General features: G+C 47.9%; 1 protein-coding gene across 1 annotated transcript; it reads left to right on the plus strand.

The window, feature by feature from the left end:
* Positions 1 to 34,981: 34,981 nt before the first annotated feature.
* On the plus strand, positions 34,982 to 59,487 carry TFRC (transferrin receptor). The gene is made up of 19 exons (XM_063306251.1): positions 34,982 to 35,008; positions 40,147 to 40,214; positions 43,239 to 43,449; positions 45,119 to 45,335; positions 45,467 to 45,607; positions 46,669 to 46,762; positions 47,112 to 47,234; positions 48,429 to 48,527; positions 49,046 to 49,185; positions 50,041 to 50,204; positions 51,043 to 51,162; positions 51,255 to 51,340; positions 51,463 to 51,526; positions 52,669 to 52,736; positions 53,497 to 53,543; positions 54,396 to 54,477; positions 55,868 to 56,110; positions 56,568 to 56,708; positions 58,528 to 59,487. Exons 2-19 carry the CDS (start codon positions 40,182 to 40,184, stop codon positions 58,768 to 58,770), a joined length of 2,316 nt encoding a protein of 771 aa, XP_063162321.1. The 5' UTR covers positions 34,982 to 35,008; positions 40,147 to 40,181; the 3' UTR covers positions 58,771 to 59,487.
* The last annotated feature ends 11,690 nt before the right edge of the window (positions 59,488 to 71,177 follow it).

Consider the following 71,177-nt stretch of genomic DNA (forward strand, 5'->3'; position numbering starts at 1 on the left):
AAGTCGAGGACTACCCATAGTTCTGAGTCGGCACTGTGAGACTGGAGCACTCTGCATGATTCTGGGCACCACATTTGCAAGAGGACATTGAAAAATCAGAACAGGTTCAGAGGAGGGTGACAGAGATGATCCAAGAACTTGAGGATGAGCTGAAGGAATATGGGATGTTCAGCCGGGAGCGTAGACACACTGTCAGTGTTCACGCACTTTAAGGGAAGCTATGGGAAAAATGGTCATGAGCTACTTTCCATAACACAAAGAAACTGGGACCAGAAACAATGGGTCTAATTTGCAGCTACCCAGGTGTCGTTTAAATCTGAGTTAAAACTTCCTGAAAGATTGGTCCAACAGTGGAGCAATCCGCCATCCCTGGAGGTTTTTCAGACCTGGACCATCACCTCTCATGGATGATTTAATTGGTTTCCTTGCACTCTGTATAGAGTCAGAGGTGTCCGCAGAGTATGGTCAAAAAGTCAAGATGGCAGCCACAATGATGCAATTGAAACCCCGCCCACATGTACAGAAAAGAAACAGGTGAAGTTTTGATCACCATCTTGATTTTTTTTTTAACCATACCCCACAGACACCCCTGGTTAGACTAGGTCAGTGTTTCTCAACCTTAGCAACTTTAAGATATGTGGACTTCAACTCCCAGAATTCCCCAGCCAGCTATGCTGGATGGGGAATTCTGGGAGTTGGAGTCCACATATCTTAAAGTCAGATTTGGGATGGGAGGCACCAGGAAAGAAGGGAGAACTCTGGAGGAGCAGTTAGCAGAGATCCATGGCACATGAAAAAAAAACTGCATCCAAGCTGGTTTCTCTGGAGGGCAGAGGCTCCCTGGATCAGGACCTGAGGTCTCCGTAAACCCAACAGGAGGTCTCTCCCAACCCCAGTCAGGGCTTATTTAGGGAAAATGTGCTCGGAAAAGCATTTTTTCTACATGTCTCCCATATGGATTTAACAACCTGGCTTCCTCTGCATATGTTGGGATCCCAATACCCAGAAGTCCTGGGGCTCAGCCATAAAGACTGGGGGATTCTGGGAAATACAGTCCAAGCCCATTCAGATGGGGGCAGGTTGGGAAAGGCAGCTCTAAATGAAGAAGCCTTGCCCCCAGAGTGGTAACCAATACACAATTTACTCTCTCTGATTCCGAACAGCAGTTTGCTCAGCACACGAGCCAGGTTCACACCAGATACTTCACCAGTTCAAAATTAAGATGCGTTCATTCAGTATCTTAAGCTTGGTTAGTGTAAATCTTGGTTAGCTGGGCGTGTTTTTTGTGGCTTAGCATGTTTTACAAACCCAACCAAATCATGTTAATTCAGTAACCAGCTAAAGCATGTTGTACGAATGCAGCTGGAGAATCACAGAGCTGGGAAGGATCCCAAAACATCATCCCACTCCACTCCTCAAATCCACCATAAAAATAATAATTATATATTCTCTTCTTCAGTTTCCGGTTATTACGGCTGCTTGATCTGGGTAAGAAAGGGAAATGGAAAGAAATGCCCTTTAATTTTGCAAAGCCTACAAATTGCAGTTAGTGGCAGCAACAGGAGATGCAGGAATAAATCAGTACAGCTGATAAGAACGCAGGAAACAGCAGATCTGTTAGCGCTGTTCTGCTTTGAAAAACCAGAACTGTATTTCTCCAATGTTGAAAGCCCAACATGCCCATCGGGTGGTAGGATGGACCCTATGAATGGGTCCATCCTTCTGGTGGACACTGGTTAACTCTAGTAACAAGGAAGTGATTTGGTGGCTGGGCTGTTTTGCTGTCAATCTTATTAGCCCAGATCAATGGTAGGTAGGTTTAGGACTGGTTACCAAATCAACTGAACGTCTGGGTTCCCGCAATACACTGACCCATGAACTAACTAAATATCCCAGGTTCGCACATGCTAAGCCCCCAAAAGCTAACCAAGGTTAGCACCCACCTAGCTGAGAAGACTGTATGAAAGAATCTGCTAAGTCTTCCTCATTCTTGTTAAGCATATTGGAAGAACACAACCAGTGGAAATTCTTTCAGAATACAGTAACTATGCAAAGGGTTAAGAAAGTTTAAAATCTGCAGTGTTGATACAGGTTCATCTGGAGTTATTACAGAAATTCCCCTTTTATCAGAATACCCAAGGCAAGAACAAGCAATGTATTTCCATTTGAGGTTTCGCAAGAACTGAAAAAGAAATAATGAGTAACGGTTCTTTTTTCATTTCGTATCTGATTGTACCTATCAAGTTATCAAGATTGTTCAGTATGACGTCCTTGTGACATTTGAGTGGAAGTCAAGCAAAATTTGCCATGCTGAATTTTAACTAAGGTTATCCTGGATGCAAAAACAGGGATCATTATTCATTTCATCTGGCAGGATGGTGAGGTTCTGCTTTCTCTGGATTTTTTTCTGTGAACCACGAAATGTCACTTATTTTTGTGTCCCGCTTAATTGTTCGGCTACTGTAGTTCTCAGAGCAGGCTACATATGAGAGAGAGGCAGCACTGCAAACTGCTGTATAGGATAAGCAGTAGCAAAAGTTATCAATATTACACAATGAAACTACTAATGAACAGGTCGCATCGCCACAACACGCTTAAACTGGGTGCTGAATTAATCCATTTTCCGAGTCTGCACGAAACGTCCAACCACATACTTACCACACAGGCCACATTCACTCCGTATGATTTAACCACAAGAGACTTCACCAATACAATTTAAACAGGGGGTGCATGGGTGTCTACAAGGAGAGGGTCAAAAGAGTCAAGATGGCAGCCACCACTGTGTGATCAACATTCCTATGGAATTTGCAACTGGAGAATTGAATAGGCTGTAGGATGCAGTTTATCAGGTTACTGAATTAACTATTCGATCCAATAACAAGCACGCCCAACTCCTCAGTGACTCCAGGCAGCTTCCAATGAAAAGAAAACCGCAAAGATAAAAAAAGAGCAGCACAGCTCACTTTATTGAAATGGAAATGGAAACTATACCTAACTGGCTGGGTTCATCCCATATGCTAACCTGTAAACCACACACAAAAAAAGTTTATTCATTCAGTCGCTTCCGACTCTTCGTGGCTTCATGGACCAGCCCACGCCAGAGCTTCCTGTCGGTCGTCAACACCCCCAGCTCCCCCAGGGACGAGTCCGTCACCTCTAGAATGTCATCCATCCACCTTGCCCTTGGTCGGCCCCTCTTCCTTTTGCCCTCCACTCTCCCCAGCATCAGCATCTTCTCCAGGGTGTCCTGTCTTCTCATTATGTGGCCAAAGTATTTCAGTTTGGCCTTTAATATCATTCCCTCAAGTGAGCAGTCTGGCTTTATTTCCTGGAGGATGGACTGGTTTGATCTTCTTGCAGTCCAAGGCACTCTCAGAATTTTCCTCCAACACCACAGTTCAAAAGCATCGATCTTCCTTCGCTCAGCCTTCCTTATGGTCCAGCTCTCGCAACCATATGTTACTACGGGGAACACCATTGCTTTACCTATGCGGACCTTGGTTGTCAGTGTGATGTCTCTGCTCTTAACTATTTTATCGAGATTTGTCATTGCTCTTCTTCCAAGGATTAAGCGTCTTCTGATTTCCTGACTGCAGTCAGCATCTGCAGTAATCTTCGCACCTAGAAATACAAAGTCTTTCACTGCTTCTACATTTTCTCCCTCTATTTGCCAGTTATCAATCAGGCTGGTTGCCATAATCTTGGTTTTTTTGAGGTTTAGCTGCAAGCCAGCTTTTGCACTTTCTTCTTTCACCTTCATCATAAGGCTCCTCAGTTCTTCGCTTTCAGCCATCAAAGTGGTATCATCTGCATATCTGAGATTGTTAATGTTTCTTCCAGCGATTTTAACTCCAGCCTTGGATTCCTCAAGCCCAGCTTGTTGCATGATGTGTTCTGCGTACAAGTTGAATAGGTAGGGTGAGAGTATACAGCCCTGCCGTACTCCTTTCCCAATCTTAAACCAGTCCGTTGTTCCGTGGTCTGTTCTTACTGTTGCTACTTGGTCGTTATACAGATTCTTCAGGAGGCAGACAAGATGACTTGGTATCCCCATATCGCTAAGGACTTGCCACAATTTGTGATGGTCCACACAGTCAAAGGCTTTAGAAGAGTCAATAAAACAGAAATAGATGTTTTTCTGAAACTCCCTGGCTTTTTCCATTATCCAGTGGATATTGGCAATTTGGTCCCTAGTTCCTCTGCCTTTTCTAAACCCAGCTTGTACATCTGGCAATTCTCGCTCCATGAACTGCTGAAGTCTACCTTGCAGGATCTTGAGCATTACCTTACTGAATTCATCATCTGACTCAGGTAGAGTCTCCATCTTTATTTTGTCAATAAAGTCCCGTAATGCCTCAAGCTCCTTCTGAGTCATTGGATAAATTTTTGGCTTGGGCAATTGAGCGTTGGGAACCAACTCTATTGCACAGTCAGTTTTCCGATGGGGGGGTAGCTGATCTGCTTCCATTTCCCCAAAGACATCTGCAAAGTCTTGGTATCGATCGGGCAAGCCTTCTAAATTTGCCAAACTAGGGCACGGCGTGGCAATTGCAGCCCTTCCAACCCCCGCACGTGAAGCTCTCTCCACAGTAGGGGCTTGGTAAAACCCATCCTTAAAAGTTAGAGTTCCCAATTTATATGTGGGCTTCGATAGGTCAACCAGGGGATCCCCAGAATTACCAAGGGGTTGCCAACAGGTGCCACTACAAATTTTAAAGTCTCACGGTGGCTGCCCATTTGCATTGCGACAGTTCCAGTGAAATGGGTTGCCGCCGCCGCCCCCCCCCCCCCGCTGTTGAACCATCCAACTGTGTGAAGATCAAAGGCTGCTGGAGGGGGAAGCTAGGCAGGTCCAGAGCAGCAACCAGATCAGGGTGAATTAGACACCTGGAACACCCAGAGTCAACTAAAGCCCAGACCTCTGTAGTCTTTGTGCGGGAGCCCAATTTCACTTTTACTGCTAAAGTGGGACAGTCAGCACTCACCGTAGCATCCTCGCGCCCATCCTCCCCCACCTGCCCGCAGGCGCTCTTCATGGCAGGTGGCTGGCATTTCCTGCCGGCTCCTTAGAGTCATCTTCAGCCTCTCCCGGGAAGTAGAATACTTCCTCAGCGTCGGCTGCCCCCTTGGCTGCTGTCATCCACCGTGAGGGGGGGGGGTGCGATTTGGCCGGCAGTTTGCCCGCTCGATCTCCAGCCTTGGCTTTTGGGCAATCAGCTGCTCGATGCCCTTCCTTTCCGCATCGGAGACACTGACCCCTCGCATAGCGCCAATCTCTCTCCTCTTCCCAGGCTCTATAGCCTGGCCGGGCAGCAGTTGTGGCACTTCGGGGTCCCCTCATGGTGGCTGGTGGTTTTTCAGGTCATCTGGTTTGCATGAAGGTATGCTGGGCATGCTCAGCCTTGCCGGCCAGACAGATCCATTCGTACAATGACTCTGGGTCATCCCTACACAACGCCCATCGTAGGACGTCCCAGTTAAGTCCCTCTTTAAACCGTTCTATTAAGGTTGACTCAGACCAGTCGGGGATTTTCCCAGCTAAAGCTTTAAACTGGGCTTGAGGAATCCAAGGCTGGGGTTAAAATCGCTGGAAGAAACATTAACAATCTCAGATATGCAGATGATACCACTCTGATGGCTGAAAGCGAAGAGGAACTGAGGAGCCTTATGATGAAGGTGAAAGAAGAAAGTGCAAAAGCTGGCTTGCAGCTAAACCTCAAAAAAACCAAGATTATGGCAACCAGCTTGATTGATAACTGGCAAATAGAGGGAGAAAATGTAGAAGCAGTGAAAGACTTTGTATTCCTAGGTGCAAAGATTACTGCAGATGCTGACTGCAGTCAGGAAATCAGAAGACGCTTAATCCTTGGGAGAAGAGCAATGACCAATCTCGATAAAATAGTTAAGAGCAGAGACATCAACCTGACAACAAAGGCCCGCATAGTTAAAGCAATGGTGTTCCCCGTAGTAACATATGGCTGCGAGAGCTGGACCGTAAGGAAGGCTGAGCGAAGGAAGATCGATGCTTTTGAACTGTGGTGTTGGAGGAAAATCCTGAGAGTGCCTTGGACTGCAAGAAGATCAAACCAGTCCATCCTCCAGGAAATAAAGCCAGACTGCTCACTTGAGGGAATGATATTAAAGGCAAAACTGAAATACTTTGGCCACATAATGAGAAGACAGGACACCCTGGAGAAGATGCTGATGCTGGGGAGAGTGGAGGGCAAAAGGAAGAGGGGCCGACCAAGGGCAAGATGGACGGATGACATTCTGGAGGTGACGGACTCGTCCCTGGGGGAGCTGGGGGTGTTGACGACCGACAGGAAGCTCTGGCGTGGGCTGGTCCGTGAAGCCACGAAGAGTCGGAAGCGACTGAACGAATAAACTTTTTGTGTGTGTGGTTTACAGGTTAGCATATGGGATGAACCCAGCCAGTTAGGTATAGTTTCCATTTCCATTTCAATAAAGTGAGCTGTGCTGCTCTTTTTTTATCTTTGCGGTTTTCTTTTCATTGGAAGCTGCCTGGAGTCACTGAGGAGTTGGGCGTGCTTGTTACTGGATCGAATAGTTAATTCAGTAACCTGATAAACTGCATCCTACAGCCTATTCAATTCTCCAGTTGCAAATTCCATAGGAATGTTGATCACACAGTGGTGGCTGCCATCTTGACTCTTTTGACCCTCTCCTTGTAGACACCCATGCACCCCCCGTTTAAATTGTATTGGTGAAGTCTCTTGTGGTTAAATCATACGGAGTGAATGTGGCCTGTGTGGTAAGTATGTGGTTGGACGTTTCGTGCAGACTCGGAAAATGGATTAATTCAGTACCCAGTTTAAGCGTGTTGTGGCGATGCGACCTGTTCATTAGTAGTTTCATTGTGTAATATTGATAACTTTTGCTACTGCTTATCCCATACAGCAGTTTGCAGTGCTGCCTCTCTCTCATATGTAGCCTGCTCTGAGAACTACAGTAGCCGAACAATTAAGCGGGACACAAAAATAAGTGACATTTCGTGGTTCACAGAAAAAAATCCAGAGAAAGCAGAACCTCACCATCCTGCCAGATGAAATGAATAATGATCCCTGTTTTTGCATCCAGGATAACCTTACTTAAAATTCAGCATGGCAAATTTTGCTTGACTTCCACTCAAATGTCACAAGGACGTCATACTGAACAATCTTGATAACTTGATAGGTACAATCAGATACGAAATGAAAAAAGAACCGTTACTCGTTATTTCTTTTTCAGTTCTTGCGAAACCTCAAATGGAAATACATTGCTTGTTCTTGCCTTGGGTATTCTGATAAAAGGGGAATTTCTGTAATAACTCCAGATGAACCTGTATCAACACTGCAGATTTTAAACTTTCTTAACCCTTTGCATAGTTACTGTATTCTGAAAGAATTTCCACTGGTTGTGTTCTTCCAATATGCTTAACAAGAATGAGGAAGACTTAGCAGATTCTTTCATACAACCAGCACAACCGGCTGCTGGACCTCACAAGGATTTCCCAGCAAGAAAAAGCTGCATTAACACCAAACTGCTACGCCATACGATTAAAATTTAAAAACCTGGTGTATTTTTTCTCCACCTGAGCAGATTGACCAGGATGGGCTCACCTTCTCCGAGAGGACGCTCTACCTGGGCCAGGATGACGAAAGCGAAAAGGTAAGAAGAAAACGCAGGTTTTCTGGAATGCAATGCCCACCCCAATACCTCTTCTGGGAGGAGGTGGTCTTGCAGATAAGTCGCTCTTAAGATTTGTGGGGAGGGCAATGCCAAGCGACCCTTGCACAGCTGGGCTTCCTTTAGAAGCAGCAGTCAGCGACGTCCATTTCCCACAATGCCTGGGAGCGGCACTATGTTCGGTGCTCCGATGCCTTGTGGGGAATTTAGAGGTTTTACAGGAAGCTCTGGCGTGGGCTGGTCCATGAAGTCACGAAGAGTCGGAAGCGACTAAACAAATAAACAACAACAAAGTTACTGAGGTTGAGAAATACTGGGCTAGGTTCACACAGCACAGGAAGCCAGAAGGGTAACTTACAACTTAATGTGAAATATGAACCCAGCTGTTGTAACTTACTTAATAAACCCTGGTTTACCAAATGATGGCTTGCCACAGTTGTTATTAATATTATTATTATTTAGAATTCTATGGATGCCAAACTGGAAAGACTCAAAGCAGTTCACATAAAAACTCAGTAAGATCAAGCAGTCGGATGTAATATGATTTGTTTGTGGTATTCATGTATTCTGTGAAGCACTAATTGTGGTTTGTAAAAAGCAGTTTGTACCTGACATGTGGACCTAGCCAATCATGGTTTATTTTGCCATGCAAACTATGGCTTGGCTCAGGCAAGGTTAGCCCAATAAAGACCTAGCAGATACATTCACACAACATGCTAAGCCTGCTTAATATTAACCTTGTTTTGCTAGTCTTTTGTAGCTTGGCATACAGGGATCCCATTTAGGGAACTTAGAGTTTGATGCCTTGTGCAAATCAAGCAAATGAGTCCATTCAATAAGCAGGTCAAGGGTGTTGTGTGAATGCAACCATTGCATGTCGGGGGGGCAGTATTTTGGTTTTGTAACCTAAACTGTGGCCCCTGAAGAAGGATGAGGGCCCTGAACGTTCACCAGGGGCCACCAGGGGATGGATTAAAATGGGTCAATTTGGTAACTAGGTTCTGTGTGGTGTGAATCGCAGGACATGGGGGACAAGCAATGCAGCCTGTGCTAACTGAAAACATGGGCCCCCACAGTCGCTGAGCGGGAGGCCAAGGCTCCCTCCTCCCCACGTTTCCAGGCAGCCGTGGCCAGCCAGCGTGCAGGACCCAGATTACAAAGGGCAGGATTGCCAGCGCTGGCCAGCCCTGATAGAGCACGCCTCTCAGCAAGCCCGTTTTCTCTTCCTCTTGTGCAAGCTTCCCTGTGCTGCCTTGGCGGTCGCCGGCTGGGAGGGTGTGAACGCTGCTGCAGGCTTTGCAAACCGGAGATAAGCCGGCCTCTCCTCCTCTGCCTTCCCAGCCTCCGAGGACAGCCCTCCACGGAGTGCTTTTGCCCAGCCTTTGGGAAGACCCCCCAACCAGATGTGCTTCCAAGCCCACCTTCAGCCGGGAATTCCTAACGGCGTCCCTGGCTCACCTGCCTGGCCAACACGGGGGGAGGGGGGGAAGGAATCCGGAGAGCTGCAAATATCCAACTGCTGTTGGAGGGCACCACATGGGAAAGGCTCTTGGGGGGCTTAATTGGACCTAGGTTGCTCTGCTGGCCTAAACGAACAGGCAGTCTTCTCCTTCCCCAGAGCCCACCAAAGGAGAGGGTTCGCACTTCCCTTCCTCCTGTCCTGCCTTTTCCTACGGAAGAACAGGCCTGTTCGTGCCATTGGCACCAGCACGAAAGAACTGCATCTGCCAGCCTTACGAGGTAGTCCAGACAGGAAGCACACCCAGATGGACAACTGTGATTCTACCTTATTGTGAGGTGACATTAGCAGAATCCTGCAAGTCTCAGAGTACCTCTCTCCCCCTTCGCCTTTACAGCCCAGGAAACGAGGGAGGGTCCCTTCTGAGACGTTTGCCTCACCCCATTCCTGCTGCGGGCTCAGCTGCCTCTTATCCATTCCCTTGCCTGCGGCTCTTCCCCGTCTCCCAAGGTCCTTCCCACAGACCATGACATCACCATCAGCTTCCAGTTCAAACGGAAACATGCCAGACACTGGTCCACCTGGGACATCCTCCAGACGCCTGGACATCAAATTCCCACTATTGTCCAGACACACTTGGTCCATACAGCTTGTAGCCATGCAGATGATTCTTGCCGAGGTGTCTGCAGGGTTTGGTCAAAAAAGTCAAGACGGTGGCTGCAACAGTGCTAGTGAAGCTTCACCTGGTATTCATTCATTCATTCATTCATTCATTCATTCATTCAGTTTCTAGGGCCACCCATCTCAAGTTCACAACTCAGGGTGGCTAACCCTATTTAAAAACAAGATAAAAACCACATTACAAAATTAAGACATGGTTGTGCCACCCTTGCTTGGGATGGGAGGGGGGATAGCCATTCACGGGGATGGTTGGCACTGTGATGTTGGCACTTATACCAAGGATAAGATCTTATTCACCATCTTGAATTTTATATTTTATATTTTGTATTTTTATATTTGTATTTGTATTTATATTGTATTTGTATTTATATGGATTTATATTTATATTTATATTGCAGTGTCTTTAGCCATTTGTCATTTTTATTGTCTGTAAGCTGCCCAGAGTCATCGTATGCGAGATGGGCAGTAGACAAATATGACTGACTGACTGACTGACTGACTGACTGACTGACTGACTGACTGACTGACTGACAAATGAATGAATGAATGAATGAATGAATGAATGAATGAATGAATGAATGAACATACAGAGCAGCTGAGGGGGAAAACCAACCAACCACAATTACTGCAACACAGCCAAGATACGGGTTCTGCCACATTACATCTGAGATGCCTCTGGATGAAATGTAGGTTTAAAGCTGTGCATTTGCTGACATCACACCTGCGTTCACGTGGTACACTTAAAGTGATAGGCTTACCCATATACTGAATTCACATAACGCCCAAAACCAGAAGCTAAATGAGCTATGTTCACATAGGCTTAGCCTAGTTACTAAATTAACCCTTTTTTCCCAGTTCGCATAATGCACAGAACCATAGGTTAATCACACAGCCCATGGGCTTGCCCAGAAGCTTAAGCCATAAAAACTAAACCATGGTTACCTGTAAACACACTTATGAACACATGTAGACATGGTTAAGGGTGCTGTACGAACTCGTGCTTAGTTTGACCGGTACCTTGGCCTGTTCCTGATCGTGTCTAGCAGATATTTTTAATGGATTCTCCCTCGACCACTTTCATCAATGCAAGCATTTTTGGGGTGCGCTGGCCTGACTTGTGAGAAGTGTCTATGGAGAGCATGTGAAGAAGCCATGCGTACATGCCCCTGTTGTACCCGAAGTCCAGACTGAGTGCGAGCCGGTGTTTCCCAACTGTAGCAACTTCTAGAAGCGTGGGCCTCAACTCCCAGAATTCTCAACAATGGCCACACTGGCCGGGGACTTCTGGGACGCCAAACGCCTGGAGGATGTCCAGGCTGACAATGTGGGATTGATTTGCATTGTTTTTCCTTAAAAGGTGCTTGCTGCAAACCCTCACATAAGAAGAAACTGCATGAGACATGCATACAATAAAGCCTTGGAATGATTTCCTTGTTTGTGGCTCACAATTCGTGGTGAGTAAAGCGTGTTCGGTGCTTAACCAGGTTACCGAAAGACCGGGGAGCTGCCTTTGGACAACATGTACAGCTTGGCTGAATCACCCTTCTGTTCTGTACTTGTGGCTTAGCAATATGCATGAACCCACCTCCTTGGCACCTGGTGATCTGGGCATCGTGCAAACTCAGAAAACAAGCATATTCAGCACTAGGAGATGTGCAAAGGTTGCATGGGGGTGGGTCTCTTCAATAAGCCATGATTGCGATTCCCCAAGTGTTGACTGAGGTGTTGCATAGAAACCTGAGAAGCAGAAAAGCATTAGAAGAGTAGGGACATCTCCAAAGTGCAGGAAAAGCGTTGGCCTAAATCACTGTTTCCTAACCTTGCCAATTTTAAGATGTGTGGACTTCAGCGCCCAGAATTCCCTAGCCAGCACACTGGCTAGGGAATTCTGGGCGCTGAAGTCTACACTTATTGGCTGGGGAATTCTGGGAATTGAGGTCCACACATGCTGGCTGAGGGATTCTGGGAACTGAGGTCCACACATCTTAAAGTTGCCAAGGTTGGGAAACCCTGCCCTCAACTGAGATAGCTGGTTTGGTGCATTATGGAGCTAACTTATCAGTGGAGAAGCAGAGGCTGGGAAGGGCAACTTATCCACGCGCCCCTGCTGAAAACTAACCCCTGGCGTTTGGGAGGTTCTGGCTGGCAAGATAAAGGACTGGCATCCCCAGCAGCTGCCATTCTTGGTTTCATCTCCAAATGCCTTTCTTTTCTTTCCATGCTAATCCCAGTAGAATTAAACCAATAAACTCGGCTTGTGGGGGGTATTGGGGAAACGAAAATTTCTGATCAAGGAGAGAATGGCTCATCCTCCTTCAAAGGAGCGACTGAGGCTCCCTGAAGCCATTCTGGAGCTTTCCCCATTGTCTCCAGCCCTCCCCTGCCCCCCAAGTGTAATCTCAAAGCAGGGGAAGGGGCTGATGCCAAGGAGGAAGCCCTCCACTTTGCTAAGCGGGGCAGAGACAGGAAAGCAGCTGGCCAGGCACAGGGGAAAAGGGTGGGGGGAGAATGCCAGGGTTGGAAAACACAGGACGTGCCACCCAGGTGGAGAAACCACAGCCTGAAATTGCAATTTGCGTGGGACCACATGCCTGGCACACAGCCTGCATGAACCGGCCCGGTCTTTGTGCAGGTGGGGAGGAAGGCAGAACAGAAAGGGCCGGGATTCAGCATTCGGGTCCGTGATCTGTTGAACATGGTTTGTTGAGTGGTCTACAACAGCCTGGATTCACAGAACGAAAGAGTAAAGGTAAAGGGTCCTTCTAGCTGTCCTTGACTGCTGGTGACCTCGTAGGGAGCACCTGGTGGTTTTCTTGGCAGGAAAATGGAAGGGGTTTCCCATTAGCTTCTTCCAAGGTGTTTTCCTGACTTCCCAGTCTAGCCAATCGGCCTACGGTTTCCTGGTGGCCTCCCAGCCAAGGACTAACCATGTCTGTCTCTGCTTAAAGGTTAAATCTGTTTTTGAGTCCAATCGGAGATTTCCTGGACATCTCCATGTAGCTTTTTTCTTGGCAAGAATAGGAAGGAGCCTTTTACTGGCATTTTCCAAGATGTTTTTCAACTTCACAATGTAATATAGAGCACTGGGCTCACCTGGTGGTCTCCCATCCAGGTGTCAACCAGGTCCAAACCTGCTTAACTTCTTAAGATCAGCTAACTGCTTCCACCTATGCAGAAGCTCCATCAATTTCCCAGCTAGCATGTAGCCCAACACATTTGAAAGGAGAAGGTAAGGCTAGAGCAGTGTTTCTCAACCTTGGCAACTTTAAGATGTGTGGACTTCAACTCCCAGAATTCCCCAGCCAGCATGGGGAATTCTGGGAGTTGAAGTTCACACATCTTAAAGTGGCCAAGATTGAGAAACACTGGCCTAGAGGGGCCAAAAAGGTGCAAAAGCCCTGCCAGCAATGAAGCAGCAGCGGTGTGAATGCAATCCACAATGCATGCGCACTTATATATAAAGGAAAGCTGCCATGTTCTACTTCTTGGAAAAAAACAGAATGTGCAATGCAAGGGGGTGGGGGAAATTATTTGTTTATTTGTTGCCTTTATATCCCCACCACAATCGGATAACTCTCTTGTACAATATGAGGATAATATTAAAATATCTGCAGCGCAGTTCAAAATCACGGTTCGGTCCCTAAATCAGAAACCCACGGGCCTAACAAAAAATAAGACCAATGCAATTAAATACATAAGCATGAATACAAGTGACAGCACTGTAGTAACATCACTTCTGAAATGGCTCAGCTTTTAACATACTGTATTCCCAAAAGCTCTCAAAAAGGGGACAGAGGGTCTCCCCGATACTGTTCCAAAACGGTGGCGCCACCCTGAAAAGACTTACTGCCGGAAAATGGAAACAAAGAGCACTTTAGTTCCATAGTTATGGAATAATACGGCCAAAGTGCAAAGTTGTAGGATGCAAAAGAAGGAAGTTGATGCTAATTCATTCATTCTTTCTCGTGCAAGGATGGACTTTGGGTCCCAAGATGCTGAACCAGATCAAGCAAAATCCTAGTAGCTACATTCATGCAGGCTAACCTTAGTTGGGGATAACCTTGGTTAGGGTCTTTTGGCTTAATGCTGGGCGAAGCCGCTCGCCTGTGCAAGGCCCTGCTTCTCTACCTCGGGCAAACCCAGGAACCAGATTCATTTAACAAGCAGGTCACAAGCAACCTGGGCACAAAGTGATTCCACACAGGAGCTGCACAACGGCATGCTGCAAAGTTTCATGTGGAGGATGGAGAGCCACACACACCTGGAGCACTTTCTGAGCTGCAGGCCCCAAGGAGCTTTTGGCAAGATTAGGGGATTTTTTATTCTTTTTCACTGGAAGAAGAAGGCGGGGGGGGGAGAAGAGGGGGCTGCAGTCTCAGTCTGATGCAATGTTTCTTGTCTCTTTCGTAACACAAACTTGTTTGTTTTAAGGAATATTTTAAAACTGGTGCAGCAAGATTTCTAGTCCCCAGGGATCTATCTGAGATCAGCTTTCAAGCTGCCACCCTGTGAAACGAGGGCCCTGCGAGCGGGAGTCGCTTGGCCCCTGTGCACACACACACACAAACGCTAACTGAGCCCCAGTCCGCTGCTTCCCAGAAGCCCTGCAAAGGTGCAAGAGGCTTTTTCTTTCTCGCCTCACAATGGCCTTGGGTTGCTTGGTGTTGCTTTCAGGAAGGTCCCTGCCAAATTCTACAAATGGCCTAGAAAACGTGCCGCCGCTTTATCACAAGCACTGCCGTGGCTCAGATCCAGAGAAGTCCGTATCGCTTAGCGAAGGCCGGTCAGCCCATCTAGCAGCTCAAGAGGCCTTGCGAAAGGTGATAAATTGGGCCACTGCAGGAAGCTGCTCAGCCTAAAAACGAATTTGGTTTGATAAGAATGGACGATTCACACCTCCCTCCCTCTCCTTCCTTCCTTCCTTTTCTTCCCATCTCCCTCCCTCCTTCCTTCCTTCCTTCCTTCCTTCTTCTCATTCCCATCTTCTTCCATCCCTCCCTCCCTCCCTTCTTCTCCTTCTCCCTCTCCTTCTAACGCCATCCTGAATGGCTCTGCCATGCCCTTGCATGCAACAAATACCTTTCCACATCAAAAGGAATTCGTCTGAAATGCCTAAGGCTGCTCACCTATGAACGCAACACATTTATCCACCCACATGGCAGGTCACTTTGCTTCTGGCACACAGATTTTTATACCAGGCTGGAAGTTAATTCCACACCACACGCATACCTTAAACACAATGGGCTGGGGAAAAATGAAACGTTTTGAACGCTTCACGGCAAAAAGATTGTGGCTTAATCTGGGGCTTTCATGGAGCCACCCAGGAATGGGGTTTTGGAGATCTGGGGGTTAGCTAATAACAGTGGCACGGTCTACTTGCCAAGACAGCTACAAAAGTTATTTGCTGCTATTTATCATAAATATATTTATGTATTTATAAATATATAATATGTGTCTGTGTCTGTGTATATATATATATATATATATATATATATATATGCGCGTGTGTGTTTATATTTGCTGTTATCAGCCATACCTGCATCTCCGCTGCCCACGTCTGCACTTGAATTCTCTGAGAGAGGAGGGAAACCTCTCTCTCAAGCCAGATGTTAGAAGCTGCAGCCTGTGAGGTCACTGATTTCTATACAGTAGAACTTGGAGAGTCTCCCTCTCGGCCTGTGTCCTCTGAGATTCCCTGTTTCCTCTTACCAAAACAGGGCAGGCAAAAAGATCAACATTTCTGGGCAGCAGGGAGAGAAATGCAGTTTTAACAGGGCGTGCTGGAAAAGCCTGCTCAGTTTTTCGAACCCTCAGTGCCACAAGCCCTTTTCACGTGCCTACAGAGCAACTGAGTGCCCTCTTTTTACCTCTTTGGGGGAACACCAAAACTTTGCATAAAAGTTCGTGGTGTCAGTTGCCAACAGAGCATCCCCCAGATTCTCTGGGCTGGAGATGTTGAAAAAGATCAGGCAAAAGATCTAGACAGTGTTTCTCAACCTTGGCTGCTTCAAGCTGTGTGGACTTCAACTCCCAGAATTCCCCAGCCAGCTATGGGGAATTCTGGGAGTTGAAGTCCACACAGCTTGAAGCAGCCAAGGTTGAGAAACACGAATCTAGCAGCTGCATGCTAAACTCAATTAGTTTAAACCATGGATTAGTATTCCTTTGTGAAGCTTAGCATGTTGTGTGAATCTGGCTCGTTTGGTTAGCTTATGGTCCAGTGTTTTGTGCAAGCCCAGATTTAACCCTCATTCAATATCCAGGTTAAACACCCTGCATGAACTCAGCTCCAAATGAAAAATCTGAGTTGGTGATACAGATAGCATCATGCCTAGTTCAGTCTTCTCCGACCACACAATCCATGAGACATGTAGGACACAGTGGTTGAAATGATGGGATTTGTAGCCAACACTCCATAGCACACTGCGTTGGGAAGGCTTCTCCAGAGCTTGTGTAAATAAATGCATGAACTCAATGAGCCTCTGTCAGAAACACCTCCATGTTCACACAACGCACCAGAGCAGTTAAAAACCTAGCAACTATATTTGCACACTAGACTTGATCACTCTTAACCCTGGTCACCTGTTTTGGTGGTTTAGTATATTGTCTGAGACTTTGAAAAAATAACCAGTGTTCAACAGAATAAAGTTTAGTGTGTTCTGTAGAAAAAACCAAGGGCTGGATTCCTGTCTGCTAAGCCAGAAGGGAACAAAGAACATTATGTGAAACCAGTCATTCTTGATGACTGCGTACACCCAACACATTTAACCTGGTTAATTAATTATCCCATGATCTGAATTCACACCATACACTGAACCTTAAAGTTAGCAAACAGGCTGTTTTCGCACCCCGTGCCACCCCACAACAGACCTAACCAAGTTTAAGAGTAACCACATTTAGCATGTTGTGCTGTTGCAATCGTGAAGTCTTTCACTGACCTATTTAAGTGTGTAGCACTCCCAGAAAGAAAATCTTACATTATGGGACCATTCTTTGGAAAAGCAGAGGTGGGCTACTTACAGCTGGCCAAATTCAAAGGGTTTCACTGTTGGGAGGAGACATTTGCAGCCTGGATGTCCTCAGGGAGAGGTTTACATGCATGAAAAAATGGTGGGGCTTTGATGTCACAGTTGCAGACACCATCTGGACCTTCCCACAGTGCACATGGCACCAGGTGGAGCCTCGATCGCAGCACTGCAGCTGCCATCGTGACTTTTTTGACCCTACTCTGTAGACACTCCTGTCAACGTCTCTCAAGAAATCGTGTTGTCTCACAGGAGCCACCTGATCCCAGGAAAATAGGCACTGAAGTTCAGGAAGTACCAATGGGGTGATATAGCATGGTGGGAGCATGCTGCCTGTGCATTCTTAAACAGATATTTTCCTGGAAGTGTGCAAGGAAAGGCATTGCTTTTTTAAGGTGGTGCTGGAAGGTCCGTCCTGCACACCCAGAACGTTGTGTGAACACAGCCACCATGGAAACCACTGTTTCCCAACCTTGGCAACATTAAGATGTGTGGATTTCAACTCCCAGAATTCCCTACCCAGCATGAAGTCCACACATCTTAATGTTGCCAAGGTTGAGAAACACGGTTGTAAACAATGATTTGATTTTGTAGATGGTCCTGAAAACCAGTAAAGACATGATGTTCCCTGAAATCTCCCAGTGCTACCTGTGATAATATGCAGTTTAACCTTTTCCCTTGTTTTATTCTCTAATTCCCATCATGAGCAAATACAGATGGCATCAGAAAAACTGAAGAGCTAGTCTTTAGGGATTACTTAGGTGTAATTCAACCTGAAACGTTCTTTTATTACACATGGATTAAGGTATAATGGTTAACATTTTAACTATTTGTAAGTTTTATGACCCAGGCCTATTTCCCAGGAAAAATCAGCCCTAAGTCTTGGTGGGACGTTTAAATGCCCAACAGCTTAAATACAAGAGAGATCTGGAAAATTTAGCATAGCATGTGCTTGCAAAGAGGATTAGTTTTATCAGAGAACAATAAATGTTCTCAAGGCTCAGATTCCTGCGTCTCCGCAGGAGATACTAATTGGAGCAAAAGCGTGGCCTAATGAGTCTTACCTACAAGTAATTTCCTAAAGCTTTCTCAGCCCATGACAGTGATACCACCATGGTGGGTAGCAGATGTTCACAGTTTCTCCTGGAGCCCTTAAATCAGTATATTCCAACTTTGGCAGGTTTACAATGTGTGGACTTCAGCTCCCAGAATTCCCCAGCCAGTACACAAAGAACACACAAAGCCAAAACAAGGCACACAATGGCTTAATATGATGGCCTGTTGAAAGATCATCTGATTTGTTTGCTGTTGCTCATGGGGGGGACGCTGTTTATTTTGGGATCTTGGTATTAGCTCAGCACCAAATACCAAAATCCCAACCTTTCAACCCTCATTTATTGATCCTATTGTATATAAACCATGCTGAATGCCAGAACCCAGGAGATTTTAGTTTAATTAGCTAGACGCTTGTAAGCAAAGTACTGCTTTTCAGAAGATGGCAGTCAGTATCAGCTACAAACAAAACAAGCAACTGCATTTTAGCTTAACATGTTTTGCAAATGGAGCGACAGGCTGCCCTTTCAGGATGCCTAAATCTGCTGCACCTGTGCGCAAAAAGGGCTTCCTGCTCCTTTGCAAGGAGGGGCTGATCTGATACCCACTGGCAGTTGGAGGAAGAGGTAGGGAGTGTAGCTGCTGCGTAATTATAGCCTGAACAAGTTTATGCTTTGCATCCATTTAAGTGGCCACGTTGCAGTTCTTCTTCCTCAAATGTAAGGGTTGGAAGGGATCCTGGAGATCATCTAGTCCAACCCCCTGCCCAGCACAGGAACTGACCACGATTCTCAACTCGAACAGACGGCGCACCCGCTCTGTTTAAACACTGCCAGAAAAGGAGGCTCCACCACCCCCAGTGTCATGACCTCGTTGCAAGGCACAAAGAGCCTCACAACGTAGATCATGATCATCAAGGAATAGAGGAAGAAGATAATTAAACCAGGGATTAAACCAAGCACCCAAAGCACCCACACCCATGGACCCATATACAGCTGAAAAGAAGGACATCGGATGAGCGGAGATAAGCCGCACCTGGTGCCCTGGAGGACACACCAGAATCGAGAGGACAAGAGGAGACACCGGGAAAACGCCCATGCAGCCATCAAGGGTCCCATCAAGAGGGATTGGGACAATAGAGGGTGGAGGAGCCCGGGGCCCTAAAAGAGGGTATAAAATGGGCACCTCCACACCACACACCCCGTTCCCGTTTTTCGTTCTGTCAGCCACCATTCCAATAAACCAGAAATCCTTAATACCCATTAAGTGAGTCTGTGTCTTATTGCGAAGCGAGACTGACCCTGACACCCAGGAGCATCCTGTCATGTTCACCATTTCAATGTTCTGTTAACATCGTAACGTTTCACATGTCAAACCGTCAATCCGTGTCTTACATGCTTGAACGTGTGCTGGTATTTTCCATTATTGCTGTGCTCCTTATTTTGCTACTTTGGAATGTATGTTTGGGTTTGCAACTCTGTTCAAGGTTACTTGCCCAGGCGCGTGTAACGGTTGCTAGCACCTGGGAGGGGGTGGTTGCTAACGAGCGCTCGGGGCGGGACTGGGTTGGAAGCAAGGCTTTTAAGTTTGTATTTGGCACGCTTTTGCTCATTCTCAGCTTTCTCTGTATTTGCATACTATTCCTTTAATAAATCAGTTATCTTTAAGCCCGGGCTTGTGAGACTGAGTATTTGGGATTAGGCAACCATTACATAAAGCTGAGAATCATTTATATCATCTTCCGCTAGCCCCATCCAAAGTTTGGGTAACGGGGAGCGCTAGCGATGACAGAACCTCAACTACGCGAGAGTGAGGGGAGCGAAGAGGAGCCGGACTCGACAAAGACCCTGGTAGCTCCAACCTTGCGAGCCCAAAGGGCAGCACGTTGAGAGAAGCGGGATGCCCAATTGGATGACCTATTGTTGGCGGTGCAGGGTGCCACAAGGGGTGAGCTTCAACCCGAGGTGGAAGCAAGAACGGGGAGGGAATCACCACAGCCATCCTGGGAACATGAAATCCCCTTGTCACCGAGGGTGGTGGTGACAAATAGACCCTTAGAAGAGCCCGTCACCTCTGCCCGCATGAAGGCAATAGAGGATAAAATGGACATGATAGTGACCCTCCTGAAGGATATTCCCAGAGGGTCGGGGTCCCTACAGGAAGATTGGGAAGAAGACCCCTCCCAGCTGGCTTATCCGAGAGAGAGGTCCCCGTCACTCAGGGGAAGAAGTAGGACTCAGGCTTCCCGACAATCGAGGGGAAGGGAGTCGAGAGCAACGAGGGAGCGGCCACCACTGGGGGCTCGATGCGCGTTGACGTTTGCGGAGCCATCGCAGCCGGCGGAGCCGATGAGAACCTTTCCACCGTTTGGGGTAAAGTTTGATGGCGACCCTACCACGCTCTCTTTCTTCATTACCAATGCTAGACATTACATGGATGATTGGGGGCGATGCTTTCGTTCGGAGCAGGGCAAAATTAATTTTATTGCCAACAAGTTGAAGGGGAGGGCAGCGGATTGGTATGTGCAGTTATGCCAAGCAGAAGCCACGGAGTTAGAGGACTTTGATGAGTTTCTGTGGGCACTAAAGCAGCACTTCGAAGACCCCTTGGCCCAAGAGAGAGCGAAAAACGCCTTGAAAAAACTTTATCAAGGAACCCTCTCCGTCGCAGACTACGCTTTGGAATTTAAAGCCCTGGCGGGAAAGGTGGAGGATTGGTCCCAGTCGACTTTAGTGGAAATGTTTAAACAGGGACTGGAGGTGGAGGTCCTCCGGTGGGCTTTGTGTCGGGACGACCCCAAGACGTTGTATGGGTGGATTCAGTTGGTGGGCAGCGCGGAAAACGCTCTACAAACGTTCGCCCATAGCAAAGAACTGAGGCAACCCAGAGTTAGTAGGGGGGCTCGTGCCCCTGGATTTTCAAGCCGCCTGAAAACGAAAAGTTGGGAAGAGGAAAGGGAACGACGATTTGCGAAAGATCAGTGCCTAAGATGCGGGAAAGAAGGGCATTGTGCCACTTCGTGCCCGAGACGCAGACCGGAAGAGCGGCTGGCGAAAGCGCCGGGAAAATCGCCAGCATTACCGCGTAAGATGAGAGCTGCCTGCGCAGAAGTCGACCCTGCAGATTTGGAGAAGAGGAGGAGGAATTGCATTTCGACCAGCCGGCGGGAAAAGGCTACCACCTGCTCTGAAGGGCGCCGTTGGGCAGGTGGAAGAAACCGGGCGCGACCACGATTCGGTGAGTGGGAATTTTCCTACACTGACTGTCAAAGTGAAATTGGGATCTAGAACCAAAACTGTCGAAGTCTGGGCTATGCTAGATTCGGGCTGTTCACATTCACTAATGCAGCCCGATGTTGTAGCCGCCCTAGAACTGCCCATGTTTCCTTTGCCACGACCAATGATCTTCACGCAATTGGATGGAACTATGGCTGGGGGAAAAGCGGTTACCCACTCTACAGGACTTGTAGCTTTGCAAATGGGTACCCATTGGGAGAAATTGCCTTTTGTCATATCTCCAGTGGGGGGTCCTTTGGTTATATTGGGAATGCCTTGGTTCGTACAACAAAATCCTTTTATCAACTGGTTGCATAGAACTGTAACATTTGCTGATGGGTTTTATAAAGCACCAGAAAAGGACTTGTTGGAGAACATTGAGGGTGGACGGGTGGCTACCACTACTGTACAGACACTTCAACCCCTAGAAGGACTGCCTAAGCAATACCAAGATCTGGCAGATATGTTTGGAGAGAAGGAAGCAGATCGCTTACCACCGCACCGAAAGACAGACTGTGCCATTGAATTTCTGCCCAATGTGAAATTACCTCACCCAAAAATCTATCCCATGTCTCCTAAAGAGCTGGCCACGCTGAAGGAATTCATTGATAAAAATCTAGCTAGCGGTTTCATTGAGCCGGCAAATTCCCCAGTGGGGGCACCTGTCCTCTTTAGACCAAAAAAGGATGGTTCTTTGAGGCTATGTACCAATTTCCGTGGGCTCAATGCAGTATCAATATTAAATAAATATCCTTTGCCCCTCATCAAAGATATGTTGTCACATCTGGCCAAGGGCAAAATCTTCTCGAAATTAGATTTAAGGGAAGCTTACTTTTGCATTCGCATAAGGGAGGGGGATGGAAAACCGCGTTTAACTGTCCTCTTGGGGCTTTCCAATACAAAGTGTTGCCTTTTGGTCTGTCGGGGGCACCTGGGGTTTTTATGCAACTTATCAATGAGGTCTTGCATGACCACCTATTTAAAGGGGTTTTGGTGTATTTGGATGATGTGTTAAGTTATACTGAAACCATGACAGAACATATTCACTTGGTGCATCAAGTGCTTGCCAAACTGAGGAAAGCAGAGTTGTATGCAAAACTGTCTAAGTGTGCCTTTCATCAATCACAAATAGATTACCTCGGATACAGAATTTTGGCAAAGGGCATTGAGATGGACCCTGCCAAGGTTGAAGCCATTTTGGCATGGGAGCCTCCTCGTACCAGGCGGTAATTACAAAGTTTCCTTGGATTCGCCAATTTCTATAGGGCATTTGCCCAAAATTTTGCTGAAACTGCCCTTCCCCTTACTGAGCTATTAAAAACTAAAGCTCAGGGGGATACGCGACGTTCAAAGAACCCAGGAGCGCTCCTAAAATGGACCCCAGCTTGCCAACAAGCATTCGATGCGCTCAAACAGATTTTCACCACCGAACCGATTTTGCAGCATCCTGACCCAACTAAACCTTTCGTAGTGCAGGTTGATGCCTCGGATTTCTCCATCGGAGCACTTCTGCTGCAGGCAGATCAATCTGACACTTTAAAACCTTGTGCCTACCTCTCTCGCAAGTTTACAGAAACAGAGAGAAGGTGGCATGTTTGGGAAAAAGAGGCATTTGCTGTCAAAACAGCCTTGGAAACATGGCGTCACTTACTGGAAGGGGCTTCCCACCCTTTCGAGGTGTGGACTGATCATAAGAACTTAGAGGCATTAAGCACCAGTCGAAAACTCAGCCCCAAACAACTTCGATGGGCCGAATTTTTCACTCGCTTTGATTTCACACTCAAATTTATACCAGGCAGGAAAAACTTTTTAGCAGATGCCTTATCACGCAGACCCCAAGATGCTGGCCCGGGGCCAACGATACAGAGTACTGTATGGACTGAAAAGCAATTGAGTTTGGCAGCTGTGACACGCAGTCAGACGCGAGCGCAACAGGCTCAACGCCAGACCGCTCCGCCTCCCTCCCATCCGGCGCGTCTGCCAATTCCATCAGACTTGAAACAACAGTTGCTTTTCCACCTGAAATCTGACACTTGGTTACAAGCGAATTTAAACACTGTAACTTTTACTGAGGACTTTGCCTGGCGAAACGATTGTCTGTATGTCCCTGAGGCTTTACGAAAGACGATCCTCCAGCGCTGCCATGACGATAAATTGGCTGGACATTTTGGGTACCTTAAAACCCTTCACCTCATCAGACGTCAATTCTGGTGGCCAACTCTTCTAAGGGACCTTAAAACTTATGTGGCCGCTTGCCCTGTGTGCGCAACAACCAAGCGCAAACCTGGCAAGCCTCAAGGCTTTCTACAACCTGTGGCAACCCCTGCCTACCCGTGGCAGGACATATCCATGGATTTTATTGTCGACCTCCCACCCAGTCAACGAAAAACAGTCATTTGGGTAGTAAAGGACTTTTTCTCCAAACAAGCGCATTTTATCCCATGCGCTTCCATCCCCACCGCGCAACAGCTAGCACGCCTCTTCCTCGTACACGTGTACCGGCTCCACGGGATCCCCGCCTGTTTGGTGAGCGACAGGGGCTCACAATTTACGTCACAATTTTGGCGGGCATTTTTAAAACTGCTTGGCACCAAACAAGCCCTCTCCACTGCGTGGCATCCAGAGACGGATGGATCTACTGAAGCTGTTAACACTGGAACAATATTTACGGGCATTCATCAATTATCAACAAGACAATTGGGTGGACCTGCTTCCTTTTGCTGAAGTTGCCTACAACAACGCTGTACATCAAAGCACTGGACAAGTTCCTTTTAAAACTGTCTTTGGCCGGGAGTTCGTTCCAATACCCGAACTCCCGCACCCTCAATCACTGCCAGCCTCTCTCACTGACTGGGCTGAAACCCTACAAGCCTCATGGCACAACATTCAACGAGCCCTTTCTCATGCCCAAACCACCTACAAAAAACATGCAGATGCTAAACGTTCCCCCCAACCTACGTTTACTGTGGGGGATAAAGTCTACCTTTCCACAAAATTCATCAGCTCATCACAACCCTCGAAAAAACTTGGTCCTAAATTTGTTGGTCCTTTTCCTATTATTGCACAAATTAACCCTGTAACTTTCAAACTTGACCTGCCCCACAATCTTAAACGTTTGCATCCTGTTGCATTGCTGAACATTTCTTACCATTAGGAAATTCCTCCTGATGTTCAGCCAAAATCTGATTTCTCTTAATTTAAACCCAGATGAGAGGAGCGTGTGTTGTTCACCATTCTGAATGTACTTAAATAATGGCACTGTCCGTGGGGGGGGGGGGGAATTGCTTTGGTTCCTCTGAGACCAGCTCTGCATTAGACAGACTGAGGGGGGTGCAACAGGCAGGTGATCTGAGTGTCGTGAGAAGGGGGAAACTGTTTGGAAGGGGGGGTTGTGGTGTTTTTGTGCCAGGGTGCACAACCTTGTTGTCAAGAGTCATGCTCTGTCTTCAAGGAATGTGCCAGGACCTGCACTCCCAGGGTCAGCAGGAAAGAAAGTAGTGGGACCAAGAACAAAATAAAATGGATTTAATATAATGTGCAGATAAATCACAAATTAAATTAATTTAGTTGATATGGTTATGTGCCATTAAGGTAAGATCAACTCTTAGCGACCACCTCGCCATTAAGTTGGTGCCAGCTCTTAGCGCCCAAAGATCAGTGTTTCTTGACCTTGGCCACTTTAAGATGTGTGGACTTCAACTCCCAGAATTCCCCCTCCATATCATGACCAATGTGTACACCTGATGCACAGGAGATTTGGTCATGCTAATTTCAGGTATATAGCACAAATGCCACAGCTGTGTGCTGACCCAAAGATAAAACCCTGTGACAAATACTTAGACTGTGTAGTTTGCAAAGAATGCAAAACACTAAAAGCTCCTGTGAGTAAGCACAGTGACAGAGTTAAAGCTAGACCTTTGGCAATTGTACACTCTGACATTATTGGTCCTTTTGCTCCAAGTCTTGGACAAGCAAGGTATGCAATGACCATCATGGATGATTTCTCAAGATACACATTTATCTACATATTAAAACATAAACATTTGAGAAATTTAAAAGTTTTGTGACATGGGCAAATGGAAAATTCCCTAGACCTGTATCTGCACTCCAATGTGATAGAGGAGGAGAATACCTTTCTCACAAATTCAGAAGGTTCCTAGTGGAAAAGGGGATAGAACAAATTCTTTCTAACCCTTACACCCCTCAGCAAAATGGTGTTGCTGAAAGAAAGGGCAGAACCTTGCAAAATGCGATGGAATGCATGCTAAAAGATTAATATTTATCTTTTAAGTATTGGGGAGAGGCCAGATCTACTGCCTCTTATGTACAAAACAGATTGTATAACTCTGTGATTCAGGACACTCCATTCCATTTGTTTTATGGTATGAAACCAAAGGTAAACCATCTTAGAGTGTTTGGTAGCACTGCTTGGGTTCATATTCCAAAACAACAGAGAAGGAAAGGAGGCCCCACAACAAAGAAAACCATCTTTGTTGGCTATGAACAAAGCCAAAGGAGCTACAGGTTCATAATGGGAGAGAAATTAATAATTAGCAAAAGCGCTTCTTTTGCTGAACAAAACTGGGGGAGATTAAATTCTAGCTCTCCAGTTGATCTGACCACCACACGAGAACAGCAAGGACTTGCTGATGGTGATCTTTTGCCTGATGAGGACATTAAACCAGAAAAGCAAACTGAAGATCTGTCTGATGAGACAGATGCTTCTCAGGAAAGTGATAGGAGTCAAAATTTAAGCCCTGTATTACCTCGAAGATCTCAGAGAAGTAATAAAGGCGTTCATCACGTTTTCAGGCTGAAACAGTAAAGGCTTTTCACATATTCACAGAACCTGAGTCTTTAGAACAAGTGAATGCTTTACCACCTGAGATTGCACAAAATTGGCATTCTGCCATGCAGCAGGAATTAGCATCCTTGAAAGAAAATAAAACATGGAAACTGGTCAATCTACCTCCCAATGAACGCTGTCTGGGTTGTAGGTGGGTTTTCAAACTGAAAAGGGATGCTGATGGCAAAATCCAAAAATATAAAGCAAGGCTGGTTGCAAAAGGGTTCACTCAAAGGAAAGATTTAGACTTTGACAAGACTTTTGCACCAGTTACTAAAGGTGAATCAATTAGATTACTGTTAAAATTTGCTGCACTCAAAGGAATGTCAGTTCACCACTATGACATTCAGATTGCATTTCTCTGTGGTGATTTAGACCACAGATTATACATGCAGCAACCCCCTGGCTATGAAAAAGGGGAGAATCTAGTCTCTGAACTACAGAAGTCAATCTATGGGTTAAAACAAGCTGCTAGATCCTGGAACCAAAAAGTAGATAAAAAACTGCAGAATTTTGGTTTTGAAAAAGGAAAAGCAGATCCATGTGTATATATGAAGAAAGACAAACAAGGCTGTATGTATCTGTGCATTTATGTTGATGATTTGCTGCTGTTCACATCAACAGAAAAAGGCTTGATTTTGAAGCCTGCATGAAAAGCCATTTTATATTAAAAAGCCTTGGAGTTGTGACAAATTACCTAGGTTTGGAAGTACACAGGGAGAAGGATGGTAGCTTTCTGTTAAACCAACGTAGTAAAATTCAAAAGCTCCTAGAGGATTTTAATATGCAAGACTGTAAACCAGTCTCTACTCCTATGATAACAGATTTTCAGAAAATATAGGAGAAACTCAATTAACTGAGGCAGAGAAATACAGATCTGCAATTGGAAGTTTACTGTACATTGCAAATCATTCTCGCCCAGATATCTCAATTTCTGTGGCCATTTTAAGTAGACAGGTAGAGAAGCCTACATCTACTGGAAAAGCAGCATTGAAGAGGTTAATGAGGTATTTGCAAGGAACAAAGAATTATTGCCTGAAGCTAAATGCCTCCGGGAACAGAGAAATTGCAGGCTTTTGCCGATTCTGACTGGGGAGCAGATGTCAGCGACAGAAAATCCACTTCTGGGATTTTAATTCAATTTGCTGGATCTAGCTTAGGCTGGCATTCTAGAAAACAAACACTTGTTGCTCTTTCCACTGCAGAAGCAGAGTTTTATTCTCTAACACAAACCTGTCATGAGGTTATATGGTTTAAACATTGGTTAAAAGACATAGGCATGGAAGTGAACCAGCCTATAACTGTTTATGAGGATAATCAAGCTTGCATTGCTTTGGCAAAATCTGAAGCCTGCAAGAATAGGACAAAACATATCAATATTAGATATCAATATATCAAAGATATGATAGCCAAAGGAGAAATAATGTTAAAATATTGTGAATCAAAAGACATGATTGCTGATATTTTAACCAAACCTCTTCCTGTACCAAGAGACAAAGAGTTGACAAAGCAAATTGGTTTGCATCTTAATCTATAGTATAAAAAGGGGAGTGTTAATGGTTTTCCTACTAACAGATTAAGGTGCTATTGTATCTAATCATTTTGGCTGGGTGCAGAGGTTGAATTCAACTGCCCCCTTTTCGAATGTTAATTATTGCACCTGGGGGGAGGAACCTGCCCGGACTTGTTTCAGTTCCTCTTTTCTTTTTGTGCAGGCATGTAGTAAGCCAGGCTGTTCTCATTGAGAGCCAAGTCCTTTAAATATGTTTTGCTTTCGTTTTGCTTTCTGTAAATAAATTATTTTTATAGAAATGCCTGGTGTGTGACTTTTCTGATCTCTCCTGGGCCAAAGGCTTTCCCAGCAATCTGCCAACAAGACCTTCTCCAGATGATCTGAATCCAACCTGGTCCTTCATGTCTCCCAATGCTGCCCCCATCGCCACTGTAACTGAGTCCGTCCACCTGCTGGTTGCCGTCTTCTCTTCTTTCCTTCCACCATTCCCAGCATTATGGGCTGCTCCATTATGGGCATAGTGTGTCCAAAGTAGAATAATTTGAGCCTGGTCATTTGTGCCTCAAGTGAGAACTTGAGAAATCATTGATTGTTCAATGATCCTGCTAAATCAGGTCAGGGGCCCCTGCATGCTGGCTGGGGAATTCTGGGAGTTGAAGTCCACATGGCTTAAAGTTGCTGAGGTTGCAAAACACTGGTCTAGGATACCGGCTGAAATCAACAGCTAGCGAAGCTCATGACCATTGATGGTTTGATCCTCCATTGATTCCCCACTCTTTTTTTCCAACCATCTCCGATGACAGCAGCAAATTCCACCCTTCAAGCATGTGCCCTGTGAAAAAATACTATTTCCTTCTATCTGGGTTGAGCTTCGATGGATGACCCGGAGGAAGAAAAATACCCCAGCTTCTCTATGCGGTGCATGATTTCCTCAAGGGGACGTTCCTGGGGAGTAGAGCAAAGACTTGGGGTGTGGTCATAATGTGCATGCAATCACTAGCCAGGTTCACACAACATGTTTAACTCGGTGGTTGAATTAATCTATTTTCTGCTGGGCACCATCCCTTGAACCATAGAGGAACTAGATGGCCTGTGTTTGCCCAACATGCTAAGGCACAAAAGACAAACCAGGGTTAACACTAATCTAGTTTCACATGTTGTGAGAATGCAGCCTTTAGGCTTTTCTATTACCCCATTGCGTGAAACCCCATCTTCAAATCTAAATATTTTCCCTGCCATTTGCAAGTCAAAATCACACTGTAAAACAAATGTGACTTTCATTAGCAGAACACAGCTATATTAGATCATAGTCCTCTTCGTTCCCATGCATCACAGGAGAGAACAAAAATGTTCTTTTGAATATCTCAATCACTTGCTGTTATACTAAAAAGTGAAGAGAGAGAGAGAGAAAAACAGCTCCAGCTTGATCAGTGGGCCAATTAAGCAGGGATTTTCCTGTTCTCAGTTTAATACTTTAACTGCTGTTTACAGTTTCTTTGCAGTTAGCAGAAGAGTGTTTCTTGTTTTTACAGAAATTGGGTGGTCTCAGCTGAACAGACCCACACTTGCAGAATCAGGAAAAGCTCCAGCAATTCTCTTGGCAACTGAAGGGGGGGATTTTCTCCTGATTTTTAAGTCTTAAGTTTTCTTTTTCACCTGCACGTGGCTAGCCACACCTGCCAGACAGGGCCTTTTTCCACACAATTACTGTAGGCGTGCACACCCTTCCTCTTTTACTTCTCTTAAATTTGACTTTAATTATTAACAACTTTGTTTCCTCAATTCGTGCTTGCTTAATAAATGCTTCTGCAAGAGTTTAACATCCTAATCCTGCTAACAAAGCCCAAGCTATCCATGGTCGCAGGTCAGTTTTCCCTAAGCTAGAGTCCTCTGGATGCTTCGGGGAATGTGACATGCTGGTGGGAATGATGGGAGTTGTAGTTAAACACATTGGCAGGCACCATGGTAGAAGACTCATGGAGGAGAATCTGCGCTTCTTGTTACTTTCATTCTTCATTTTTTTTTAAGCAGCATTTTCTCATATTATTATACTTTTAATTTTGGGTGTGTACCTTGAAGGGTGGAACACAATTTGTTTGGAAGAATAAAGTATTAAAAATGACAATTAGCAGATAACCTTTATTGCAGAGTGTATTTTGGGGGGAATCAGATCCCATACTGTGTGGGTGTGGGGGTAGTGACTGGAAGCTAAAATTTAGGAGTTATCTGTTGGGTTTTTTAAATTTTATTTTTATTTTACTTTGCGGGGAACCTGGAGATAAAGTGGCAGATAGATGTTTAACCAATGCAGAAGCGTGGCAGATTCATTTTACCGTATTTCACACACACACAAACACACCCCAAGGAAAACGGTGGTGCTGCTGAAAATAGGGGGATTTCAGTAGTAGTGTGGACTTGGGGTATAAGGCCATAAAAATGGGGCTAAGGTCTGCAGAGAACCCTAAGGCCCACCATTGCTTATATGGCAAATTCTATTTATTGTAGCATAAACCCCTTGGACAAGTGACTAGTCCCTATTGTGACACCTGGCATCATACAAAGCTGAGCATTGGAGGCAGGAAGTAGCAGGTATCATATTCCTAACTTCACACCTCACTGTTGCAGTGAACTGCCCAGAGTTATGGTTCATAAGATATATGCGCCTCATTCGGAAAGGAAAGGAAAGGAAAGGAAAGGAAAGGAAAGGAAAGGAAAGGAAAGGAAAGGAAAGGAAAGGAAGAAAGCCAAAAGGCTAAGGTCATAAACAAATCAATCAGGCTGAGTTTGTTTGCACAACATTTTTTTGTTTTGTTTATTCGTTCAGTCGCTTCCGACTCTTTGTGACTCCATGGACCAGCCCACGCCAGAGCTTCCTGTCGGTCGTCGACACCCCCAGCTCCCCCAGGGACGAGTCCGTCACCTCTAGAATATCATCCATCCACCTTGCCCTTGGTCGGCCCCTCTTCCTTTTGCCCTCCACTCTCCCCAGCATCAGCATCTTCTCCAGGGTGTCCTGTCTTCTCATTATGTGGCCAAAGTATTTCAATTTTGCCTTTAATATCATTCCCTCAAGTGAGCAGTCTGGCTTTATTTCCTGGAGGATGGACTGGTTTGATCTCCTTGCAGTCCAAGGCACTCTCAGAATTTTCCTCCAACACCACAGTTCAAAAGCATCCATCTTCCTTCTCTCAGCCTTCCTTATGGTCCAGCTCTCGCAGCCATATGTTACTACGGGGAACACCATTGCTTTAACTATGCGGGCCTTTGTCGTCAGTGTGATGTCTCTGCTCTTGACTATTTTATCGAGATTGGTCATTGCTCTTCTCCCAAGGATGAAGCGTCTTCTGATTTCCTGGCTGCAGTCAGCATCTGCAGTGATCTTCGCACCTAGAAATACAAAGTCTTTCACTGCTTCTACATTTTCTCCCTCTATTTGGCAGTTATCAATCAAGCTGGTTGCACAACATACTGAACCAGAAAAAAAATTGAACACGAAGCAAGCTGAGCAATGTGATACGAATGCAGGCTTTAAGTTTATGATTGACCCGGTTATACGTGCTGCGTGAGCCCAGACAGAGGTGGGTAATATCTGGATCTGAGACACCTTTGCCCGCTTGAAATCCCAATATTGCACACCTCTCCGGTCGGCATGCATGCACCTATTTCTTTGTAAACAGCTGGCGCCAGCACCGTTCTTTACCCCTCGTGTTTCCAGGTAAAGTTTCAACAATCAGATGGAAGGGCTGGATTCAAATATTTGGCTGCTTAGTTCAAACAAAGATTTGAAAATCAGGGTCTCCTCTCTGACCTTGTGGCTCCTTAACTACTAGGCCTTCACGTCCTCTTGCCAATAACAGCTGCGTCTTGTTTTGATGTCCGAGGGATGTTTTTCTCTCCCCAAAGTTTTTTCTCCTTGACCCCTCAAAGTTTCAGAAGAGGGCTACTCTGTTCCGCTCCTCTGCCAAGTCTGCCTTCAGGGTTTTGTGGGTTTATATGATGCTGTTTGCCTGTCCAAACAACTGCAATCCAGGGTTTGCAATAGGACCCGAGAGAGGACTGGGTGTAATTCACACTGTGGATCTCATATATTCAGGAAAGGTGTGGCTCAGGATTAGCTGAACACAGATACTTAAACTAATGGAATTGGCGCAAATGGCTAAATTGACAGCACTGATAAAAGAAAATATGGTGACTGGACTGGTTTCTGCTTGGAAACTGCTTCTGGACTATTGCTTGTAACTGAAAAAAAATGAAGTTCTGATTTTGGGTTTTGATGATCAAATGGTTTGAGTTTAGAGAAATAACGTTACTAAATGTTTAGTTAGTAGTAAGAGATTAACATTTTTATATGCTTTTATATCTGTGTTGAAGAAGGCCAAAAGTCATTTGCCTCTTGTTTTTCTATTTCTGCACTGTTTTAGTTTTCCTTGTTTCTTTTTAGTCTTGCATTCTATCTGTTCTATATTTTGTATTTTTATTATACTTTGAAAAAATTAATAAAACTTCAATTAAAAAAAGGATTAGCTGAACACACAGGAAGTGCAGTGATTTTTTTTTAAAAAATTAAAAAGTGGAATGTGTTGAAATCAGTGCCAAAGTCTTCTTTCCTTTGTAACAATGCACAATTTTTCAAAATTGTGTAAAAGATGTATTTGGCCTAATTAAAGACACACACACACATATATTACAGACTCTGCTGTAATAATTAAATGATGATATATTTATTTATTTAACAAATTTATACAGCTGCCCAACTCACACGCAGTGACTCTGGGCAGCTTACAGAATTAAAAACCAATAAAACAAGGAAAAACCAATAAAACCTCCCCACCCAGCCACCCCCATATGAACATGACAACATATTCAGTTGTCCTTAGGTTGAGTTATATATAAAAAAGCAGCATAACAATATAATAATAATAATAATAATAATAATAATAATAATAATAATAATAATAATGTTGCTGCATATATCAAAATCATGCCTTTTGGAAAATAAGCAGATCTTGAAGGCATGGCTTTGCATCATGCATGAACCTACCCCCTGTGGCTTAGCTGTCTGCACAAACCTAGCCTTATTCAACAATGGTTTAAAATTATACCCTAGTGTTACACAGGCATGCAAGCACTGTCTCATTTGGTTTTGAAATCATATTGCACTTTGCCCAACTTCCTGCAGTTGAATTAAAGATGGGAAAATCATGCGAAAAACAAAGGAGGCGATTATCTGACAATTAGGCAGACCCCCATAGAAAGTAATTCAATTGAGAACATCTTGTTGATCGCCTTCTGTGGAAGTTCTTGCAAAATAAAACTGAAGTAACCCACAACTGTTTCCTTTGTTGCAGACACAAATGCTGCAAACCAGCATTTCTCAGCCTCTGCAATTTTAAGATGCGTGGACCTCAACTCCCAGAATTCCCCTGGCCAGGGGATTCTGGGAGTTGAAGTCCACACTTCTTAAAATTGCAGAGGCTGAGAGATACTGGTCTAAATGACTTCTTAAGCAGCCACGACCCCCGTGGTGGGCGATTTGGTGATCAGGCTGGTCCCCCAAGGCAGCCATTTTGTGAGTGCACCATTCCCAAATGCTCTCCCAAAAAGATGGCTTATACACCCAGCTAATCGTGGTTTACTCCATAAGACCCTCCTGGCTGGGCAGGAGGGTGTGCAAGCTCAGTCACAGGGGGGCTTACAAGTCAGCTTAGCGCACTTTTATTTCTTCACCCCTTTGCAAGCCTGGCACCCTGGCCGCTTTCCCCAACCTGGCGCCCCCAGGAAGGCTGGGCTGCCCTTCCCATGTGGCTCCACCTGGCTGGGAATTTTGCAATTTCTAACCCCGTTGGGGAAGCAGCCATCAGAGATCTGGTGGGTCTTTTGCAATTAGGAACTTTTAATCACTTTGATCCATTGACTGGTTGCAGTCAATTCCTATGTGTGCCTCCCTCCCAGCTTATAATGGAAGTTTTTCTTGGTGTTGCCTGTGTAAGATATAGAAAAATACAATTTGTAAATAAGGAAGATCTATCTATCTATCTATCCATATAAAGCAATATCATATAGATCTTGGCTGGGGGAGATTTTAAGGTATAAATACTAATATTAGTTAATAGCAAAGTTTAAGCTAGTGAGTAACACAATGTTAAATAATTAAACTAACACGGAGACAGAAAGAGACAGTTAACACAGGTAAAGGTTTACATGTGTAAAAGCCTTGGGCTAATAAGATGAAAACTGGCAGGCTTACAAGTAAGAACTCTTTCAAAAGAAACAAAGGGAAGCAATTGGTCTCTAACTAATTAGCCTAACACTGACCAACGGAGGAGACATACGAACAAAGGCTCCTCCGGGGTGTGCTAAGCAAGGAGACAGAGTAAATGTCACCATATGAGAGATTGGCCTATAAAGATTTCACTGTGTGAAAACCTTGGAATGTTTCAAATGCTTCAAAATGAGGCTTTTACAAGCAAAAGCAAAATAAGATCGAGGGGTCCAGGGGATGAGGCGGTCGGAAGAGTGCCCAGCCAATGCGAAACAGGCCAGAAAGGGGAGGGGGAGGCTGGACAGGGAAAGGTATAAGAAAGTGTGTATTTGTAATTTTGGGGGTGGCATCTCTCCTCTCGATCGGACTCTGCGTAGCCTGGTCGAGGTGCCCACCGCGCTTTGCGAACCGCTCAATAAAGTAAGTTCCTTTTCAGAGATCTCTGGTCTGGTTTTCGTGATTTTTATATCCAACACCCGTTCTGCACTGTTTGGCTTTGCAGCCGGCGGTGCGTTTTATTTTTGCTTCTGTCGGAAACTTTCTTCAGACTAAGAACTAGCAAATACGCGTAGCGAACTCCATCTATCCCGCCTGGGCTTATTTCCCGCCTTTTCCCTTTGCTCCGCCCCCTCCCCAACCGTCACGGGCTTCCTCCCGCCCCTCCCTTTCCTTGACTGGCCGATGGGAATGCCAATCAGGACGAAGGCGGGAATCGCCCGTGAAGGAGCCTCGTGGCTCCAGCAGCGGTCAGGAGATTTCTGCTCCTCGTTTCCCGCCTCAACTGGTTCCCTTCCGCGCCCCCTCAGACACGACCCTGACCGACGTGTGGCTCTTTCGCATTCTGACCTAATATCGCTGAATATGATCCATGAGCAATAAAGCAGGCTCTTGCCCCGCGCCCCGCTCTCGATTCAGCGGAGGATTCGGACTAATACTCCCATCCGCCCGCCAGCCAGCCACCCCGGCGACCGATAGCCCGGGCCGGCTGCCAATCCTAGGAGTCCCGCCCCTCGCGCCTGGAGACGGCGGCGTTGGGCACGGGGGCGCGGCCGCCGCCGCCGCCGCCGCTGCCAACCAGCGCCCGGCGCTGAGCGAACGAGGCCAGAGGCGGCGCCGTGATTGGCCGGCGCCGCCGCTTATATGCAAGGTGAGTTGGTGAACCGAGGCAGTGGACTGAGGGAAGCGGCTGCTTTGCCTTTCGCTCGCGGGTGAGGTCACGCGATGGCGGGGCGGGGCCTGCGGGGGTCACGTGACGCGCGCGCCGGGGAAGCAGCGGCCCGGGGAAGGTGAACCGCCGCGCGCGCGGGCAGGAATGGGGCGCGGGTCTTCCTTTGCTTGCATGCATGAATGCAAGCAAGCAAGCAAGCGAGCGCGCACCCTTGTCAGGGGTGCCGCCGCTACAGGCGAACCGGCCCCACGCCGCGGGAAGCCCCGGCCGGCCTGCGCCATGTGGCCCTGGGGAGGCCATCTTGGCGCTGGGAGCGGGTTCTCTGCCCGCCGGGGCGCTTCCCAGCCCGAGGCGGCGGGCAGGGGGGGGGGGAGAGAGAGAGAGGGCAGGGCGAGCCCGGCGCCCCCGTCGCGCGGCGTCCGGCGCGGCGCCGCCATGTGCCGCGGAGCACGTGGCGGCGGAGGCGGCCCGGCGCTTGCGGCCGCCCCATGGCGCTTCTCCTGCTGCGGAGTCCCCGCGGTGGGCGCCCCTTGCACGGTGGGGCCCCTCGATTCTGCCCGCGGTGGGGCCGCCTCGGAGGGCGTGGGGGCACCGCAGCGCTGTGCCAGGGAAAGCTGGCAGCGTTTTTCCGCCGATACGTTGCGCCTGTGCTTCTCGAGCTTGGCCGCGCGGACTCCAGCTCCCAGGATTCCCCAGCCGGCATGGCATGGCATGGCATGCTGGGGGATCCTGGGAGCTGGAGTCCGCGCGGCTGAAAGCGGCCAAGCTCGAGAAGCACAGCGTGGGGCACTTCGGTTGGCTAAGCTTGCCTCGGATTCAGGCATAGCTTGGGAAGCTTTCCCATTCTGCGACTCCTTCCTGCAGCACGGGAGAGCAGTTCCTTTGGGGCCGGGCCCCCTTCAGCGGATCGAATTCCCGCTCACGCCCTGAGGGCTCCGCGGGTTGGGCATGGCCGGCCTGCGGTGACCCCCTCGTCCTCTGGCCTTGTGGAGAGAGGAGTCCCGGTGCGGTGCGGGGCAGCACGTCTCTGAGAGCCAGTTCGTGGCTGCCCTCTGCAGTAGCCAGGGCGTGCTCGCCAGTTGGACGGAGGAGCTGAATTTCGGAATTGCTTTTCGTGTCTTACGGGAGAGGAGGGATCCGGGGAGTCGTTCGTCAAGACGAGATGGTGGTGGCTACTGCAGATTAATTACAGTCATGGCCGACTGGTTGACTGAATAAATTACCATCGGCTGGGTTTTTAAGCCATGATTTATCGACTGTAATAGGCTGAGCTAAGGAAACTGCAGTAGTAAAGGTAAAGGTTTCCCTTGACGTAAAGTCCAGTCGTGTCCGACTCTAGGGGCGGTGCTCATCTCCGTTTCTAAGCCTTGGAGCCGGCGTTGTCCGTAGACCCGTCCGTGGTCATGTGGCCGGCACGACGACACGGAATGCCGTTACCTTCCCGCCGAAGCGGAACCTATTGATCTACTCACATTTGCATGCTTTCGAACTGCTAGGTGGGCAGGAGCTGGGACGAGCAACGGGAGCTCACCCCGCCGCGCGGTTTCGAACCGCCGACCTTCTGATCGACAGCTCAGCGGTTTAACCCGCAGCGCCACCGCGTCCCTTTTGCATGCTGTACCCAGCCTGTTTTTAAGGTTACAATGCTTAAGACTGGCTCGTGTCTAATCAGAATGGAGGGTTTTGTTCCTGGTTTATAATTCCTTTAGGAACTGTTTCTTGCTATGCCTGTGTGTATTTCCTTGTGAAAGAAGAAAAAAAATTTGAAGCTATGAACCTCCCCAGACAGTCTTTCTTTTCTTCATAGAGGTTAGGGGACTTGCTTCATAGCCCCACCTCTTGGTAATTTTGGTGATAAGTATAGTACACTGTATATTTATATAAATAGCCATTTTAGTTGATTCCTTTCCTCATTCTTTCCATCTTGTTGCTTGCCTTTCCTGGGGCTGCTTCCTGAGTCAGCACTTGAATTGTCCATCACAGCCTTAATTTTCCTTTCTTAATCATTGCTAACTAAGACCCTTGCTGCATGGGGTGGGGGGAGATATTTTCCCCTCTGTGCATCAATTCACACTTGATAACACTTAAATGGAAAATAGAGTTCAGTGTAAACCTAAATTTTGTGAAGTTGCAGACATGGCCATTGTAGGGCTGACTCCAACTTAACAAGCTTAACACAGAGATCTGTACAAGGGACCCTCAGTTGACCTCTATCCTTTATGGAAATTTGCATTCCAGCAATTTTACCAATTGGGTGTAAATTACCTAAGAATCTATGGAGGAAGTAGCATATATGTTTATGTAGATATACAATGCAAATATATGCTTAAATAAACATGCTACCAAATATGCTTTCTTGTCTCAAATACATTAGTCCGGTTTTATTTATATACAGAATTTTGTGCTGCTATTTATTTTAAAACCTGTTTAAGATAAGTATAGCACAAATACAGTCAAATAGACTTTTTTAAACTTATAGTAAAGAATAATTTGGGCAATTAGTAAAAAAAAATGGAAAGCCCTACGTATATAAATGCATTTGTTCTTCAAGAATTGTAAATAATTGTGTTAGAAGATCAGCACTTCCATGTTTGAATTTAGAAAAATTGAATAGGTATCAGCTAAACCTGTTCATCACCTGTCATTTCTCTTGGATTCTCTGACTGCTGTTCTCAAATACCAGACCATAATTTGGGGGCAGATTAAAGCCTTGATGTATGTGAGAAAGACCCTTGGATGGACTTAAAAATATTGAAAACCATTATAATATTTTGAAATGCATAGTGTTCTCTCTCATATGTTCCTTTTCCCTCCTGAAAGTTTTCATACTACTTTATATACTTGCTTACCAGCTGAAAATTAACTCTGTGATTGCTGCAGTAGTACTTTAAACTCTCATGGGATGAACTAAGTCTAAGTCACCTTCCGTAATACCTTTGTAAATGTGAAGTACTTGAATAGTGCAGCTACATTGGGCCTTATTATCAGACATGCTCGCTTTCAAAACATCAGGACTTCTACTGTGTTCAAGTGGTAATAAGTTCCTTTCTGCATATATTGATCTGCACGCAAAAAAAGTTCAGCTGTCATTGAAGACAATTTTTGACAGGCTGGCAGTGATCCATGAAAGCTGGTTTTCTTGTGTATGTAGATACAGATATTTATTATGTTAGCTAATGTTGAAGGGAGATGGAAAGACCTGGTTTACCGCTTCTTCTGAAATCAGTAATTTTACGTTTGTTACTTGTTCAGTATCATTGGGAAAGACCATATAAAAATGCATGAAGCTTTTTAATGTATTCTAGTAAGTATGTATAAACCTAAAGGACTCCTAAGGATTGCCTCTTCTCTCATCATCCCAGAAATACGGAAGGGTCGGTATGTTCCATGCTGCTTCTCCGTTAAAATTTGCAAAGTGGCATATCATTTCCTACCTTCTGGAAGTCTCATTGGCCTTCTGCTGAAAGGCGGGGTTTGATTTGCTTCGTATCTCATGCATAGCTGTCAAAATTGGCCACGAAACATCCAGTTTTCCTTGAAACTGTTAATCTGTTGTAGCCAGTGCATGTTCAAAGATTAAGATTTCTGTCCATGCCTGCAACTTGAGAGTTGTTTCTTTAACTATAAAATATTCTCATTACATTGATATTAACATGCACATGTCTTTAAACAGCTGTTTTTCTTAGCAAGAATAAGCATGGAAATGATTTAAACCTTGTATTTATTGTAGTTCCCTGGTTCAGGGCTTGACTGTGTACCAAAATATGAAGAAGAATGCATGTTTGGGAAAAAAATAAGGGGCTGAAGTAAAAACATTTGGAATCCCCAGTTGGGAATTTCAGTTTGGTGCAAGGCTTAACCAGGAGGGTTCAGCAGCACTTTGTGTAACTTATACAGAGCTGGCTGAAGGTCAGATTCTTGGTGCTTAAAGTGTAGGCAGATGTAGCTGGAAATAATAAACTGATCTAAGAAAATCAGAAAATGATAAGGTCAGGGAGGTTTTATTCCCCCTTCAAATAAGGGTTGGTTTGAACTTTTTTCCCTGTAGTGGACTGTAGTCAAGACAGCTTACGATAAAACCATTGACAAAAAATAAAGTTAAATCAAGTAGAGAACGTCTGCAGTTTGATAACTTCCGTACTGCAGTAAGGTACAGTAACATTGATATTTTAATATATCACAGTCTAACAAGGATCAAGAAAAGGGAAAGTCAAGGGGCCTAATTGCTGGCGTTTGCCTAGTGCACACCAAGAGATAATATCACTGCAAATTAAAAGCAATTTGTGGTCTTCTGACCATCTTGATAGTTCTCAGCTGGTTGTAGGCCTTGAAATGCCAGGATCAGGAAAAACCTGAGGAAATGGGAAAGGAGGGGAAATCAGTTCTCACCCACTCTGTTTCTGGTGCTGATCTTGCTGTTGTCTAGATCTTTTAATCCTCTGGATTTCTCCCAAACCTACGCTATATTGGTTTTGATATATTTTCTGTCTGGAACAGCGTCTAGGAAGTAAAAGTCTGCGTGTTTGGACTTCAGCTGCTCAGCTTCCAAGTTTGTGTGCAGTTACAATGGGGAATGCAGTTGTAACCCTTTCTAAATGTGGCTTTTGTTGAAGGTCATCTCCACACAAGGCACTTGAAACCCAGTGTCTAGGCTGCCCAGTCCTTCCATTAAGCTCATTTGGTGGCATTGCTCACTCGTGAAGGGCACGATGTTTGCGCCCTGCACATTTTGACTAATTCTCTGGGTTGGGTCTTGTCTTCTGTGACAGCTCTTGAGTTGGGAGCAGGGTGCTGGCTGCAGAAGTGGTGTGCTTCCTGGCGCGTGCTGGTTTCTTCTTAGTAGAATGTCTGTAACCCTTACCGCTGCAGAGAAAATGAGCTGTTGCCTGGAAGCTCCATTATTAGAAGTTGCTGCATCAATAATACAGTACCGCAGTAGCAGACTGGTGTGTTTGCAGTGGCTGTATGGATGATAGCAATTGCTGGCTTTAGAGTGGGATTCCCTGTTCTGGTGGTATTTATTAAACTTGTATGCTGCCCAGCTCTCAGCAACTCAGGGCAGCTCACAACAATCAAACAAAACTACATTATTAAACAAACAATATTAATTTCTAGATACCTGAGTTGATACCTATGCCAACGAAACGTTGCTTATTTCATACGTTTTCTGACTTCTAGGTTCCATTTAAGTAGCTGAAGGAATACCTGGAGTTATGGATCATGCCAGGAAAGCAATATTTAACATGGTAAGGATGTTACAGTTACAAGAATAAATGTGCCAGGAAAAGACTAGAATACAGCAATTGCTTCTTGTCATTATGCAGTTCAGCTCCATCAGTCATCCATTTTCAGACCACTGCTATATGCAGGTCCTCCGTTAACCACCACTCGTTCAGCGACTGTTTGAAGTTATGACTGTGCTGAATGAGTGGTGGTTACGGCTGGATCTTGAAGTTCCAGCTCTCCCAGTGCTCCTGTAGTCAGGTGATCGCGATCTAGGCTCTTGGCAGCTGGTTCTGCCAACTTCCCAAAAGCAAAGCCAATGGGGAAGCTGGCAGGGAAGGTCGCAGGTCACTCAGATAAGCCCTCCTGTGCACCCTCCTGCGCTCACGCCCCCCTGGCCACTTGTGCACCCTCCCCCACTCGGCAGCAGCCACCCCAAACCCAGCCACACTCGCACCGGGCCTCCCCTCTCCCACCCAGCTGGCCTGCTTGGGGCCACCCGAGACTTGCGACTTGCTGTTGGCTTCCCCACCAACTTTGGTTGTTCGAAGCCATCGGGAAGTTGCGAGGAGCTGCTTGCTTAACTACCCGTGATCCTCACTTAATGACAGCAATGGGGACTACAGGGATTACCGTTGCTAAGCAATGTGGCTGCATGACATTGCGCTTTAGGACTGCATTGCTTGGCGGTGGAAATTCCGGTTCCAATTGCTGTCGTAACTTGAGGACCACCTGTAATCAAGAAGTTCCTTCATTTGCCATTGGCCCTACTTTGATTTACCAATTGGCATGCTGTCAAGATAGCCTGTTAAAAATCCTTGGATAGTTACTGGCTGACCAGCAAGCTCTGCCTGATTTTTACTCCTACAGGAAGCTGGCCAAGAGCATGTCAGACCACAGTGTCTGTAATTAGCCAGCCCTTGAGAAGTGCCCCAGGCAAAAAGAAGAGGAGTGAAGCCATCTCTGACTTAATGCTAGCTTGATTTCAGTGCTGAGCATTTAGGAAAGAGCTGCTTCAGCTCCTGTGCCTCCAACGCAACTTACGTTGGGATGGGGAGGGACTTGCTAGCTCATTCAGCTTCTGGGCTGGCCATGGAAGAACCAAGGCACCTTCGTACCTGGCTAACAGAGAAGCCGAGTGACTTGGTGGAAGAGGCATGGGGTGCTGCCCGGCCCCTCCCAGACCCCTTTTCTGCTTTGGGAACAGAAGGGGACTTCATTCTTCCTGAGTCTTGCACAGAGGTTTAGCAGGTTAACCTAGGGCATCGAGGGCCATCTATTCCACTTCTCGCAGCCCACTCACTGGTAGAAACCTACTTGTTTACAGAACTCAGGCAAGTGGTTGGATGTACTTGGAGTTGCAAAACAGGAATGTGGAACCTGTGGCTTTCCAGAAGTTTGCTTATTTTGTTTTATTCAGTTTAATCATGTTGGATTAAAACATTCAGCAGCTACAGCCTCCAAGGGCAGAAGTGGGGGACATTGGCAGTTGTGCTAACCAACTTCTAGAAAACAACATGTTTACCCTCTTTTTTTTCCTGTTCAGTCATGGCTGATTCTCGGAGCCTGCCTGGACCAGTCCCTGAAGTATTCTTGGCAGGTTTTTCAGAAGTGGTTTGCCATTGCTTCCTTCCCAGGGCTGAGGGAGAGTGACTGGCCCAAGGTCACCCTGCTGGCTTTGTGCCTAAGGCAGGACTAGAACTCACCATCTCTCAATTTCTAGCCTGGTGCCTTGACCACTACACCAGAGCGGCTCTTTATCCTCATAGCTGGCTACAATTTTCATAGTTTCATCTTTTCCGAGCTGTCGTATCTTTGTCCTTGAGATATAAATGCAAGTCCTCAGCCTCAGATGACTACGTGTATGAATATTCTTCCCCAGTGAATCACTAGGATCTCAAGATGTATTTCAAGCTCCTTACTGTAGAGTCTTTCCTAGCATGTCAATAAATGCCTTGCAAGTGTTTTACTTACATTTGACTTATACTTCAGGTGGCTTACACCCATGGAAAATATACAAATGTAAGCAGAACTGCAGGGACTTGTCCAGGCAATCACAGGAGTCAGCACTGACTCAAAGTCATTTTTAAAAAAAAGTGAAATAGTACAATGTCCAAATAAAAATCAAACTTTAAAATTAAAATCTTGAGGGAAGAGATGTCAGACCTCTGACAGAAGGGCCTCTCTTCCTGATCTGAATAGCTGGGCAAATTTTAGTAACTAAAATAGTTAAGAGCAGAGACATCACACTGACAACAAAGGCCCGCATAGTTAAAGCAATGGTGTTCCCCGGAGTAACATATGGCTGCGAGAGCTGGACCATAAGGAAGGCTGAGCGAAGGAAGATGGATGCTTTTGAACTGTGGTGTTGGAGGAAAATCCTGAGAGTGCCTTGGACTGCAAGGAGATCAAGCCAGTCCATCCTCCAGGAAATAAAGCCAGACTGCTCACTTGAGGGAATGATATTAAAGGCAAAACTGAAATACTTTGGCCACATAATGAGAAGACAGGACATCCTGGAGAAGATGCTGATGCTGGGGAGAGTGGAGGGCAAAAGGAAGAGGGGCCGACCAAGGGCAAGGTGGATGGATGATATTCTAGAGGTGACGGACTCGTCCCTGGGGGAGCTGGGGGTGTTGATGACCGGCAGGAAGCTCTGGCGTGGGCTGGTCCATGCGGTCACGAAGAGTCGGAAGCGACTAAACGGATGAACAACAAAAAAAATACCACCCAGTTTCATGATCTCTTAGTGCTATCAGCCAAACTCTCCAGTCCATAAATTAAACTGTTCAGCTCCCCCACCCATACTCACTAAATAGAAAGATACTGTATTTAGAACTTATTCTTGAAGCAAATGGTTTCACTTCTGCATTTTGTTCCACTACAGAATAGTCAGTAATTGCCAGGGGAACTGGGAGTGGAGTTAGTGGAGTCAAAAGTCTACTTGTGTTAATCAACAGGCCTTTCTGCTCGGTTCGGATTGTGCCATTCGGTACAAGAAAGGACAACTTCTTTCATTCTCATCCAGTCAAATATTTTCTGCCTAGTTTGGAGCAGAACCCCTGTCCTACACTCGCTTCAGTTTGGCTCGACAGCCAGATGGTGACAGCAGCCATGTGGAAATGAAACTGTCGGCTGAAGAAGAGGAAGGAGGTGAAAATGGAATGATTGATCATCTTCACCCCCGGAAAGTGAAACCAAAAAACAGCCGGCGCCTGTGCTGCATGTGTTCAGGAGTGGCCCTGCTTTTTCTAATAGGTAAGATGAAAAGAGGCAAGATCGTGTGCTGAAAAACTTTCAGTATTGCCGTGCAAGCTTCTATTTAAAAAAAAAAATGGCTTTGACGAAAAGGTGAGGAGAATAGTTACTGGATTTGTGGGTGACGCCGGATTGGGCGGGATAGTTAATATCCTAGAAGGCGGAAATAAAGTCTAAAAGGTCTTGGCACCTGAGACTACTTCTGAAAGTGACAATAAAATATAATAGGGTATGAGTGCATAATTCTTTACTTGGGAAACAAATATCCAGTGCAAAGGGACAGGATGGGGCAGAACAGCTTAATAATGGCATTCGTGAAAAAGATATTGGCATGATAGTTGACTTTAAACTGAGTATGAGCCAGCAGTGTGGTGTGGCTGCAGAAAAAGCAAATGTAGTTTTAGGAGTCATTTACAGAAGGATAATGTCCAAATCACAGGAGTTAATTGTTCCCCATCTGCTTTGGACACCCCCCACTTTGGCTACTGAGTCCAGTTCTGGGCAGCATCCTTGAGAAAGGATGCATTGAAATTGGAACTGGTTCAGGTGATCAGAGGACTAGAAATTAAGTTTTACACGGATGAATTGGAGAAGTTGGGTAGGTTTGACTTTGAAAAGAGAAGGTTGAGGGGGAAACCATGGTAGCTATCTTCAGTAATTGGAAGGATATCACGTAGGAGGAGGTCAGGACCTGTGCTTTCTTGTTCCAGAGTGCAGATATTGAAACATTGATTGATGTTACAGAAAGGCAGATTATAGCTAAACATTAGAAAAATAGGAGCAATTTGACAGTAGAACCAATGATCCAGAGTGGTGCTGGGCTCCCTTTCGTTGGAAGTTTGCTCCAGCAGGCTGAAGTGCCCTCTGCCTAAAATGCTTTAATTTGAATTTCTGCCCTGGGTAGACTCTGTGGCCTCAAAAGTCCCTCCCAACTCTATGCTTCTGAGCAAACCAGAAATGCCTTTTAAAATAGTCTGGCTCTTAGCCGGCCAGCCAAGTTGGAGGCTGAGTCAGATTATCAGATACTCCAGAGTGAAATTACTTGATTCTGTCATACGACTGTGTCTTGGATTCCGGTGCGTTCTTAAAACCTGCTTTTAGGTTGAGTAAAGAACTGGCCTCAGGAGCAAGTTAAACCTTGTCCTCTGAAATTCCTACCCTTTTCATATGCAGGTGATCCTCACTTAGCAACTACTCATTCAGTGACTGAACATAGGTGGCACTCAGCGAGTGTTACTTACCACCGGTCCTTATACTTAACAATGGTCATAGTGTCCCTGCCGTCACGTGCTTGGCGACCGAGTTGCACTTACGATGGTTACGGTGACCCGTGGTCACACGATCACCCTTTGTTGCCTTTGCTGGCTTCCTGCAAGCAAAATCAACAGGGAAGCCGGCAGTAGGTCGCAAATGGCAACCAAGTGACATTGTACTTGACGTCGTGGGATTCACTTAACGACAGCAACAAGTGCCAGAATTTCCGTCACTAAGCGCCGCAGTCATGCAACATCACGCTTAGGGATGGAAATTCTGGCCTCAGTGGCTGTCGTCAAGCGAGGACTACCTGTCTAATAAACATCTTGAAACAGTGGGGTGGTGCTGCTATTTTCAGCGTTACGTATTTGCAGAGTAAATGCTGACATCCTCCACCCGATCTCTCCGTGGACAGGATTTTTGTTTGGCTACATATGTTTCCGTGCACGGATGCAACCAGCGGCGCAGTGTAGCAGTGGTACTGGGACGTTAAGCGACGGGACTTCGTATTCATCTTCAGCTGAATACTCCGAGACAAATATAGGACCAACAGAACCTGTGCTGTATTGGGGCGACCTTAAAAGGAAATTGACCGATAAGCTAGGCGCAGTCCGTTTCCTAGACTCAGTCCGGTAAGGATTTCCAGAAAGTCCCTTGAAACGCTTCTGACGTTGGAGGAGATTTCGGCAGGCTGACAGCTGGGTCAGGCTATGTGGGGTGGCCTGTCAGGCCTTCTGACTTGGCTTATTGGCTTCTGTTTTAGGACAGTCTCCTCGAGCAGCCACGAGGCCGGCAGTACAGGGGATGAGATTCTGGCCAATGATATTCATGAACAGTTTGAGAAGTACAAGCTGGACAAAGTCTGGAACGATGAGCACTACGTCCGTCTCCAAGTCCAGGGCAGGTAGGGGCTGTTCCTCACGGGACTTGGGCGTGTTCCTTTCGGCTAGATTCGTTAACACTCACTGAGGTTGTAACTTCAATTGCCAATCCAGTGAGCGAGTCTCAAGGAATAAAACATCGAGAGCAAAGGCACGTGCTTTCTCTGTATTACGATTTAGGGGCGCACCAATCTTCTGTGGCAGCGGAGGGGATTGCATGCTGGCTGGGGAATTCTGGGAGTTGGTCCACGCATCTTAAAATTGCCAAGTTTAAAAAACACTGGTTTAGGATGTGTTGATGCGGCACATTAAAATCTCATGATCCCTGAGCACACTGTATAAAGCAGGCCACAATATTAACTCTCAGTTTGACCTGTTTGTTTCGTCGCGGGATGGTGTGTGAACACAGCTGTAGTGAATTAACCATGATTTCTGGTTTAGTACGCCGGTCCATGAAGTCACGAAGAGTTGAAAGTGAATAAACAACAAAAATATTGTGTGGATGCAACCCAGGCTATTTTTCCCAGACTTTCAGATAGCAGTTAGTGCAAATCGCAAGCCGGTTGAAGTTGTTCTGTCTTCTGTCAGAACTCTAACCCTAGCAGGCTTTTTCTCTGATCAGGAAGCAAAAAAGTAAAAACCGAGAAAACCTAAGAAGTGAAACAGGGCTCTTACATATTAAAAGCCATTCAGCAGGGGCCAGGAAGAGAACTGTTTCAGTAGCGGCACCTGCCCTTTGAAACATTCTTCCCCTCTCCGGCAATCAGATGGCCCTGATCCTGCTGGCTTTTCACAAGGCTTTAAAGACGTGGCTCTGTCACTAGGCTTGAGGTCTGGATGTGTGGTAGAGCCTATGCAGTGATGATATTGATGGCTGTTGATGGTTTCTTATACTGCACCTCAGCTGCTGCTTGGCTTGTGTGGTTTCCACATTGCTTTTTGTTCTTTTACGTAGTTTTAAAATTGTTGTAAGCCACCCAGAGTCATGTATTTTAGATGGGTAGCCATATAAATTGAAATAATAATAAGTATTTTAAAATGCCATTCTGAAGCTTGCAGTAATGGCCACGTTCTTGTGTCTTAGGTCCTCAAATGTAGTTTCTTTGGAAGACCCTGGAAAAACTGTTCTGGAGATGCCCAATGCTTTTGTTGCCTATAGTGAAAACGCAGAGGTTTCGGTAAGTCATCTTGGCTTGTGCTGGTGCATAAAAATCCAGACCTCAGCAGCTTCATCCTTCCCACCCTGGGAACTTGGTACCATCAAAGATGATTAGAAAAATTTCACACTGTAATATTTCTCTTTCCAGTGAAGTAGAGCTCAGGGAAGTGTAGTTGTCCTGGGTAAGATTATTGTTTGGACTAATTTCTCCAAGGGTTTCTCCTTTGTCTAGAGAAACGGGGGGGTGGAAAACAAGCCAGCCTCTCTGCCTGCCTGCTAAGGTCCCCCTCAGATATTGACGGAAGCTGACGTTTTCTCGTAGACTGCTTGATGGAGCTCTGTTGGCTGACCAACCTTCTCCCTTCCAGGGCAAGCCAGTTTATGCCAATTATGGCCGTAAAGAAGATTTCAAAGTACTTCTAGAGAAAAGCATCAGTCCGAATGGTACAGTGATCATTGTGCGAGCTGGGAGACTTACTTTCGCCGAGAAGGTAAAATTATAGTATGCTGTGAGCAGTGAAAAATGAGGTGTTCCCCCAAAACATGAATAGAGCATAAAAATAAGAAAAGCCACGTGGCAAGGGCAGTTGGGTAACGGTTCAAACAGTTGGCGACGGTGCCATTCTCAGTTGCCCAGTCACGTCACTCAGACTGGAGCTGTGAATGAGGCACGGAAGGAATTCCAGAAGCTGCGTTTCGTGGGCTTTCCACACCTTTGGGTGGTGCCCCTCTTCTCTCATCTCTAAACCCAGATGGGTGAAAAGGGTTGGAAGGCATTTATCCCAGGACTGTGTGTGCCCTTCGCCCGGTTTCTCCCTCTGACAATTGTTAGTAAGCATCTAGCGCCACTGTTTTAACCACACAGCTGCTGGGTTGCTTGGTAGCCTTTGGTGAGGAACACAGATTTTATAAAGATTCCTTCTTGAGGAATGCCATATAATTGACGCGGTGTGAAACGTTCAAAATATTTTCATTTATTTGGATTTATTTGGATTTTGGATTTCAGCACTGCCCATCTCGCTCAAGTGGCTCTGGGCGGTGTACAATGAAACTAAAATAAATACAGGTTAAAATACGATAACATGGTATTAAATAATATAAATACAAATATAAACGTAAAATCCAAGATAGGGATGTTAAACGGATTTTAATTAAATTCATCTAATTCATGGGGGCGTCTTCAAGGCGCTAACCACCCCCAGGATTGATCGCAAGCGAGACGAGACAGCCAGGTCTTCCCCCTTTCTGGAAGGCCAGGAGAGCGGGGGCCCACCTCACCTTTGGGGGAAGAGTGTTCCATGGGGCGGGGGCCACGGCAGAGAAGGCCCTCTTCCTGGGCCCCACCGACTGACAGTTTCAGTCTCTGGCAAAATACGATGGAGATACAAGGCCAATAAGGTTAACTTTCCATAGGTGAGCCGACTTACACTCACTTGGCCCCTCAAGTGCGCTTCCTGTCTCTGTTTTGACCTTCCTAGGTCGGGGGGAAAAAAGCAACTCTGCTAGCTTTTGGGCAGATCCGCTGCACTTGTAGGACTAGGCAGGAGCGTGATTGAATCCCGCCACGTTGAGTTCAGGGGTCCCTGGAGAACTTGTGCAAGGAGATGCCACGTGACGTGTCTGTTCTGTGTGCCGCGCGGTTGCTTTTGCAGACGTCGGTTAAAACACCAAATACTTCCTCCTAGGTGGCCAATGCCAAGGCGCAGGGCGCCGTAGGGGTGCTAATCTACCCCGATCCTGTTGACTACAAGGACCTTGGAGTAAATGTGGCCCAGTTTGGACATGTGAGTTTTGATAGTTCTCCATCTGCTTCCTTTTAAAGATGCTTTGGGAGCCTGTTGAGAAAAGCGGGTGCCTGGTATTCATTCTTGCAACAGGCTGCGGGCGGGTGCAAGGGGAAAGGCGGGGTTACGCGTTCTGCTGAGAGGTCACTTGCCTGGTTGCCCGCCTGTCATCTGGCCAGCAGCTGCGGATCCATCTGGCTGTTCCAGCTGTTCTTGTCCCAGCTGGTTGTCTTAGAATTAGTCCCTGCTTTTCCCTCTTTCGCCATCTCTTTTCTTTTGAGTATCAGGTCTTTTAGGGTGGAAGTCTCAGGGCTGTGACTGAGGGTCTCAGTGTAGTGAAGGCCTTTCTGGCTCAAGAAGGGTGAAAATAAGGTGGCAGTAGGCCAAGCTGCAGCAAGCGGGACCTCTGTGCTTGTGCCGTATGTTCCATAGAGGATGTGGAAGGAATTCCCAAGGGATCCATTTGCTGCTTTTGCGATGCTTCTTGTGTTACAGAATCCTTGGGCCTTGTCTTGCAGGCTCATCTTGGCACCGGTGACCCTTACACTCCTGGATTCCCTTCCTTCAACCACACTCAGTTCCCCCCGGTTCAGTCTTCGGCCCTCCCACGCATCCCTGTCCAAAGCATTTCAAGCTCAGCTGCACGAAAATTATCAAGGTAATTGGCCGCCAATTTTCAAACTTCTCATAAGACTTGCTGGTACCAAGAACCATAAGGCTTTGTTATTTAACTCGTTTTCGATCAGCCCTCCTCCTGTCTGAACAAGAAAAGAACAAGAAAAGTAAACCCATAAAGAAATTCCATGGTGTAAATTTGGGTTGATTTCAGGCAACCATCTTACCGCCAGATACAGGTGCAGCAGAACGGTCAGCGTTCTGCGGAAGAAAAATGATAAAAATTGTCCTCCCACCCCAAAGTGGTTAAAAAAAGAAAATGGAAAATATCCTAACAATCCCCTGCTGCCCTTTACTGGACACCTCCAAAATACGTCTGTGTGTGTGTGTGTTTTTAAAGGGCTCTTACAGGTAGCTTCTTGGGCTGAGCATTGGCCTCCATCATACTTCTCTGTCCCCTTTGCTCCCCCAAAACGGCGAAGATGAAGAAAGGGGGCAGGAAGCAGCGGGTGTTTCCTTCATAGCATGCTCGTGTGCGTTTGGGGTGGGGGATGCACAGTTGAAGGCTTCCATAACATGGGAAGGAGGAACTGAGATGGACCATTGCTCCTGCATTGGTCATTTCACCAATGGCAGAAGTGAGTTTGGGAAGAGGTCACCTTAAAAGGTAGCTTTTAAGACCTTCCGTATAAGCAAGCGTTAGACTTTTAACCAGCCAAAGCATTTGCCTGCTGTCTTGCAAACTTGGGTAAATGTTTGCCGAGCCCCTCTGTTCTTTGAAAGAACAAGCGATAAAACTTGGTACACCCTAACTATTCCAAAGGTGCCTGGACACGTGACGTTACGTTGAAAAGTGCGTCTAGAGGCACAGAATAACTAGTTCCGGTCCTGCTTTCAGTGTTATGAGTGGGTCAGACTGTCCGTCAACGTGGCAAAACACGCTATTTCCCAAGTGTGCTACGTCTCCAGCTGGAACAAGTGTGAGGCTCAAAGTCAACAACCTGCTTGTGGAGAAGAAAATCCTGAACATCTTCGGCGTGATTAAAGGTTTTGTGGAACCAGGTACGCCTTGATCCTTGGCCCATGGAGTTGGAGAGAAATTTCAGTCTGATTACTACATGCCTGGCATACTTTCTGGTCCTTTGAATCTTACAGTGGGAAGGGGCCTTTGAGGTCCCTGAGTCTCAGGGCAGGAACCCCAAATAAGGCACCCCCAAAAGTTGGCTGTTCAGCCTCTCCTTGAATGTACCCTTTGACGGAAAGCCTTTTCCCCTTTCAGTAACCTAGTCCTGCCTGTCAATTGCTTTTACCGTTAGGAAACTTTTCCTAAAACTCCTTGGGGATCTCCCTTCTGTAACTTAAATTTTTTGTTCCATATCCTGTCTTCTGGGATGTGAGAGCCTTCGGCCTTCTCTGCGTCTTGTTTTTTGTTCCCCCATAACTGACTCGCAATGGCTACTTCAGATGTGATCCCCAAGGCTGCCGCCTTCAAGAGAAGGGGCTAAAGGCCTTGCTTCCTTGAGATCTTAATCAGTTAAGGCAACAGCACTAACACTTTTACATCAAGTAGGAAGCAGCAGAAAGCTTTCCTAAATCACAGGGGCTCGTGTTTCAGAGAGAAGGCTAAATTGAAGCTGGCTAATAAAAATGGATCTCTCTGCGTTTCCCCATTAAAGGGAGAAATAAGTGGTTAAAAAATAAGCAGTTATTTCATTTATCAAATAAGTGGTTAGAGTCATGCTTGTATCCTTGTCCATGCATGTTCTTGGATATACTGTCCCTTAGAACTTCCAGCTGTCCTGATGATCCTTGTTCTAGAGGCTTCCTGTTCTAGCAGCCCTCCCCACCTGACAGCTGCTTCGTAGCATTTTGGGGTTCAGTGAGCTGCTGTCTCTTGTAGATCGGTATATCGTGATCGGAGCTCAGCGTGATGCCTGGGAAAGTGGAGTGGTGAAGTCTGGAGTTGGTACTGCCCTGTTACTGGAGCTGGCCCACACCCTCTCCGGGATGGTGAAAAACGGTAAGGCTTTTGGGAGGATGTGACAGCAGGAGACAGTCCGTTGTTTTGGGGGCAGAGCTGAACAGAACAGCTGTTCCTTCCACACTTTCCAGATGGCTACAAACCCCACCGAAGCTTCATCTTCGCCAGCTGGAGCGCTGGAGAGTTCGGGGCAGTTGGTGCCACAGAATGGCTAGAGGTAAGAGCTGGATTTTTAAAAAATCAAGGTACTTTTATGCTACATTTCAGGATACATTTAACTTGTAGAATAGTTTACAAGTCCCACTTTTTTTTTCTTTTCTTTTTTTTTAACCATCTCAGGGCTACGCTGCCTCCCTGCACTTGAAAGCATTTGCTTATGTCAACCTGGATGGAGCAGTTTCGGGTAAGTTTCTGTGATGCTAAGTAAAGGTTTGAATTACGCAAAATATCTGACCGCCTGATGGCTTGAAAAGCAAGAGCAGAAGTGGCAGCAAGTGCTTTGTCCCTTCAGTAGCTGGACTGGAACTGGATGCGCAGCAATATTAGGCCTCTCAGGATATTTCTCGCTGCTTGCTAACCTTCCTTTCCTGCCTAGCTTTCAGTGTCTAGATCAGCCTTTCTCAACCTTTTGACCCTGGAAGAACCCTGGAAATACTTTCCAGGCCTCAGGGAACCTCTGCATGTTCAGGCTCAAAGATAGGCCAGAAGCTACAAAATCACGATACTCATTCCATGGTAGGCCTGTATTATAGGCATTCACGGTGTTCTTAAACTGAACATAAAGAATGGAACTTACCTCTTTAACATGAGGTTGCCCGAATTTGAAATAATTTTTTAAATGGTGATCTCCCAGGGAACCCCTAGTGACCTCTCGTGGAACCCTGGGTTGCCACACAACCCTGGTTGAGAAACCCTGGTGTAGATCATTTTAATCAAGACAACGATTAGGAAGCTTCAAAGCATCGGCCCCTGGCGTAATTGAGTCTGTGCTTGCATGCCTCGGGGCCTTGCGCAAACGCCAGAGGCAGGCTTAGAACATTAAGGGATGGGTGGTTGCAAGCCACAACTAAGCTTGCCTTCTGCCAGGGTGGCAGCCGTTCTGTGAGAGCTCCCCTAACAGTGGTGCCCTCGGGGGTCTTGTGGTTAGTTGAACGCCACGTAGGGGGAGCATTGAGCGTTTGGTCTTCCTTTGCTGCCGTGGCCGGCTTGCTGAAACGCAGTTGCTATGGGGCAGGAGTGCGCGGAGAAGAAAATACCAACTCCTATTGCAAATCTCGGCCCCGGGGGGCGGGGAGCACCCGGGGGAAGAGGAGGAGCTTGAAGGTGGAAATCCTTCAAGTGCTTCTGCTCTAATCACACCGTAGTTTTACCCAGCGGCCCAGCAGAGCACAGCCTGGTTTCCATTTGTCCCTAAAAGCGCTGCTGCTCGAAGGATTATAATTAACGCCAGAGGCCGAGCAGAGTGTCTCACGTGAGGATGAGGTAGCTGGAGTTCAAGCTGTAGGAGATCAAGGATTCACTAAAGCATCTAACTCCACCCCACAGGATCAAAGGAATTCCGGTTCTCTTCCAGCCCCATGTTGAAAAAGCTCCTGGAAGAAGCGGTCACAGATGTGAGTAGAACTTGCCTGCTGAGCTGTTTGCTGGAAAAATTAAAACAATAAGTGAGGCAGGCACCTATGGTGCCTCTCAGCTGCACGGTGGACTGCCCTGCAGGAACAAAAGAAAGGTGTGGTGCCTTGGTCTTCTCTGTATACAGGTAGTCCTTGCTTAACGACCACAATTGGGCCCGGAATTTAGGTTGCTAAGTGACGTGGTCGTTAAGCAAATCCAGACCTGACTTTACGACCATTTTTGTGGTGGCACTTAAGCAAATCACATTGTCATTCAGTGAACCACTTGGTTGTTAAAGAAATCACACGGTTCCCTATTGATTCTGCTTATTGGAAGCCGGCTGGGAAGGTCGAAAATGGCGATCACATGACTGCGGGACACTGTAACCGTCATAAATGCAAGCTGATTGCCAAGCACTCGAATCCCAATCACATGACCGTGGGGACGCTGAAATGGTCGTAAGTGCAAGAAACAGTTTTAAGTTCATTCAGTGCCATTGTAACTCCAGACAGTCACTAAACAGACGGTCGTTAAGCAACTACCTGTACACTTGGCCCTCCCTGTCCTGTCCTGTTGAACATCTGTTGCCTTCTGATTTAAGGTCTGCAACGGCAGAAGAGCCGCAAGGAAAGTCTCAGGCAAGGGAGTGGGATTTGGAACTGAGCCACAGACAGCGGTCTCCCCGGGGGCAGGGGGTGGCTCTAGATTACCCCTGTTCTGGAAGGAATCTGATGAGATACTCCTTGTGTCCTTTTCTAGATCAAGATACTTCCATTCAATCTTCGTGCCACTTTGGCAAGCAAAGAGTAAGTAACCCTTTGCTTCCCCTTACTGTGTTTCAACCATGATAGGACTCCTGCTTTGCAGCTCACGGCTCCAAGAAGCAGCCAGAAACTGTGGCCGATAGTCAGACTTTAAACGTGAGCGTTCTCCCCACAAGAGAAGAGCTCCAACTTCCTGGGCTTGCCCACATCTGTGGGGCTGCGCCATTGCCCCGTCTGCTGTGCCATCTCCTCTGTCCAAATGTGAGGTGGAGATCCTAAAGATTTCCTGTGTCTGCCTTAAAGCCAGGTTCTGTCCTGAGCATATTCTAGGCCAGTGTTTCTCAACCTTGGCCACTTCAAGCTGTGTGGACTTCAACTCCCAGAAGTCCCCAGCCAGCTGTTCTAGGCACTGTTCAGCATTCAGCCTCAGCAGGTGTCAGAAGGGCCGTTTCTGTAGCCCATTCTCACGATGGTGGCCTCTATTACAAGGCCTACTCTGGAGGAAAAGCCCTTCCACAGAAAACAACAAGCACTGCCCACTCATCAAAGTGTGTGTGAATTCTGCAGGGTCTTTTTTCAGAAAAGTGAATTTGCAGAAGTATGGAGGGGCAAGCTCCGCGTGGAATGAGCACTTTTTCCTTCTGCACACCAGAAATAATACTGAAAAACCTTAGGTATGCAGCGATCCTGGCCCTGAAATGATACCGGATTGCTTGGATGCGCTGGAATACAGCATAGATAGTCAAAAAAGCTTAAATCTAAAGCTTTGCACAGCCCTAGCAATCGCAATTTTGCGTGCTTCCTTGACCGCGACATGGTGGTTGGTGTCTGTTGGAGTTCTGATCCCATAATTCCAAAAGCAGTGGCTGAAAGGTTTTCCTCCCTCCCCCCCAGAGTTCCATTTCAGGTGGACGATGCAGCCAGGGTGTTCACCGCGTTTTCAGGGATCCCGGCCATCTCCTTCAGCTTCAACAATGTGAGTCCTGCACCAGCTCTTCTGCGCAGCGGCTTTTCAGCAGCCCACGTTAACATTTGGAGGGTGGGGGCTGCTTTCAGAACCAGGGCTGTTGCTGGGCCTCAAGTCCCAGGTCAGTGTGGACATTCCCACACTCAGAGGTGGTTTGTGGGGATCCTGTTCCCTCTCCTTCCTGTAAGCTCTTTGATGACAAGTCTGTGGGTAGATAATAGGTAAAAGGGCAGTCCAAGCAGAAAGCGTTGGGTTCCTGATGCTCTCTGCGCTTGGTTGCTGTTCACCAAACCCCACTTCCGGCTGGTGCGCTGATGATGTCGCTGAGCCTGGTAATGAACAATCTGTCAGAGGAAACCAGGCTCAGAGAGCATCAGGAACCCTCCAGGACCACCTAAAAACAGGATGTGGCCTACCCAACAGATTGTACATTGGCCAGAGAAGCTCCCCAGGCCCGCCACCTTCCCATTTCTCAAATCTTCATGGAGTTTGTTGAAACCAGTTGGGGGTACTTCCAAGTTGTCTTCAACTTTTTCAGATCGACGCTGCCATTCATATCAATGTCATCTTGGGCAGATCCACCATTTGGGGAGAACGGCGCTTGCAGAAATTAATCGGCGAGCTGTAGCTCTCCCCACGTCTCTCCCAGCTCCCCAGTAGCCAAGCGTCCTTCTATTTTGAGCTTGTCTGGAGGCCCAGCCCTCCGCGATGCTGTGTATTTGTGCCCTTGCCTGATAGTTAAAAGGCTGCTGGATGGTGGTGAAGGCAGATTTTTTGTACAGTGTTGTGAATGAATTCGTTCAGAAGCTGCCCATGTTTTTCCAGGTGCTTCACAAGTGTGGTCTAGCAGCAAACGTATATTTTAAACCTTTTCTGTGTACACAGACATGGAAAGTTCTGGAAGCAAAATGCTAGATTTCTATTGGCATGAGGAGAATACATTTTCCCTGGCTTTGGCGGGGGGGGGGGGGCATCAGAACACCTGAGCATCCGATAGCAGGTCACCCCCATGGGCTGCCGGTAGGCTGAGAATAACGGGGGGAGTAGATAAAACAAGTCTTGGGGGGGGGGTTACGAGGGAGGGAGGCCTGTCTGTCAGGATAGAGATTAAGCAGCTTCTCTGTTGTGAATCCTGCCAGAAGCTGGGATGTTCCTTTGCTAAAAGTTCGGAAGTCTCTGGGTGCCTTTGACTATTGAAAACGTGCTTGCCTCTGAGGACTGAGGCCGCAGCAGAAGAGCGGGGGGCTTCCCCATGAGGCATAGCTCACACACCCCCGTTCTCGCTCGGCCACCCTGAGTTGCCAGTCGGGAACTCGAGGAGACAAAGCGGCGGGGAGGCAGGGCACAGGAAAGGCGCCGCCGGGTGTGGAGCGCTCACCGTTTTGCTTCTGCCTTGCAGGGTGGAAACGCTTATCCCTACCCGTATTTCGGCACAGCGGAGGACAATCTGGACAACCTGCTCCGCACCTTCGGCAATTCTCCCTCCCAGGTGGAGAAAACGATCCGTGCGGCCGCTGAAATAGCCGCCCTGATGGCCATCAGGTTGACGCATGACCACGAACTGTTCCTGGACTACAGGAGCTATGACAGCCGCCTGCACAGCTTCGTGATGGCCCTGATCCCTTACCAGAAGGAGATGAGGGTGAGGGCGAGGGCGTGGGACGAAGCAGCAGGTGGTCGCAGGGCTTGCCGACAGTGCTTTCCGTTACGGGGGTGGAGCAGAGGATAGCAGCAGTTGGGGAGGAGCCATCTGCAGAAAACGGGGTTCACTTGGAAATGCCCTTGGGGTATCTCAGCTGCGCTTAAGGGCTGTTTGGGCGACGGTGGGAAGGTTGTAGGGCCGATGCGACCAGGTATCTAGGCTGTGTTGCAAGGTCAAGGCACTGCAGGGATCATGGCCACTTGAGACCGTAACACAGCCGTTTAACTGAGCCCTGTGGCTCGGTATCTGCGATGCAACTAACGATCCTGGTTTCCTGAGCTTCAAGGCCCCGTCGTCAATGCCTGGCAAAACCAAAAGAAGCCTGAAACAATTGCCAGGCAGCCCTGTCGTGTGCACTTGTCGCTGACCCAGAGGTTCTGTTTCTGCTCTCCTGCAGAAAAAGGGATTGGACATCCAGTGGCTGCTTGGGGCCCGCGGAGACTTCACTCGCGCAACAGCGGCTCTGAGCCTACAAGTTAGAAACACGGATCTTACCGACTGGGCTGCGTCTCGGATGCTGAATGACCGGATTATGAAAGTGAGCCTTTCTGGTTTTCTTTCCTCCCCTCCCTAAGGCTGGTTCTGTCCGACAGGATGAGCGCAACCCAGACAGTTTAGAATGGACACTCGTCACTGATCCCAGTCTACGTTGTAAATCAGAATGACTGGCCTGGATGGGCTCATGTGGTCTCTCCTTGCTGGCCAGTAAGCAGGAGGCGGCAAAAAGTGTGTTGCCAGATGAGCTGAACTCCCAGTGCCTGGCTACCCTCCCCGCCACCATCTCTCAGTGAGCACCTTTCTGTGATGCATGCTGTGTGTTTGAGGGTGTCCAGATGTATCACAGGAAGGAAATGCTGCCCCAAAGCCCATCTGCAGAAGGGCAGACTTTCATGTTTATGTTAACGTAATCCATCATTCTTTGGGTAGTACAGCTGAAACATGACCAGAAGACTGAGGTGGAAATTCTACGTAAAATCTCTTCCAGGGTTTTTTTTAATAAAGAACTTTATTAATTTTTAGAATATAGTTAAAATACAGAATATAGAAAAGAGTTCAGAACTAAGGAAAAAAACTATAAAAGCACAGAACAGAAACAGTGACTTCCGACCTTCTCCAATACAGATCGGAATACATTTGCAAATATAATCTCTCACAATTAGTTAAAGCGTAGTAATGTTATTTCTGTCAAGTCAAACCATTTAGTCATGAAAGCCCAAAATCAAAACTTCATTGTTTTCTGACACAAGTTGTCTAGAAGTGGTTGCCAAGTAGATGCAAATCCAGAAAATGTATTTTCTCTTACCAGTGCTGTTAACTTGGCCATTTGGGCCAGCTCCATCAGTTTGATAATCCAGTCCCCCACTGTAGGTATTAGTGGATCTTTTCATCTCTGTGTGCATAAAAATCACCAAAGATGACAAAAAGTTCCTTCACCAAGAGAACACTTCCAACAAACATTTGTTACTCTGCTGTACATTTTTGACAACTTACCAGGAGTTAAGTACCAACAATACATGATTTTGTAAAAATTCTCAAGTTAAAATTCAAAGAAAATTTCAAACCTTCTACATGTTCTCCCATTGCTCCAACATAATATTATATCCAAAATTCGTAGCCCATTTAATCCTGCATTCTTTAACTTGTTCATCTTCTCAATTCGTCTGTAACAACATTTTATACATCTTTGTCATAACATGTTCATCATTTTCTTCCAGGGTTTTTGAAATAAGCTAGAAATTGAGACCTGATGGTGCAAGGGGGAAAACATGGGAGGAATCTAGCCATCTGCAAGCATCTGCTCATTGCCTTAAAACAGAGTAGCAGGGTTGCCAGTAGGCGTGCCTAGGAAGACCGTGGCTCAGTAGCCCATGGCCTTCTATGTTGTCAGCCCTCCATGTAGTGGCGTGTGCCACAGAATAAGGCTTCCTGATGGGACACAAACGGGTTGCTTTGGGAGAGGAGGCTCTTTTGGATGAAAACTTTTGACTGTTGGCAGAAAATTCCAGGCATGTATCTAGAGAAGTCTCAAAAGTTTTCCCACCCGAAAAAGCTGCCAAGCAGTTTTGCCCGTTTTCCATGTGGATTGCTGGTTCCTCCTCAAGGCCAAGCTTATACTTTGCCATTGATGTGGGCTGCCTTAAACAAGTGTTTTTCAAGCTTGGCCGCTTTAAGGCGTGTGGACAGAAGCATGGCTGGCTAGGGAATTCTGGGACTCAAAGTCCGCATGTCTTAAAGTGGCCAAGCTTGAAAAACACTGCCCTAAATGGCTGGCTGGAGAATTCTGGGAGTTGAAGTCCACACATCTTAAAGCTGCCAAGGTTGCGAAACCCTGCCTTGAACCCTGCCTTTCTTCACAGGTGGAGTACCAGTTTCTCTCCCCATACGTCTCCCCAAAGGATTCTCCCTTCCGGCACATCTTCTTGGGCTCTGGCCCCCACACCATCCAGGCGTTGCTAGAACATGCCTATCTCCTGAAGAACAATGCCAGCACTTTTGATGAAGTCCTGTTCAGGAATCAGCTTGCTTTGTTGACGTGGACCATCCAGGGAGCCGCAAATGCCCTCACTGGCGACATCTGGGACGTAGATAATGAGTTCTGAACGTGCCGATCCCTAACTCCTGAAGTACAGCGACAGATCCCCTCCTTCCCCAACCAGTAGCACAGAACACCTTCTCGTTAGCCTTTCAGCAGAGTTTTAGAGGCCCAGAATTAAACAAGTAATTCAAAGTGTCCTGGGACAGATTTAGGTGTAGGTAAATTTCCCTGTCAAATGTGCTATCCTCCCTTAGCAGTCAGCAGGTGTTCTGTTTTAGAGTAAGCGCATCCTTGCGTCCAGCTGGACAGAGAGCACATAAGCAGCCCACGTTCCAATTGGCGTTAAGCTCTCAAGAGGCTTAAATCAGGATCACTCGGCTGTTTGGGAAGGCAGGAGCAGAGTTCGAATCTCCCACACATTTTACGCCTTTTCACCCTTCAGCCCTGGAACGTGGAGCTTTCTGCCTTCTGTCCAGCTCCCCTGCAGCTGCTTACTCAGGAAGGCCGACCCCAAAATGACGTGAGCAGGACCATGACGGATCCAGCGGCACAATTTAGAAATTAACAGAAGTTCTTTTGGGGAGGGCCAAGTTGTCTTTGTCCCCTTGCTTTGTGGCCTGTTAGGAAACGTGGAGTCCCTCTGCCGGCTACACGGGGAGGGTGATTCACCTGGACTTGGTACTGAGGTATTTATTATTTATTTATCAGTGACAGTGTTCACTATAAATGCTATTTGTGTTCTACCGAATATAATTATCGGAAGCAGTGACTTCCATAATTATGACAGTTATACTGTCGTTTTTGATATAAGTATAAAAGCAGCATCTGCTAACCGTGATTACTGGAGTTTTTGCCCTCAAGCCTCGGAAGGCCTGCAGGAGCAGCAGTGAGTGAACACCTGGGAAGTGGTTTAGAAGGGGGGGGGGCGAATTTCCCTCTGCTGGAGCGTAGAGTCCACACTGGGGGTCTGCAGTCTGTGCCTCTGTAGTGCACGGTGGGAGGACAAGAAGCCCTCCCATCCTGGCACCCTCCAGGTGTGCTGGGCCAAGAGCCCCGGAATTTGAACAGCCCTGCCAGCTGTGCATGCCTGGAGGATGCCCATTTCAGGCGCACCCAGGCCCACGTTGGCTCTGATCCCTCCGAAGAAGAGTGGCTCAGCTTGATGGGCTCCGTGGGGTCTTGTCCGGTCTCCCTAGATTTCTCCCTCTCCAGATCAAGTGAAACAGGAGAAGGAGCCGTGTGGGCTTCGAATCCACCCCACCTTTCCAGGTGAGGGCTAAGTGGAGGGAGGTCGCCGCAGGCTTGCGTTAAAATGGCAGCTATTGCAAAAAACCTCCAGTCCTGCAAATCATTGTGAGAACTTGAGTCCCATTATCGGGGGCAGGGTCTCCCATAATGTAAAAGAACAAGGTAGCTTTTGCCTACCAGAGTGTTATATCGGAGGCAGTGACCTCCATATGTTTTGCTAAGGGTGTCCTTAATTATCGGGGACAGTGTTTTCCCATAATTTTATCTAAATGCTCATCGTGCAAGGACACCTGCCGAGCATGATCGTTAGTATCTAACATGGATTATTCGACCTGCTACAATTGTCTTTCTGTCTCTGAAGTCCCTTTGCACTGGCTGCAAAAACCTGTTGGGCGGCCTTTGCTTCAGGGTGGCAACTGGCCCTGGCTTGGCTGGGTCAGCATCCAGAAGCAAGCCAGCTTTGTAAAGAGGCTCTGCTTACCCAGCGCCCAGCAGGTGTCCACAGCTCAGTTGCTCTTGATTGGCCCCTTTGCCCCAGCGAAGCAGAACGGTCTCCTCTCTGGACCAGGAATCCTGGCTTGTTCTCCAAACAACCTGAGCTTGGCATACGCAATTCCAGAAGGAGCTGGAATCTCCTCTGGCTTTGCGGCAAGCGCAGGAAGGGCCATTGTGCTTTCCTGAGGGCGTGGAGAACAGTGGGCCTTCTCTGAATCTTCGTAAATACCCTCCTTTTTCCCCTCTATTTTGAAAAGCTTGATGACTTCAGGAAATGGGCTGGGTGACTGTATGTACGGCAGCGGCTTATGATGAAAGAAATATTCTGGGTAAGTCAGAAACGTGCCAGCGAGAACCTGGAAAGGCAGTTCAAGCCACTTACAGGTGCCCTCCTTTTTCCGTATCTCTAGCCTAAACATCCAGTCCCAAGAACCACAAAAACCACTTCCTTTCAAAGTGCCCTTGAGCTGAAATTACTTACCCTGGCTTTCCAAAACGCATGGCTGTTTTTCTGTTTGCATGGAGGGCAAAGCTATAAAGTTGAGTTTGTGCTCTTCATACCGACTGAGATAGAGATTCCAGGCGTGGGTGCTGAATACGTTGGTGGAGTCTTGGCGAGCTGGAAAGGTTGCGATGCCCAGCTTTAGGCTGTCTCTTTGTATCAGTAATTCAGTTTAAATCAAATGCTGTTACATTTCAGACCTGTTACTTGGGTGAAAAGAGTTTGCTTAGTAACCTTCCCATGCAGGGTTTTCTTCCCTGTATTTCATAAGGTGTATGAATGGTGTATCTGATGTGGATTGTTTCCGTGTTTCCACTGCATGCATCCCGGGTGCGTAAAAAATTAGATGTAGTTGTGAAATACGCGGGCTGGATCTGAATCCAGAAGCCACATGTATATGAAGTGTCTGTGTTCATCCTGATGAGCTACAACTTCCTCTAGAATTGGAGATCTCTATCTTGATGCAATCCCTGTTTGAAAACTGCAAAACCTGGCTGTCCTTAATAAAAAATAAATAAAAAAAGATGGCTGCTTTGAAAATGTGATTATTTTGGGTATTTCCTGTGGGATGGCGGGAAGGACGGCTGGTTGGTTGACAGATGGGGTGGATATTTGAAACTTTTTATTATAGGAAGTGGATGTACTTGTGGGCCTCCTTGCTGGACCATCAAAGCCATCAGAGAGAGAGTGGGTGGTGGATGACACAGTGAGAAGGAAGTGGTGGGACGGGAGGGTCTCTCGAAGCCTTGAAAAGGTCTGGCTATTGGCCAGACCCCCAAATCCTTCCATCCGACAGTTTGCCCTCAGGGGGAAGCGCAGGCCAGGCCTCCTGTGGATCTGAAGCTCTTGACGTCCAGGCATGGTGAAGGTTCAGCCCTGCTGCTCAGCCCATCTCCGCTGAGAACCTGAGGCCAGAAGGCACAAGCACAGCATGCCCCTGCTGGGTCTTCGGGTCAGACGATATGGCAATAAACCTGCCATCCATGAATTTATCCAGCCCCCTTTTAATGCCTTCTAAGTACATTTATTACATGGCCTATATCACCCAGCTGGTGAGATGCAGGCAAAGGGGTGCTGGCTTGCATAAAATGCTGTAAGTGCGCTTGAGGTAAAAACTTTAGATTGGGCTTGTGGCGTACTGTCCAAAATGTTCCAAGCACTCGTTAGAAGGTAACCTAATTTGCATCTGTATCTTGCAGAACGTGCTACGTGACCACTTCAGTTGATCGTAGCCAGTATTGTCAGTAGAGGTCAATGTGGGTCCATCATGTGACAACCAAATGTGGAAGAGTTGAAGTCCATGCATTTTAAAGCTGCCAAGGTTGAGAAATTGCAGTGCACATTTTATCAAAAGTTTGCCCAATATGCCAAGATCTATGTGCACGCAACTGTTAACCTTGGTTGGTGTTGCACTGCACGAAGGCTTTTGCTGGATCTTGTTTGTTTACTCATGTCTGAACAAAGCTGCTGCATGTGATGCCCCCATCCCAAAATATGATTCCCCCAATCCTCCTGCTGTAGGGGGGCCAGGGGCTGCTCCCCACCCCGCCACCCCGTCCTGGCTGCCCCAGCAACAGGCAGCTGCTTTGCTTGTAAAACAAGAGCCTTTCACTTTCTACGCTGCTTTCCTTTGAACCCAAGGCCACATCTACCAGCCAGGGCATGTCTGCCAGCCAAATGGTTAAGGGTAGCAAGTGGGCAGCAAGTGCCTGTGCAGAATGAAAAACCATCTCCTGCCAAGCAGAACATCTGGCAGGCAGGCCCGTCTTCCTGCGATGTCGTCATGGGAAGGCAGAGCAAACAGGCTTGGTCTTGCGCTGAAGGGAGAGCAGAAGACAGGTCTGTACAAAACCTGGCAATTTCTGAGAATTGGCACCTTCGCCCTCATTATGCCGCCTTCTGGCCAGCGGCACGTTGGTTTCCCATAACAGCGGCATCTCCCTCCAGGCAAGATGCTGGGCACGCTGTGTTGTAGGGGAAGCAGGGAGCCTGCCGGGTGCCTCGCACAAGGAGAGCAGCACAGGCTGCACGTACGAGCCGAGCTCTGACTTCGCGGCTGTTGAGCAGATGGCACAGCCCGGCGTGACCTTCAGTCGATGGCTTAAGGGTGCTCTTGGGAGGGCTACCAATCTGGACAGCCTTGCATAACATCTGGGGGTTAGAATTGATGGGTGCCCTGGCTGCCATCTAGTGACTGTCCTGAATTTGGCGCCCCCAATAACAGCTGTGGGGCATTAACGCCACCTAGCCTGGAGTTTGCATTGATGACGCTTGCAAGCTGAATCGGGCTGGGAGGTGAATCCAGCTGGATTTATTAAGAATGATCTCCAGGATTCTCCTGGAAAATTCACCTTTTTAATCAGAAAAGTGAGTTTCGTTCCTCTCGCAGGAGTTGAGGAACCACCACCAATTCCAGCCCTTCCCCAAACTTGTTAATACCCCAAAAAATGATGGGAATTGTGGTGCAATCCATCTGTGCCCCTGAAAAATCTTTTAACCACAAAGATTTCCATTTCTTTCTGGAGGCCCCCATGTACTTTGAGCTAGTCAGCTCAAAGCACATTGGGGGCCTCCAGAAAGAAGTGGAAATCTTTGTGGTTAAAAGCAGGGATCCCTTCGCACGACTGGCATGATCTGACAGGGGATTTGACCCAGAGCCTCATAAGTCGCCGCCCCAAGGTTCTAGTTCACACAACACATTTAACCTGAATCTGGAATTAATCCATTTTTTGGATTTCCACCATAACGTTGAATCAAAGGGACTAAGCGACAGAAAACTGAACTCTGGTCGATTCTAATGAAAATCAACCTCTCTTGTGGGAATGTGGCTGCTAGGTCTCTCTCAGGCACACTTGAGCATCCTGTGTTGTGTGAACCCAGGCGGTACAGCCACAGGGCTCAGTTTAGACGCCCCTTGACCTGCAGGTGGCGCTAGCGATCTGTCTTTTGACATCCCTTTAATCTAGCAGTACCTAAACATCCTTCTAACTGCAGCGTCATTTTGGACATTTCTTTTAACCAGTGGAAACAAACGCCAAGTGGATTTGCTGTCTCTTTTGATAACAGTCCTGCTTATCACACAATGATCTTTCTGTTTTAACTTAGTTTGTCATCAGGGAATTTTGCTCACAACCTCCTCACAGTACAAGGCTGCTGTGCTACAGCCAGATTGCCTGCAACCTCTCAGCTTCCTTTCTGGTTGCAGCACAGTAGTCTTGTCCTTGGTTGCAACTGTACCCATTAGCCTCCTTTTTGTTTAAAAGATTTGTATGGCTGCCCATCTTGGAACACAACTTTAATTGCCTGGTGTTTAACACAAACACAAAAGAGACCAGAATTATGCTTTTAACCATGGACAAAAGAGTATTTTAACCATGGGCAAAAGAGTATTTTAACCATGGGCAAAAGAGTATTTATCAGCCTCTCTGATTAGCCCTATCATAAGGATGGCACCAGCTTAGCTCAACTTGGGTAGGATTAGAGCTGGTTAGCATTGGGATGGGAGACCACTAGGAAATTCCATGCAGCAAATTCTCTGCTGCAAAACCATTGTCTGCACAATTCTGATCTTTTAAGTGTAGACGCATCATGACATAGAAATAGCTTTTCTAAGGCCTTCTTTGTTGTCGTTTATTCGTTCAGTCGCTTCCGACTCTTCGTGGCTTCACGGACCAGCCCACGCCAGAGCTTCCTGTCGGTCGTCAACACCCCCAGCTCCCCCAGGGACAAGTCCGTCACCTCTAGAATATCATCCATCCACCTTGCCCTTGGCCGGCCCCTCTTCCTTTTGCCCTCCACTCTCCCCAGCATCAGCATCTTCTCCAGGGTGTCCTGTCTTCTCATGATGTGGCCAAAGTACTTCAGTTTTGCCTTTAATACCATTCCCTCAAGTGAGCAGTCTGGCTTGATTTCCTGGAGGATGGACTGGTTTGATCTTCTTGCAGTCCAAGGCACGCTCAGGATTTTCCTCCAGCACCACAGTTCAAAAGCATCGATCTTCCTTCGCTCAGCCTTCCTTATGGTCCAGCTCTCGCAGCCATATGTTACTACGGGAACACCATTGCTTTAACAATGCGGACCTTTGTTGTCAGTGTGATGTCTCTGCTCTTAACTATTTTATCGAGATTGGTCATTGCTCTTCTCCCAAGGATTAAGCGTCTTCTGATTTCCTGACTGCAGTCAGCATCTGCAGTGATCTTCGCACCTAGAAATACAAAGTCTTTCACTGCTTCTACATTTTCTCCCTCTATTTGCCAGTTATCAATCAAGCTGGTTGCCATAATCTTGGTTTTTTTGAGGTTTAGCTGCAAGCCAGCTTTTGCACTTTCTTCTTTCACCTTCATCATAAGGCTCCTCAGTTCCTCTTCACTTTAAGCCATCAAAGGCCTTCTTTGCTACCCCTCTAAATGCCACCTGAGGGGAAAAAAACACAGGCGCAACCAAGGATTTTGGATCTGACAGGCAGCTTCAGCAGTAGAGAGGGTGAAAATTAGCATCTCTACTGCTCTCTGCTTTCCAGGGGTTTGGCTGAATTTGGCATCCTGTTTCTGGAGCAACAACATCAAAACATTAAATTACCAAGCACGACAGCTCAGGTTCCACCCATGTGAGTAATTCCAGCTTTTCATTTCAGTTGCCGGCTGAAAATCTTCCTGTTTGCCGGAATGGAGCAAAACTAACGGGCAAAGGACAATCCTTCAGTTCTGGGGGTGGACGTGAAGTTGTTTTTTGTCTTAAAAAATGTCTTATGTCTTCAAAATGTCTTCAAAAAGCTTATGGGCACATTCCACTGGGAAGTTCACCTGGGCAAGCCCCATTTCGTTATGCAAACTGGATGGAAACTGTGTAAGAGCACACCCCAGCTGGCTTTAATTTTGGCTCAAGGGTCTAGTCCTCATGTCTATAACTTTTGAAAATAAGCAGAAATTGTCCAAAACATCTGGGACAGTGGAATAGGCCCTTCTAAGCCCAATCTTTCTATGGTGTCATCTGCATTATTCCTTCACCCTGTTTCCTTCCTTCATTTCCAAGGGGACATGAAGCAAATAACTTGAAGGCAAAAGGAATGTTTTGCAAAGAACAAGCTGACTGCTTTTAAAGGCCAGTTTTCCATTTAATTGCTGCAAATGGAGCCAAGCAGCAGCACTCGGAATGTGAAAAGATGATGAAGGTGTCCTAACTTCTCTCGGTGTGACTTTGAATTCTAACCCTCTTCCCATGGCCAGAGAATGTATAACTCAGCAGAAGGATATCCCTCCTGGGGGTATTTTTGCATTGGTAAACTTTGAAGCACATCACATGTTCTGCATGCTCCCCTGCTTCATTGAAGTACTTCAGAAAAGGCCCAATATTCATGCATATAATAGTATAATGAGGTCATCTAGTCCAGCAATTCGCAACCTCAGCAAGTTTAAGATGTGTGGACTTCAACTCCCAGAATTCCCCAGCCAGCCTTGCTGGCTGGGGAATTCTGGGAGTTGAAGTCCACACATCTTAAACTTGCTGAGGTTGAGAAATACTAATCTAGTCCAACTCCCAAGTCTTGGATCCTAGACTTGGAGGGGGTCCTTTAGGCCATAAAATCACCCCCTACCCCAGTTCAAATCATCTCGGATGTCTTTTTGGCCTCCCTCTGAACCCTTCCAGTGAGGGAGACCCCACCCTCTCTCCGGAAGTTCCCTCAATTGTACCTGAAATTATTTCATCTCCTCCCATCCAGAAAGGCAGAAGGCCTGACCTGCATCCGTACAAAACCCTTTCAGCATTTGGAAGAGAGCAGTCACCTTCCCGTCTTCTCTCCCAGGATCCCCAGAAGTGCCACAAAGCTTTTTGCTTTCTTCCAGAGGCTTCCTTCTCCTCGTTTCCCATCGCCAAAGTTCTCAACATTCCCAGCAGGAGCCAGAGAGAAACAGCTTCTGCAACTACAGGCAGCCACCCCCCCCCCCTGCATTGTAGTTGCTGAGAAGACACTGCTGTGCTCCGAGAAAGCAAAATGAACTTTTCCTTGCGCAATCCCAAATTTCCCTTTTATCGTTTTCTACTCTTATCTATCTAATTTATCCCCGCCCATCTCCTCCCGCTGGGGGACTCTGGGCCATTTGCAACCATCGATTAAAAACTATAGCCATAAATACAAAGAATAAAATACAGTAGTAAACAATATAAATAGAGGTAAAAATAAAGAATCCAAGTGGTGAAGAATCTAAAACAGTCCAAGTGTGGGAGGAGTGGTCTAAGATAGCAGCCATCCCCATGTAGATCTATTCCCCTCTCCGCCCCATGCGAGGCATCCCCATCCTGCTGTCTGTCAGACACGTTGGACTACATCCCTCATCCGAAGCCGCCTCAATTCAGCAGTAAGAATGACCTGCATTCAGGCAAGATGTTAACTCAGGTCAGGTAAAGACTTAATAGGTGCCTTCTCAGGTGAGTTTTTTTGGAGAATTAGCATGTTGTGCGATCCCAGCCCCTTCAATTAGCTGATGGGCTAGCCTATTGCATAATCACTTTCCCCCTGCACAGTACGCTGAATGATAACCAGGTGAATCATTATGCAAATCCAGCTCTGTTTCAGTTTCTGAATCAGGAACGTTTTATTTCCGAGTCTTGTCCAGTTGACTCGACTTGAACACAGGCGGGCACCAGCTTGGAGGAGCACACAGGTAGGCGCCCGCATTTGGGCTGCTGTGACCTTCCTCGCAGCAGACGCCACGGCGTCCTCGGGGGCGCTTGCGTGACCCACAGAAGGCGCAGCCCCGCCTGCATCTCCGCTTCCCAAACTTTCGCGCTCAGCCGACCGTGCCAGGCAGGAGACCCCGCCCCGAAGAACGCGGCGGCCGGTGCCCCCTCCAAGCCGGAAGGAAGGTGGCCGCGCAGCCGTCGGCACTCCTCGCCACTGCGCCACCGCCCGCCGGCTGTCCTCGGCTGCCTCCAGCCCGGCCGGCGTCTGCGGCGGCGTCTGCGGCGGCGCCTCCGAGGTGCACCGGGAGGCCGGCTGCGGCCGGAGGATGCTGGGATGCAGGAACGGCTGGACCACTCCGGCCCGGCGCCTCCTCCGCCTCGCGGGAGAGCTCGTCCCGCGCCCGCCGGCCTGGCGCGGGGGCGCGCGGTGCCGGCTCCTGGAGCTGCGGCGTCATCGCGGCCCGGTTACGTAACCCGAGCGGCGAACTGAGGAACGGGCGCCTTCGCCTCGCGCGCCCCGCGCGCCTCCTCCGCCCGGCGCCGCCCGCGCCGCTCTGGCCCTGGCCCCGGCCGGGCTGCTGCGCGGGGCGCCCCGGGCGCGGAGCCTCGGAGGCGGGAGAAGTCTCTGCGGCCCCCGCGCCGGACCCGGACGACCTTTAGGGCGGCGGCGGCGGCGGGGGGCGCAGAGGTTGCGGGAGGGCGGGCTAAAACTTTGGGCGCGGGTCCCCGCGGTGGCCGGGCGGGGAGGGAGCGTCCAGCCGAGCTTCCCGGCCGCGGGGGCGGCGGGCAGGGCCGGGGCGGGCGAGCCGTCGGCGGAGCGCGCCTCGCCCGCCGCCCCGCCTGAGCCATCCGGCCACGCTGGGGCCAGGAGGCGCTGGGGCTCGGCCGCGCCGTCGAGGAGGCGGGCGGCTTGGTGGGCGCCGTCCAGGAGCAGGCCTGGGGCGTCTGGGTGCAGGAGGAAGCCCTGAGCGAGGAGCGGAGCTGGGCGCCGGCGGGCGGGCGCCGGCGGGCGCGGGCGGGCGGGCAGCGGCCGCCGGGCGGGTGGGTGCGCTGGGCCGGGGAGCGCGCGGGGGCGGGCGCGGGGGCGCAGGAGCAGGCGGGCCGCCAGGGGGACGAGCGCTGCGGCGTCCAGGAGGAGCAGCCGCGCCCGCCCGGTGCCGAGTCGCCGCCCTGCGGGGGTCCCGGCGGGCCGGGGGCGCGGACGGGCGGCGCGGGGGCGGCGGCGGCGGCGCGGGCGGCGGCGCGGGCAGCGGGCCAGCAGGAGGTCGGGCTCCGCGCCCAGCACCAGCCACAGGGCGAGCGCGAGGGGCGCCCGGCGCCGGCGCCGGCGCCGGCGGGGAAGGCGAAGGGGGCGCCGAGCTGGGCGCACTGGCAGGCGCAGCGCCACTCGGCCGGGCAGGAGGGCGGCGAGGGCAGCGGCGTGCAGGAGCAGGGCGAGCTGGCGCGCGGGGTGCAGGCGGGGCCGGGCGGGGAGTGACGCCGCCGCCGCTCGGCAGGCGGGCCCGGGACGGGGCGGGCCCGGGACGGGGCGGGCCAGCCGGGCGCGCGCCTGAAGCTGGACGCCCCGCTTCCCCGCCGCGCACCCCGGGCGGAGGGCCGCACAAACGCGGGGAGCCTCTCCGGCCGCCGCCTCCTGGCCTGCGCTGGCGGGGGCAGCGGGGGGCCAATTCCCCTCGCCCGCCCTCGCCTCCTGGGAGCCCCGCGGCGGGCCTCGCCCCGGGGCGCCGCACTCCGCGGGCTGCGACGGAGGGGGCTTGGCGGCGGCCCTGAGCCCCGCCGCTCGCCCTTCCCTCCGCCGCCCGCCCGGCTCCGGCTGCCCAGGCCGGGCGGCGCTCGTGGCAGCGCGCGGCGCTTGAGCTCCAAGCTTGCGCGGCCCTGCAGGGAACCCGCTCCGGTCCAAGCCCTAGCATTTGCCCGCCGCGCCCTGCGCCTCTGCCAGCCTCCTTCCGCGTTCCTGCGCCAGCGTTCTTCCTAGGTCATCTTGAAGCCGCACCGGTGGGACCGACTGCCTGCAGCTGTCCGCAAACGTCTCCGCTTTCTCGCGTCCAGTATGCCGGTCTAGTCCTGCGCCTTCTTCCTCCGGCCTCGATGTCTTCCTCGCGCAGAGCTCGGGGCCGGCTGTAACTGGAAGCCCCAAAGCGCTCAACGCCCGCGACTCTCCTCTCCGCCCATCCGACGGCTGCCTCCGTCGCCTGCGGCCGCTCGCTGGGAAAGCTCAGCCGCGCGGACCCTCGGCCTACTCGAGCCTGCTGAATTCAAGCCGCCCCGACTTCTCTGCAAGCGGCCGGCGCGGTGCCCCGCCGCCGCAAGAGTGCGCCGCTGCTCCGCGCGCGAGAGGCCGGCCGCGTGTTTCCGCAGGGTTCGGCTCCCGATCGCCGGCGGCAGCAGCGGCGGCCGGGCAGGAGAGGACGCCACCGCCGGGTCGCCGGGTTGAAGCCCCCTTCTGTGGAGGGTCGCGCAGGGCGTAGTGACGGAGGCCGGAACAGGTAAGCGGGCGGCTGCCGAAGGACGGTTCTTGCTGCGCCTCCGAAAGCTTAGCCAAAATTCCCCGCTTCCCTCGGTCTAGTCGAGAGGTTGCTGGACTCCGGATTGATGGAGCCGGTTCCTCGACGTGGCTGAAGATCCCTGGGTTCCGCGGTGGTGGAAGGGGTGTGGGCAGCATTTCCCGGCAGGAGTACTTAAACCAGCTCAGCCCTTTTTGAAAACAGGAAGAAAAAATACGAATTGCACACTCTCAGAAAAGGGGTGCTTTGCAGGACACGTCAGGGGAGTCGAAAAATGCAGCGGTCTGTTAAATAAAATGTCGTGAAATGATAGCGTAAAATAATGTAGTCTAATGCTGGTTATAAAGGGTAAAGCGGGGGAGCTAGCTGTCCGCTGTGTGCAGCCTGAGGAATATTCCTGTTTTTGTGTGCATTGGTTGAACTGCAGTGGCACAAATTGATCTGTAATGTGGCAGGGTCTTTGGGGGGGGTGGAAATCAGGGCATCTGCTGGAGAGTGTCAAGAAGGCAGCTGGGACTGTGCGATAAGCCCCCCCCCCTTTTTTTTTTGTTTGGCATCCTTGGAATCCAAGGTGGGGATAATAAAAACAAAGTGACTCTGGGTGGTTAACAATAATAAAAAACAGTCAAACAATTAAAAGAAAACAAACAAATATAAATACAGCCAAGAGGTATTAAAATTCGTTGAATTTATTTATTTATTTGATTATTTGATTAATTAATTCCTTGACTGGGTGAAAGAACAATTCAGAGGGAAATGGGATTCATGAAAACAAATGCAGACAGATGAATTCTTGGTTCCAAATAAACAACGGTGGGGCACTGGGTCAGCCAAAAGCAATTTTTTTCCTTATGACAGAAATGTCTGAGAAAATATTTATTGCACATAAAAGGGCTGTGGAAAGGATTGGGAAAAAAATAGGGTGACTCTGTTGATGTGCATAAATAATATTTCCCCGTTTAGAATGTGCAGTATTGTTCACTGTGCTGGTGGACCTCATTCCTAAAGGATTTGTTAGATCTGTAGAAAACGCAGAAAAAA

The sequence above is a fragment of the Candoia aspera genome, chromosome 6, assembly GCF_035149785.1.
Source record: "Candoia aspera isolate rCanAsp1 chromosome 6, rCanAsp1.hap2, whole genome shotgun sequence".
NCBI classification, from domain to species: Eukaryota; Metazoa; Chordata; class Lepidosauria; order Squamata; family Boidae; genus Candoia; species Candoia aspera.

What these genes read in the sequence shown, in the direction of transcription:
- TFRC (XM_063306251.1), top strand. Translation starts at nt 40,182, where the DNA reads ATGGATCATGCCAGGAAAGCAATATTTAACATG. An exon ending in CGTTTCCTAGACTCAGTCCG is followed by an intron (nt 45,336 to 45,466) that starts GTAAGGATTTCC and finishes CTTCTGTTTTAG; the next exon opens with GACAGTCTCCTCGAGCAGCC. An exon ending in CTTACCAGAAGGAGATGAGG is followed by an intron (nt 56,111 to 56,567) that starts GTGAGGGCGAGG and finishes GCTCTCCTGCAG; the next exon opens with AAAAAGGGATTGGACATCCA.